The sequence below is a fragment of the Bufo gargarizans genome, chromosome 6 (genome assembly GCF_014858855.1).
Source record: "Bufo gargarizans isolate SCDJY-AF-19 chromosome 6, ASM1485885v1, whole genome shotgun sequence".
NCBI lineage: Eukaryota > Metazoa > Chordata > Amphibia > Anura > Bufonidae > Bufo > Bufo gargarizans.
In genome coordinates, this window is record NC_058085.1 from 67,254,179 (window position 1) to 67,326,267 (window position 72,089).

Genomic DNA, 72,089 nt, shown 5'->3' on the forward strand with positions numbered 1-72,089 from the left:
AAAGAAAGCCTCTGTGTTTCCTAGTCACCCTGTCTTGAGTTCCATTATGTGTAAAGAATGGGAACAGCCGGTGGGAAAGATAAATCTGGGATCCAGATTTAGAGCAGCGTACAAAACGGATCCTGCTGAATCCATCAGCTGGGAATTCCCAGCAAGAGTAGACCCGGCGGTTACCCGTTTAGCTAAAAAGTCTCTGTTTCCTAGTGACGACTCCTCCTTGCTCAAAGAGCCTATGGAGAAGAAAGCGGATGGGCTCCTAAAGAGACTGCACACCTACCTGGCCTCCCTAAGCAAGGCTGCTATGGCTACTGTCCCTGTAGCTCGGGCTCTCAGGGTGTGGCTAAGCCAACTTGGCAAGGATATAGAGGATGGAGTGGCAAGAGAGGAATTGCTGCAACAACTACCATAGTTGAAAATGGCGGCGGAGTTCCTTTGTGACTTCCCTCTCGATACATTAAGGTTGACGGCGAAGAATATGGCCCTATCAAACTCAGTTAGAAGAGCCTTCTGGTTGAAGCTATGGTGATCCTTCGTCTAAAAGTAATCTCTGCTCCTTGCCGTTTGAGCCTGGAAGACTTTTTGGCTCCCACCTGGATAAGCTTCTGGAAGCTAATATGGAGGAGAAGACATTGAATTTCCCTCAAACCAGACGTGGAGACAAACTGAAGATTTTTCGTCCCTATAGAGGACAGGATTATAGGAAGCCAAGTTTTAGAGGGCGCTCAACCAGAGGAAGATCTGACCGCAGATTCAGACCAGCTCCGGAAAAGCCAGGAAAAAAGTCAGATGAATCCAAACAACCAAACATGCAGTTCTGACGCCACAGGTCAGTAAGTGGGAGGCCGCCTGTCAAGCTACTATCCAGAGTGGCTGCGGATCACCTCAGACAATTGGGGTCTCCAGATCATCAGAGAAGGTTATGAACTGGAGTTCGACCACTTCCCAAGAGACAGATTTTTGACAAACAGAGGAGGAGATCCTCTACTAGGTCGTTTACTAGAAGAATTTCTAGGAAAAGGCGCACTGGAACCCGTTCCTTACCACCAGAGGGGAAAGGGGGTATACTCCAGAGTATTCCACGTACCCAAAGCAGACGGAAGAAGCCGTCTCATCATAGATCTGCGTTACTTAAATCAGTACCTGAAGAAAGTTCATTTCAAAATGGAGACTATAAGGTCGATAACAGCAGTACTCACAAGAGATCTGTACATGGTATCCTTAGACTTAAAGGACGCGTATCTACACATCCCCATAAGAGTGTCATCCAGAAGATTTCTAAGACTGGCTATTCAGAGGAAGGAAGGCATTTCTCACTTCCAGTTCAAGGCTCTTCCTTTTGGCCTCTCCTCGTCACCAAGAATCTTTACCAAGATTGCGATCATAGTGACGGTGGCTCTTCGTCTCCAGAATATACAAGTCTTCCCCTACTTGGACGACTGGCTTCTGGCAGCCCAATCCAAACACCTTCTGCAGATTCATCTCCAGCAAGCAGTGAGACTGCTTCAATCTCTGGGATTTCTAGTAAATTGGAAGAAGTCAGAAATCATCCCTACTACCTCCAAGTCCTTCCTAGGGTTCACGATAGACACACGCAGCATGACACTTTTCCTGCCAACTGTAAAGATTGGGACTTTAAAGAAGGAGATAAGAACCCTGTTATCCTTACATCGTCCTTCGGTTCGCAGAGTCATGAAGACACTGGGACATATGACAGCGACGGCCAATGCCGTCCCTTGGGCCATGATTCATACCAGGGACTTACAGCAGGATATGCTACAAACGTGGCATCACAGCCACCACAGTCTGAAAGCAAGAGTGAGGCTGAAGCCTTCAACAATTCAGAGCCTAAACTGGTGGCTTCAGACCAAGAATCTTTCCTCTGGGAAGAGTTTTGAGTTCATGTCTCCGGTCGTAATCACTACAGACGCATCTGGCCAAGGCTGGGGAGCACACCTCCAAGACAAATGGGTTCAAGGCCTCTGGTCCCCGCAAATGAAGAAACAATCTTCAAATTTCAAGGAGCTGAAGGCGGTCCACTTGGCTCTTCACCAGTTTGCAGCAGAGATAATAGGGAAGCCTGTGCTTGTGCGTTCAGACAATCTCCCATCTTACCTAAACAAGCAAGGAGGAACGAGGAATGCGGTTCTCCTGAGCTTGTGCAAACAGATCTTCACCTGGGCAGAATCCCACCTTTTAGAATTAAGAGCCATGCATATCAAAGGTTGCTGCAATACTCAAGCAGATCGGCTGAGTCGGAGGATGATCAAACCAGCAGAATGGGAGCTGAATCAAGATGTGTTCCAGCAAATAGTGGCCAAATGGGGTCTGCCAGCATGGGACTTGATGGCGTCCAGAAGGAACAAGAAGCTGCCAAGGTTTTGCTCTCTGAACAAGTGGGAAGACCCAACTCGGGTGGATGCTTTTTCCTTCAGCTGGAAACACCTATTGGTGTACCTCTTTCCTCCGGTCCCCCTCATTGTGAGAGTTCTTCGGAAGATCCTTGCAGAGAGGCCTCAGGCGATACTAATCGTGCCATTCTGGCCCAGAAGGTCGTGGTTTCCCCTTCTTCTCCAGCTTTCCAAGGGGGAATTCTTTAAACTCCCTCTAGTTCCGGATCTTTTAATTCAAGAGGGTCTGTATCATCAGCATCTGGACAGACTACACCTCACAGCCTGGAGGCTGAAAGATCTGCGCTAGAAGAAAGAGGACTCTCAGATTCAGTAATTAATACGCTTCTTTGCTCTCATAAACAATCGACAAATATGAAGTATGCCAAGATCTGGAATAAGTTCTCAGAGTGGCTCTGTGAGTCGGGTGGTTCAGTCATTAACGACTTCTCCATTCGAACCTCTTCAGCAAGCTGATTTCAAATGGCTTACCTACAAGGTGTCCTTTCTAATTGCAATTACGTCAGCAAAACGGTTGGGAGAGCTAAGAGCCCTTTCCTCTAAACATCTGTACCTGAGGATTCTTCAAGACGGAGTACTACTTCGTACCATGCCATTCTTCCAACCAAAAGTCTCATCTTCTTCTAACATTAACAGAGAGTCCTTCCTTCCAGCGTTCTTTCCTGAACCTTCCGATGAACAACAGAGTGCGTTACATACACTAGATGTTAAGAGGGCAATTGAAATTTACCTTCTCAGAACCAAGGAGTTCAGAAAGGCAGAGAACCTCCTCCTGTTATATGCCGGTCCAAGAAGAGGGCAGTGTCCATCCAAGGATACCATTGCAAGATGGATTAAGTCTACAATTATGGAAACATACGCTCTTGAGGGAATTTCTCCTCCGTTCCCAGTCAAGGCACACTCTACAAGATCCACTGCAGTATCCTGGGCAGAAAAGGCGCAAGTTTCCCTAGAAGACATCTGCAACACAGCATCCTGGTCTTCAACACTGACCTTCGCGAACCACTACCGCCTGGACATCTATACCAAGAGCTCGGCCTTCGGCACTGGCGTTTTTAGTACAGTACCAGATGCGGAAGCCCCCCCTTTGGGATCTATGCAAATCCCGTGATGTGTTGCCGGAGTACAAAAAGGGAAAGGAGAAATACGTACCTGGTATTTTACTTTCCTTGAGTACGGAGGCAGCACATCGATACCCTCCCTAATAAATTTTTTCTCTTTGGAATTGTTTTGTGTCTGGATCTATTTTTTTCAACACAAGGATGTATTCTGGTTGCCGCCCTATATTAGGGAGCTAATTAATTGATTAATTATTCTGATTTATCTAGGTGGGCGGTCCTACAACCTGAAGGGAATGGGATTAACCCGTGATGTGCTGCCTCCGTACTCAAGGAAAGTAAAATAGCAGGTACGTATTTCTCCTATCTATGCTATATCTATATTAGATAGATATAGCTTATTTATATATATATATATATATATATATAACTTAGATATATATATATATATATCTTAGATACAGTTCAAGCTTAGATATAGCTTAGATACGTATATAGCTTAGATACAGATATAGCCTAGATACAGATATAGCTTAGATACAGTTCAAGCTTAGATACAGAGATAGCTTAGATATAGCTATATCTATAAGATGGACATATATCTGTATCTAAGCAATATCTGTATCTGAGCTATATCTGTATTGAATCTATATATGTTTCTAACCAATATCTGTATCTAAGCTATATCTGTATCTAAGCTATTTCTTTATCTAAGCAATATCTGTATCTAAGCTATATCTGTATCTAAGCTATATCTGTATTGAATCTATATCTGTTTCTAACCAATATCTGTATCTAATCTATATCTGTATCTAAGCTATTTCTTTATCTAAGCAATATCTGTATCTAAGCTATATCTGCATCTAAGCTATAGCTGTATCTAAGCTATATATGTATCGAAGCTATATCTGTATCTAAGCTTCAACTGTATCTAAGATATATATGTATCTAAGTTATATATAAATAAGCTATATCTATCTTATATAGATATAGCTCAGATACATATATTGCTTAGATAACGGAACAGCTTAGATACAGATATAGCTTAGATACAGATATTGCTTAGATATAGATATAGCGTAGATACAGATATTGGTTAGAAACAGTTCAAGCTTAGATACAGATATAGCTCTAGCTATAAGATGGACATATATCTGTATCTAATCTATATCTGTATTAAAGCTATATATGTATCTAAGCTATATCTGTATCTAAGCTATATCTATATTAGATAGATATAGCTTAGTTATACATATAACTTAGATACATATATATCATGGATACAGTTCAAGCTTAGATTCATATATAGCTTCAATATGGATATAGCTTAGATAAAGATATATATATATATATATATATTAGATGCAGATATAGCTTAGATATAGCAATAGCTTAGATATAGCTATATGATGGACAATTATTAACTTTTTGTGTCCTGGGGGTGGTATTACCAGTGTAATGATCCTCAGACGCTGGAGGAGAACTTGTAAACTGGCCCACAGAAGTGAGGGAAGGAACCAGACACATATCCTGCTGCTGAAGAAAACCTATCACCGCTCTGGTAAGTATCGCACATGAGCGATCACTTACAATCGCCGAGGCTGTGTGAGGGGAGAGAGAGAGGGGCGGGCACCAAAGGCTCTGACGTCTCGTTTACAGAGCCGGGCCAGTCCCTCAAGCAGGGACAAGCTTGTAAACGAGACGTCAGCGCCAAAGAAGGGTTGATGATGTCGGGGGTCACATAACCCAAATCGGCAGTGGCTAAACAGAGCAAAATCGGTAAAGTAAGTGATTTACCAAAGAGTTTAATATACTAATATAATAGCCATTAGCATACATTTATATAACTCGGATAACCCCTTTTTAACAACCTACTTGTGTGAAGAGTCCTGCCACACCAACCACATCTATGTGATCCTCTAGTACCATAGACACCAGCTCCCCCATTTTGCTTTCTAGACTTCTGGTATTTGTGAAAATACATTTTAAGTTACTACTTAATGTCCCACATTCATTTTCCGGAAAGTGAATATCTAGGATTTTTGGGTACCTTGGTTTATATTGTTAGTTGGTTACAGATTCATGTTACCAGTAGCTCTGTTTTTCATAGTTATACAGTTCTGCCCAGTCACCTCCCTACTTTCGTCTCTAACCCCAGCCCCCACTAAATCCTCATTGTCCCCTCCTATATCCCACTCTGTATCTACCCCCTTATTAGGATGACCTCCCACTCTCCCCCCAGATCCTAGTTTAAAAGCCATCTAACCATTTTTTTCCCCCAGAGTAGCTACACCCTCCCCATTAAGGTGCAGTCTGTCCCTACCATAGCGCCTGTAGCCTAGTGATCCTCAACTCTAGTTCTCTGGGCCCACCTGTTGATCATTATTTGAGACTATCCCACAGAATGAATACCTGTGGAAAGTCCTGATGCATTCACACGTATATCACCCCCTTAATACTAAGGAAGTCCTGAAAACATGACCGGCAGATGGGCCCTGAGGACTGGGGTTGAGGAACATTCCTATAGCCAACATAGGCCTAGTTCTTCATGAACCCAAACTTATTTAAAGGGGTTGTCTCATTATAGACAATGGGGGCATATCGTTAGGATATGCCCCCATTGGCTTATAGGTGCACGTTCCAATGATGGGACCCACACCTATATAGAGAACGGAGCCCTTCAAGGTGGTGGCTGGAGGACTCCGGTACGGCCACCACCAAGCCGGCTCCCCATAGAAGTGAATGGGAGCATACCGCGCATGGGCAGCCCCGCTCTCATCCATTTCTGCAGGGCTGACAGAAATAGCCAAGACAGCGCTCGGCTATTTTCGCTGGGCCAACAGAAAATGAATGGAGGGCGGCTGCGCATGCGCAGTGCGCCATCATTCACTTGCGATATGCCCCCATTGTCCATGATGACACAACCCCTTTAACTAAATTCACAGAATAAAGTGGTCTTACAAAGCAGGAGATGCTCCAAACCCCATCTCTATCCCGGGGAGCAAATCCTGCACATGTGATCCATTGCTAACAGCAATCCCCAGCAAAAATGTAGACAAAGGAGGATGCCCGCAGTGGACCACATGTGCCAGACAATTTGGCACTCTGTGGGCATAACTATTCTCCTTTACGTCAGTTTTGATAACTCTCCACCACACTGTAGACCTATCCTGAGAGAACAGGAGGAGCTCAGCCCTGAGCCTTCACACCTAGAAGACTACAGCCGCCGCCCCCACTGACTCCACCCCCAGTCCTCCAAGCTCCCAGCATTCATTGCGCGCGGCGTCCGCTCTATCTCCAGCTGCGGGACTCTTTCACCGTGGCAAGATGGCGGCGGAGCGGCAGTCCGGAGCGGCGATGGAGGAGAATAAGGAGAACGAGCGGCCGGGAGCTGGAGGGAAGTCGGCGGCCCTAGGGGACACGGTGGGGCTGGAGAGTATCCTGACGCTGGGACGTGAGACTGACCCGGGGGCAGCAGGGAGCCGGGGAGCTGAAGGCTGACGTGTCAGTCCCAGCCATGGGATAGTGTCATGTACCCGTCACCCGGGCCATCCCTGGCTGAGGCCTGCTCCCCAGGCTGTCCCCTCTGTAGTGCCAGCCTTATAGGCCACTATAGGTCCTGATGCTAGGTAATGCACATCTGCCCCTAGACCTTATGGCGCTAATGCCATATGATATCCAGGAAGACCGATCACAAGGGAAGTAATAAGGGCCTCATTAAATGGACACGATCTAAGGAGTCCAGTTCCACTTTTTTTGGGTGACAATAACATGGGTTCCAACTGGGACCCTGTATGAGCCCACCCCATATGTCAAGCTGACAGCCAGGAGTCTGGCTGCTGCACCCCAATGGGGATCCGCTGGTATTACTTGAAGGTGCTGCAGGGGTGGCCTCATGTAGTATTATAGCCGCCCCTTGAAGTCAGTAGGTAACTGAATGGTTGGCTGTCAGGAATTGGCTTAAAGTGGACCACCCCTTTAAAGAGCATCTGTTACTCGATCAGCCCTACTGAACCTGGCATACTGCCTGATGGGGTGGAAAAACGAACAAGAATAGGACATGGTTTGCTTATTTATTTTTTTGCGAGGCCGCAGAGTGGACACACGGAGGCAGACAGAACACGTTGCGCTGTCCGCCTCTTTTACTGCCCTATTGAAATGAATGGGTCTGCATCCGACCCGCACCAAAACTACGGTCGTGTGCTTGAGCCTAGGGGTGGGCGATATGGCCTAAAATATATTGTGATGTAATTTTAAGCATGTGCGGTATGTAATATATATTCTATATTGGGGGGGTAAAACATATATATTTTTTTACTTTTTATTTAATAACTATTAGCCTCCTTAGGGGCTAGAACCTTTGTCCTATTCACCCTGATAGAGCTCTATTAGGGTAAATAGGACTTCACACTGTCCCTGCTGCCCTGTGCATAGTACACACAGCAGCAGTTAGCCGACTATGGCAGCCAGGGCTTCAGGAGCGTCCTGACTGCCATGGTAACCGATCGGAGCCCCACGATTACACTGCTGGGGCTCCGATCAGAAGCTGCCACCAATGATTCAATCGCGTGGAGGGGCGCAATTAATATAATACTTAGAAGAGGGTTGCACCACTAATGGATATAGTTAATATGACTGAATACAAACAGCCTGCATTTGCCGGCCTTATCCCATACCTATTACTGCGCGCCATGATCCGCTGCAATGACCTGAGGGGTCAATTACGATGGATCACAGCGTGCAGTAATAGAGGCCAGGTATAGGATATGGCCGGCACATGCAGGCTGTTTGTATTCAGTCATATTAACTATATCCATTAGTGGCGCAGTGGCCCCTCCCTTCTACTCCTCTCTGTTCTCATTGGTGGCGCAGAAACCACACGGAAGCACTCCATAGTGGTTCTGTGCTTCCGTTCCGCACTGGGCTTTCCAGATTGCGGACCCTTTCGAGTGAATGGGTCCGCATCCGTGACGCAGGATGCAAATGGCCGGTGTCCGTGTATTGTGGACTTACTGCGGGCCGCAGTACGGGCACGACTGGCACACGTTCGTGCGCATGAGCCCTTGGTGTCGCAAGTTGTCATCTCAATTCTCAGACTCCCACCGTTTAAAAGATATGACATAAGTCAGGTTTCCTGATGCAGTTTTGGAAGGCAAAACCAGGAGTGAATAAAAAAAGTTGTATCCGTACTTTCTTTTCTTTTATGATCCACTCCTGATTTTGGCTTCCAAAACCACATCCAGAAACCCGGCTGTGGGGTCATACCCTATAGGTAAGGTGCCACTGTGGAGTGCAGTCGTGGTACTTTGGGTAGCGTTTAGTTGATGCAAGGTCACCCATGAATATAGCTTTTCCCAGCGCTATCCTGGACAGCAGGTCCCTATAATTTGGTGTTGATTACCCTAGCATTAGCTGGTGATTGTGCTTTCTGCGCACCTCTCTGTAGCCTATATGTGTACTGATAGAAGACCATTAAAGAGGACCCGTCACAACTCCAGACTTGTAGAAAATACTTGTATTCTTTATGAAATAGAAATTCTGGAGCGTTGTTTGTTATAACTGTGTTGTGTCTTTCCTCTGTTATTCCTCCTAGAAGTTTGAATAAATTGACAACTAGTTGTTGCCATTTGGTGGTGTGTCCCTGCCAATGCAGCCAATGTCAGACTGTGTAGTGACATACCCCTTTAACAATGGAAATGGTATAGTCCACTTGTTAAAGGGGTTGTGTGGGCAACAGATATCGATAACCTATCCTAAGAATAGGTCATTAATATCAGATTGGTGGGGATCCGGCACCTCCACCGATCAGCTGTTCCAGGCAGCCTTCAGCGCGGACAACTGTACAGAGCCAGAAGCAGAAGGCAAATTAATTACATTTAAATTGCAGGAGGGTCACTCGGTATGTGGAGATTTAAAGGGGTATTCCCATCTTAGACAATGGGGGCATATTACTAGGATAAGCCCCCATTGTCTGATAGGTGCGGGTCCCACCGCTGGGACCCGCACCTATATCGAGAACGGAGCTGGGAGCGCTGTGGCTGGAGGACCCCAGCTTTCCCGGGGGTCCGTCCACCACAAAGAGCTAATCCCCGCCTCTCCCATAGAAGTGAATAGGAGCGTGCCGCGCATGCGCAGCCCATGCTCCCATTCATTTCTATGGGGCAGACAGCAATAGCCGAGCCCGCGCTCGGCTATTTTCGGTGGCCCCATAGAAATGAATGGAGAGCGGCTGCGCATGCACAGTGCGCTATCCTTCACTTTCGTGGCTCCGTTCTAGATATAGGTGGGACCCGCACATATAAGGCAATGGGGGCATATCCTAGCGATATGCCACCATTGTCAGAGATGAGACAACCCCTTTAAGAAGCAAACTGGTTTTAAACTATTCAGCTGCAATTCAGAAGGAATACGGGGAGCTGCACGCAATCTTGTGTGGATAGAATCAGACACAGGAAAGTGAACAGAAGCTGGCCGTACACATTTGATTTGTTAGTCGCTGATTTTGACGGATCTGTCGACCATCTAATGTGTATGGCACCCTCCCATCTCCACCATGACGGCAGATGTTGGGGTAGAGATCCACAGCCTGCTTGTTCTGTCATGAAAATGCCGCATATTTGACCACTTGGAATGTGATGGACTCCACAGTGAATCTGCAGCAAAGTCCGCATGTAAGGGCTCATTCAGATGACCATATGTTTTTTTGCGGTCAGAAAAATGCGGATCCGTTCAGTTCAGCATGTCTGCAAAAAAAAAAAAGACTGCAATCCACATTTTTGTGGACCCGTAGACATCAATGGGGGCCACGTCCTGATTTTCACTGACAAGTATAGGACATGTTTTATCTGTTTTGCGGGGCCGTGGATTGAAAGAAAATAGGACCGCATCTAATCCTCAAAATTACAGATCAGATGCGGAAAACATCATTCGGCCGTCTGAATGAGCCCTAATGTGGATTTTGGGTGAGATCTGCGTCGTAAATTTACCCCTATACTATATGTGAAGCAAGATCTATCCTCAGGAACAGGGAGTCTGATTTACAGATAAGACCTAGGTTTCTTCCTGTATGTTACCTTGACTCAGCCTTACAGTCCTACAGATTATTAAGGAATCCCAGCAGCAGCATGGGATGCGTCACGGAGACTTCCAGAGATACAGGTGAGAGCGCGTCTGCATTGTGTGGCAGGGATATTATATAAAAGTGGTAAATTCGTAGACTTATATACTGACGAGCTTACTTCTGAATAGGTTTTTTAGTATCTGATCGGTGGGGTTCTGACACCCAGGACACCAGCCGATCAGCTGTTTGAGACGATCCTGGTGCTCCTTTGAGCTCCTCAGCCTTCGCTCTGCTCACCAGCTACAGTACCGTATATTGTACAGCGGCTATGCTGCGCCTAGGCCACATGGCCGATGAACGTGACGTCACATGACATAGACAAAGTGGTACTACTATGACCGCCGCGGGGACCTGGGGTGTTCGACTCCCGCCAATCAGATACTGATGACCTATTCAGAGCATAGGTCATCAGTATAGAAGTCTCGGAAAACCGCTTTAAAGAGGACCTTTTGTGTGATTTTATTAAGGGAGATATATACCTGTACTTGCGGGGTACCCCCTGCTGATGCTGACACCCTGCTTGACTTTTAAAAAAATATGCCCGCTGGATTTCTCCTGCTCACTATGCTAATACTGAGCTTCGGAACAGGGTGGAGGAGACGCCAGGGCTTCTCCCTGGCTGAAGTGCTGTCCAGTTTTTTTCTCCCTGGCTGCGACGCTCTGCGTTGCGATTGGACAGTGCTACAGGGAGAAGGAGACGCCCATTGAGAAACCCTGGAGTCTCCTCCACCCTGTTCCGATGCTCAGTATTAGCATAGTGAGCGGGAGAAATCCGGCGGGCATATTTTTTTTAAAAAAAATCAAGCAGGGTGGCAGCATCAGCAGGGGGTACCCCGCAAGTACAGGTATATATCTCCCTTAATAAAAATGCATGAAAGGTCCTCTTTAAAACGGCCCTCTGGTTGAAGACAAGATTCATATTTTGGGGAACGAGCAGAACACTTACATGGTGACCTCCCTTCTTCTTTTTTTTTTTTTTTTTGTCTCAGCATATCCTCCGATTCCTGGACTCGTCTTCTGCCATCCAAGATGGCCGCACCGCTTCTACATGATGTATACTTTGCATTAGTAGTCTGACGCTTCCTGCTTGTCCAGCCCTGCTCTTGGAGTGGCCAGCACATCCCACATGAGCAGCGCTGGCCATTCTGGGGGCAGCAGGAAGTGTCTTGGACTACCACATTTACAGTGTGCTTCAGGCAGTCTGAGAAGTGCTGCAGTCATCTTGGACATCAGAGGACGGAGCCAGGAATTGGCAGATCTGGAGCTGGGAAGAAGAAAAGGAGGGCACCAGGTAAGAGTTCTGTTTGTTCCCCAGTTAATATGAAATTTGTTTCTTGAAATGGAGTTACTTTTAAGGAGGACCCCCACCTTGTAAAGCGATGGCATATAAGCTAGGAATTACCATCACTTTTTTGATTGGTGGGGGTCTGACTGTCGACTACTACCAATTCTGAGAATAAAGGGACCACAGCATTACCTCACCGTTTTTTATTAAGGGAAGTGCCTTGGCCATCTCTCTGTGCATTGACTTGCAACCAGCCCTGTTCATTCACATGAGCTGTACTGCAGCTCTCCTGGACAACAGGGGGCCTGTGCACCCCAGTGAAGGGGCCGCAACATTTAATCAGTGCTGAAGTCCATTCTCAGGGTTGTGGTGGCAGCCCCATTGTTGGAGAAAAATGTTAGAATTTTTCTTCATCAGGACCTCCTTCTGAGAGCCACAACACCACTTGCTGTAGTGGAGCCTGCCTGTCCACGGCCTCTACATGTGAAATGTCTAGCCAGAAGGGGACAGCCAAATCGTTGTCATACGACGTATGACATATGTCGTACGTCTTCTCATACGGAGGGGCAGAATAATTAGGAAAACGGCTAAATTGTATAGTGGGATATGAGCAATTTTCCTGTAACCTGTGAGTGACTGGATGATATTTCTTTTTGTTAGGGGCTACTGTTCCCGACGCTTGAAACGTCTGAGAAAAACCCTAAATTTTAAGATGGGGAACAGACACAAATTTACTGGAAAGAAAGTGGCTGCGGACATGCTGTCTGATAACAGGTTTGTCACACACGTCTGCCAGGTCTATTTCTGATGTAATGAAAAAAATAGGGGTTATTGTTTTATTCTGATATAACGTATGCACATATAAAATGTATTTTATACATCATGCTGTATATATGACGACCATGGGAGAGAAACCTGTGATCCCAGCCAACCCATAGCTACCACAGAGATCCCATAATATTCCAGAGATCACTTTTTTCCTTTTTTATGGTTCCATTATTTTTAAGTTTTGAATATTATGAGTTCTTCTGTAATGATACATCCCCACACACAATCTCCGATCCTCACAAGACCTCCTTCTCTCCTCTTATCACCTCTTCCCACAATCGCCTCCAAGATTTCTCCCGTGCATCACCCATACTCTGGAACTCGCTACCCCAACATATCAGACTCTCACCTACAGTGGAATCCTTCAAAAGAAACCTCTTCAGACAAGCCTACAACCAGTGACCCTGCTGCCTCTATACCGCCATGACATACTTCACCCGCACCTACTGTGTCCTTCTCCCATACCATGTAGATTGTAAGCCCTCACAGGCAGGGACCTGTCTCCTTCTGTACCAGTTTATAACTCGTCTTGTTTGATTAGTGCAATGATCTGTATTATGTATGTGCACCCCATCATATGTACAGCGCTATGGAATGAATGGCGCTTTAATAATTAATAATGAGGCTGTTTTTTCTCTGCAGGTATTTACTTCTCATCCTGATGAATGCAGAGAGAGCTTGGAGCTATTCCATGCAGCTTAAAATGGAGGCGAATACAGAACCCCGCAAGCGTTTTCACTTGGTCTCCCGACTGAGAAAGGCAGTAAAGCATGGGGAGGAACTGGAGCGACTGTGTGAAAGTGATCGCATTGATGCGAAGACTAAGCTGGAGGCTCAGGTACTACCACATGCTGCAGTAAGGTAGTTAACCTTTTAGGATGTGTAGGTTTAAGAAGGGCTCATGCACATGACCATGCTCGGTCCAGGAAAGGCGGCCATTATGTCGGCGACTACTTTGACTTGAACTGACTGTATTAGTGATTTATAATACAGTGAGTATCTGATCACAGGTCTGTTGTACTTCATTAGCATCATCATGTAGCATACCTCATAGTGTGAGTACAGTACAACAGACCTGCAACCAGATAGGAACTCACTGCATCATAAATCACTATGATGCATTCAGTTCTGGGGAGACGTGGCCAACACATAGGATGTGTTTCCCACACCAATAACAGTGCTGTGTTTCCTACACCAGTAATGCAGATCGTAGACATTTACCCCTCAGATGCTGTATGAACTGTGACCACGGCATCTGATAGTTAAAAAATCCCCCTCACGGAGAAAGGCGTTCCTAGAAGTAATAAGACAGAGCCTGTATGAGGCTTCTAGGCCTATTACTGGTATATACCAATGCAGGTGGCAGCAGTGCATTGGCATGTGCTGATTGTTATATTCTGTAACGGATAAAGTGTGTAATATAAATGGCAATCTAATGATTGCGTGTTGGAGACCTAAAGTTAAAGAAAAAAAAAATATAAAAATTTAAATCGCCTCCCAAATGAAAATAAAAATAAACATTTAAAAAACACATAAGCATCGTCACGTCTGAAAATGCCTGCACCATTTAAAATATAAAAATATTTATCCTGTAACGGGGAAAAAAATGACCAATTCACCCTTTTTAGTCACTTCCCCTTCCCCAAAAAATTAAGTGATTAAAAAGTCATACACACCCCAAAATGGTATCAAAAACTACAGATTGTCCTGCAAAAAATGAGCCCCCACAGCTCTCTATATGTAATTATAAAAAAAAGTTATAGGGGTCAGAATATGGTGATTGAAAAATGTTAGTATAGTCAGTGAGCGTCAATAAAATGTATACTGTGTGTGTATAATAAAAAAAAAAAAATATATATATATATATATATATATATATAGCGCCACCTGCTGTTTGTTCTTTTCATTATTTTTTTTTGTCAGTCTTACTGGTCGCATGCGCTCAGTTTAAGGGTCCATTCAGACGTCCGTAGGTGTTTTGCGGTCCGCAAATTGCCGATCCGCAAAACGCTGACACCGGCAATGTGCGTTCCGCATTTTGTGGACCGCACATCGCCGGCACTATAATAGAAAATGCCTTTTCTTGTCCGCAGTTGCGGACAAGAATAGGACATGTTCTATTTTTGGGGGGAACAAAATAGCGGATCCGGACAGCCCATAGTGTGCTGTCCGTATCCGTTCCGGCCCCAGTGAAAATGAATGGGTCCTCACCCGTTCCGCAAAATTGTGGAACGGATCCGGACCCAAGTTGCAGACGTGTGAATGGACCCTAAGTCTTCAACTACCACCAACCATATATTCTGTTAGAAGCTGTGGCAGTTACAGGGAAAGAGCTACAGCAGAAAGGACACATCCTTGAGCTGTGTTAGGGAGAGAGCTGCAGCATAAAGGACATGCTCCCTGGGCTGCCAGGTTGAAGCTAATCTAGCAGAGCAATTGGAGCAGTGAACAGGGACCTATGTGCAGTACAGGGCTCGTTCTAGCTTTGTTAGAAAGAGCTACTCATTTTACTCATCATGACTCAAGTCAATAATGGCATAACCCCTTTTAAGTCTTCAATTTTAGATGCATTTGGATGATGCATAAAATGTGATTACAAAGGTGTACTTAGCTTTTAAGCGCTCTTTAGGCCATCCTGTGCCAGATGTAGAATAGGAAATATTTCCAGTGAGAGTGCTAAAAACTTAATGTCTGAAGTTTCCTTCCTCCCTCTCCAGGCCTACAGCGCTTATCTCAATGGCATGCTTCAGTTTGAGCAGCAACATTGGCAAGAAGCCATGAAAGCATTCAACAAGTGCAAGTGAGTGTCATGGAGATTGCTATATATTGCATGCAGAACTATTGACTCTCAGCTCATTACCATTACGGTGTTATCTGCTTTCGCAGGACCATCTACGAAAAGTTGGCCAGTGCTTTCACGGAGGAGCAGGCTGTGCTCTACAACCAAAGAGTAGATGAGATCTCGCCAAACATCCGCTACTGTGCCTACAACATCGGTAAGCAGAGCGTGTGACGGGTGAGGCCTCATATGTAGGCTGGGATGGAGCGGGCACGGAATACATTCAGACTCGTTTTACAGCCTCTGATTCAAGCCATATGCCACACGTCTCCACATTCAGTTTTTTTTCTAGTGCACCAAACTGTGCACTTTGCATGATCATGTCTATACCTTTTTCAGGGGATAAGACAGCTATGAATGAGTTAATGCAAATGAGGCTGCGTGGTGGAGGTGCGGAAGGACTGCTGGCGGAGAAGCTGGAGGTGAGCCATTCTTTCACAATACAGCGCTAGAAATGATTCATATAGCTGTCACTCTGGTCATTGGTGAACAGCTGCAGCCAATTTCTTGCTGCAGGCGTCGCATTCATTTTCAGTAATAGGCTTCCATATAACCAGTTGAAGGGGTTTTCATTGTATGGAGCCTATTACATGCTGTTGAAAAAAGAAATCCTGTGAAGAGTTCCGACATTTTACCTAGACGCTCTGGCACCACCTGCTGGCCAAAGTGTATAGCAGTGTGCACCTGTGGAGCTGAGAGCTGCTGGTTACACATGCTCTGTCAATCTTCCCAAAGCCATGTCTCTGCATAGTGTGCCCCCTGTTCGCTGCTGCGCAGCCTATAGAAATAGCTTTCTTGTCTTCACTGCAAAGGATCCAATAAAATGGCTGAAAACAATTTCTGTTGGCTGCTCTGCAGTAAATACAGGTTCACTATGCGGAGACCTGGATGTGGGGGGGTGGGGGGCCTTAGCATGCATGTCTACTAGCGCTCAGCTCGGTAGATGGATGTGCATGTTGCTGTACACTTGACCACCAGGTGGCACCATATTATGTTAGTAAACGTCCTACTTTTAAGTATGTAAATGTTAAATATTGTTCATTTTTTATGATCTATACAATATGATTTGTAATGGTTGGACAACTCCCTTAAAGGGAACCTGTCATCAACTTTATGTAGATCTCACCGAGGGCAGCATAAAATAGTGACAGAAATGCTGATGTCACCGGTGTGTCGCTCATGAGCTAAAAGTAAGTGGTTGCCGAGAACCAGCATTATAATCATTGCAGTACAGGCCTGGAAAAGAGTCAAATCTACTGGAGAAGAGTCCTGGTTATTCATAATCTCCTGCTCTCTCACCCATCTGCTGATGATTGGCAGTTCTCTCCTAGAGAGAAAGGGAGAAAACTAGGAAGAAGGCGGTCAGTCATCAGCAGGGGGAGCAGGAATTCATGAATAACCAGGACTTCTCAGGTGGCCTGGACTCTTTTCCAGGCCCAGTCTGCAATGGTTGTGATGTTGGTTCTCGTCAACCACTTGGGCCTCCTGCACACGAAAGTGTGCGCCCCGTTGCCGTATTGCGGACCGCATTTGCGTATCCGCAATACAAGAGTGCTGTTCCGTGGGCATTCGGCATTATGGATACGGACCCATTCACTTGAATGGGTCGGCAAATGCGGAATGGTGCGGAACGGAACTCTACGGAAGCACTACGGAGTGCTTCTGTGGGGTTTTGTCCCGTACATCAGTTCCACAAAAAGATAGGACATGTCCGCGATGGGAACGAGCCTCCCTAGCGTCCACCTGCGCATATAAATTATTTAAATTACTGTTTTAAAATTTCATTAACGAAGCGCAGTTCAGCTTCGGATTTTGGAACAGTAATTTATGTGCATAAACAAAGTGTAACGTCATAGACACAAAATGAAGCAAGTCTCGCGTTATTTGTAGCAAGATTTGCCAGGCCTCTGCAGAGCCCATACATTTTAGTGTACTATGGAGGACGTATTGTAAACCAAGTTTTCAACAGAGCAATCCGAATTCGATTCCCTCAAGCCTACCCCTGATGGAACTTGTTGGGGGAAGGAAGGATCACCCAGGAATGCAGGACTTTGCCCTTGTCTAAAATAATGGATCTGACGGAAATGGCTAAAACTAATGCAAAATGTAACGGATGCTTAAACTACAGGATCCGTTTTTTATTTTTCTGATCTGACTGATTAGAACGGAGAAATAAACAGTGATATGAACCTGGCCGAAGTCATGAGTATATGTTTAACTAGTATTTTCAGAGGGGTTGTCTCATGAAGACAACCCGCCCCCGTCCATATGGATTTTGTAAAGGTGGTGTCCCCTCCGTTCTGCATTCTCCAACTGCCATGTCCTGCTACACAGGTACAGGGGAAGCTTATTTAATATTCTCATTTGAGTGCAGATTATTACACTATTTGCTGCCGATCAGTAGGCATGTTATGCTGTTTTTGGTGAGATGTTTTTGGCATTTAAATAGACCTGGTCATGCTAAGCTGAGAAAGCTTTGAAAATGGCGATACAGCGTAGCGCAGAGATTAGGAATGGGCTTTGGTGTCCTCCGCATACACTTGAAATACAGATTGACTACAGATGGACAATAGAAGGGAAGCAAGAAATGAGTAAAGAGGGGTTATGTCAGAATGAGCAAAAAAGATAGGAGGCAATCCTATCTGGTTAGGTAGATATTCCTTGGACTTAGGAGGAAAGCATCTGGACTATTCAGTTGGGAGTAAGACTGTCAGACAGCAGATTGGTACAGAATTGGTTTGTCACAATGCCCAAATTTTTATTTGATTTCGATACCATAAAAAAGTATGCCATGCGAAAAAATAAAACGCCAAAAAAGCCGCGTGCATTGCTCATTTTATGGAACGTCCGGCCCATAATGGAACAGTCCTATCTTCTTTTTTGGGAGGACAAGGTGACAAAAAAATGGCAAATCGCGCAGTTTTAATTTTTTTCTGTTACGGCGTTCACAGATTTTTTAAAATATTTTAATAGTTTGGACTTTTCAAACGTGGCGATATGTAATATGTTTATTTTATATGTAAAATTGGTAAAGGGCGTGATTTATACCTAATATTTTGTTGTGTTTTTACTTTATTTAATAACTATTTTCCCCCTTAGGGGCTAGAACCTGAGATCTTTTCATCCCTTGTCATATTCACCCTAATAGAGCTCTATTAGGAGGCAATCTAGGCATAGGGTGACTAGGACTTCACTCTCTCCCTGCTGCCCTGTGCATAGTACACACAGCAGCTGGGAGCTCGCCGTGGCCGCTTGGGCTTCAGTAGCGTCCTGGTTGTCATGGTAACCGATCGGAGCCCTGTGACTTCGGACTTCACTGCTGGGGCTCCGATCACAACTGCCACTGCACCACCAATGAAGAGGGTGGAGGGGACTCTGTGACCACTGCCACCAGTGATTAATACTGGGGAGGTTGGGGGGTGCACTGCGCCACCAATGTTTTTAATGGGGGGGCCTCACTGCGCCACTAATGAAGATAATTAACGTTTAATACAGATACAGTAGCGCAGCCTAGTATCGGTAAAAGGCAAATCCTGGTATCGAATCGATACCAGTACAAAAGTATTGATAATTTGATACCCGGTGCAAACCTAGTACAGAAGGATTAGCAGGGAGTGCTGCATCTAGTAGGTCATGGGCAGCTTTAGAGATGGGGGCTGGTAATGGAGTAGGTTGTTCAGAATCTAGACTGTAGCTTATAGAAATACAAGTTGGTTGTAAGATGGTTAGACAAGCTGAGTATATATGTTGTAAAAATAGTTAATTGCATTACTTAATTTCTGAACATCACTGTTTAGCTTTGCCGCTGCACGATCCTAGTTGTCCATGACGGCCGGGCTCTTCATAGATAGGGCATTGGCCCTGGTATTGTCCCTGCCTTCACCATCATTTTACACCCAGTGCTCAGTGAGCGCCGTATATGGGTTCCAGAAGTGACTTTGATTCCTTCTCCCGATTGCCAGTTGTCAGGAGAAGGAATCATGCTAAGATCGGCTTTTCAGTGAGGCCCCAGAGGCGGTTTCCCCCTGTAACTAGCTGCAGTGCTTGTAGTAATATTACAGGTTATAGTTACTACAGAGGGGTTGTTGATACAGGAGTTATTCTGATTGGGGGCGGGAAGGAATTTTTTTCGCCTAAAGTGAGGGAAAATTGGCTTCTACTTCACAGGGTTTTATTATTTTATTTTTCCTTGCTCTAGATCAGCTTGCAGGATAAGGGTCTATTCACACATCCGCAATTATGTTCCGCATTTTGCTGAACAGAATTGCGGACCCATTCATTTCTATGCGGACCTGCACTTCCGGGTCCGCAATTCCGTTCCCGGGAAAAAAATAAAATAAAAATTAGAACATGTCCTATTCAACCGTGTTTTGCGGATCCCCGGATCTGCAAAACACACACGGATGTGTGAATGGACCCTAACAGGCTGAGCTGGAGTGACAGATTTTTTTTTTTTCAGCCTTATAAACTACGTTACTATGTTACTATGCTGTATGTCGGTGAGCATGTGTAAGGAATTGCATGTCCAGCCCAGAGGTGGCATAGAGAAACGCATGATTTAGACTGGTCTGAAGACTGAGTTCCCAGTTACTTTAAAAGTGCAGTTAAAAATGACATTATCTGTTTAAGAGACCAATTACGACCACGTGAATGAGCGTCAACCCCATTTTAATAATTTGTGACATATGATTGTTTTTCCACAGACTCTAATTTCACAGACAAGAGCAAAACAAGCTGCTACCATGAGTGAGGTGGAATGGCGAGGGCGCACCATTCCTATCAAAATTGATAAGGTGCGGATTTTCCTGCTTGGGCTGTCGGATACAGAAGCTGCAATTTCACAGGTGAGGATGACACTGTAAAAGAAATAAAACCTTTTCAGTCCGGCTCGTCAGGTCCGTTAACTTGCCCAGTTTGAGGCTGTAGAACACGGGGCAGTCATTGCCATAAGCTGTGTTCAGATCAGGCATAAAGTTGGCCGGACACAAGGTGACGTGAACCCAGCCTTAGGGTCCATTCACATGTCATTATTTTTCTTTTCCAGATTTTCTTTCTGATTTTTGCTGATCCGTGTTTCCACAAAAACCTTCAGTTTTTACCAATTGTACATCCGCATCCGCTCTGTTTTTCCACCCAAAAAAACGAAGAAATATATGTTGCTAGGGTACTAAAGAAAAAAAAAATATATATATTTTTTCCATTTTTCTGGAAACGGATCTGCAATTGTGGATGACATATTGATGCATTCCGCATGTCGTCATCCCCATTTTTGCGGACCCATTGACTACAGTGGGACCTATTTTGCGGACAATAGTAGGACAAGCTCTATTTTGCGGAACGATGGATGCGGACAGCATATGGAGTGCTGTCCGCATTTTTTGCGGGGCCATTGAAATTAATGGGTCTGCATTCCGTTCCTGCAGATTTGCGGAACGGATGCGGATGACAAAATACTGACGTGTGAATGGACCCTAAGAGTATCTTCAGATCTGGCATGTCAGTTGGTTCATGCATTCATTAATTTGAATAGCACATTCCAGTACTATGGGGAGAATTTAGCAAGGTTCTTATGTGATTACACACCAGTGTGTGGCATTTCTGAAATTTAGGTACAAAACGGCCAACCCTTTCGATCCCGGAGGTACATGCGCCGATCTTAATGGGGTTATTCAAGAGTGGCTGACACACAGTGGAGATCATACATAACTGGTCTCCGCTGTGTTTGATGTCTGTAGCTCCCAGACTGACTCTTCCTCTTTCTGCCGTGCGGACACGTACCATTGCTGCCAATCACGGGCCGCAGTGGTGACCTGCCCCCCTTGCGTCATGACAACTGGTCACGTTTACGCAAGGGAAGCAGGTCACTGCTGCAGTAGTACCCATTGGCGGATCTTGATCGGCTGGCAGAGGAAGACACCGAACCCAGTAGCAGAGACCTGGTAAGTATGATCTTTACTGCAGGGTCAGCCACTCTGGGAGGTCTGTTTGACCAGAAGTGCACTGGAGTAAGAAGCACAAATCAAGAACTAAGACATTAATCATAGCACAAAGAAAGGAGGCACTACCCTATACCACCAAGGTTATGGTGGATTTACATCACTTTTTATGCCTCCCTTTGATGTATACTTTAGGAAAAAAATGGGATCAAAAACAAAGCACACCACGTTCTTGTATCCTGCAGAATCCTCTTGCCTGGTCCTGTCAATCAAGAAGGACAGGCTAGCTGAGGAAACAGGAGGAGCAGTGGTGCACAGAATGGCATAGGCCTGTCTTTGGTGCACTCATCTGCTCATTTACTACTCTAAGTGAAAAGTGTTGTTACATTCAGCCGAGCTAGTCCTATGAAACATTGTGCTTGGTTTAAGGGTCCATTCACACATCAGTGTGTGTTTTGCGGAGCCGCAAAACACGCCCATCGGCAATGTGCAATTTCCCTTTCGCCCATGACAGCACCCTTGAGAGACCGCCTCCATCCAGGACAGGAAACAGGAACTTTCGTGGAGAGCTCATAAGGAGGAGCATGGCCCCGAGACCACCAGTTCCTGTTTCCTGTCCTAGACAGAGGACGGTTCGTGGAGAAGAGGAGAGAAAAGCTAGGCTGCAGGGCCCCGGAGGAATTTTTCTAAAGTGGGGTTACCTGTTCCGGCATAAGTCTCCTCTAGGAGCCGCCGGCCGGAGTCTGGTGTCTGCTGCTGGGGTCTGGCTTACGCTGCGCTGGCGATACTCTGCAGTCCCGGGCTCACCGAGAGGTGCGTTCGGCACGCCGGTCCTTCCTGACAGTGCTCAGGCGGGCCGGGGCCTTCTTCTTGCCGCGCGCAGGGGGAACCAAAATCTCGCGATCCCAGCGAGATCCGGGTCTCGGTAGAGACTTCCGGTTTTTGGAACGCACGTAGCGTGCGTTCCGGAAGTAGGAAGTGCCTTCTCCTACTTAGGCCGCAGAGGGTTTCCAGCAGGACCCGACCGAGGAGATTGGACCCACAGGCGCACGGTCAGCAGCAGCCCAGCCAGCCAGCCTTACAGGAAGCCAGATTTCCTTGGATCCGGGGAGTCACTCTCTATCCCACAGCAGTATGGAGGAGGAGAGTGCCCAACGCGCCGATCAACAGGAGGGTCATGAGATCAGACCGGTACTCCTGGTGGGGTAAGGGGGATCATTCCCCACCATTTATTTCATTTTTTAGGCTAAATCTCCTTTCCCTCTTGTTTCTTCCTGCATTTAGACTACAAAAGAGGGCCCTAGAAAGGCAATTTCAAAGACCAGAGGGAAGGAGTGTGCCGTCTGTAAAAAGAAACTGGCCCCCTCTTGGTTGAAAAAGCTATGTCAAAGTTGTATTGAGAAACTAGTGGAGGAGGAGTCCCCATCCCTTCTACAGAGTATTAGGGAGATGGTAAAGACGGAGGTCTCGGATTCCCTGAAAGATTTCAAAAAGAGCTTTCCCGCTGTAGCCTCTACCTCCCTGGGAACCAGATCAAGCACGGCTAATAGATCTGACTCAGATCCCTTAGAGGATAGTGATACGGGAGAAATCCTAGATAGCCCAGACTCGTCCCAGGATGAAGAATCCACGGGCAGGCCACTTTTTTCCCCCGATGATACGGAAGCTTTACTAAAAGCAGTTCGTGCGACTATGAAAGTAGACGAACCCAAAGACCCAAGATCCGTTCAGGATATCATGTTTGGTGATCTCGGGCAGAAAAAATCTAGAGTATTTCCCGTTAACGAGAATATAAAGTTTTTAATACAGAAGGACTGGAAAAGACTCGATAAAAAAATTTTTGTGCCAAAAAATGTAAAAAGGAAATATCCCTTTGACGAGGCAGACTCAGTAAACTGGGACAGACCTCCTAAATTAGATGCACCTGTTGCAAAAATTTCAAAAAAATCGGCCCTTCCGTTTGAGGACTTGGGTTCTCTTAAAGACCCTATGGATAAGCGAGCAGAGGTTTACCTAAAAAAAGTTTGGGAGACCTCAGCCCAAGCATTCAAACCAAATATTGCCGCCACATCCACTGCTAGGTCTCTGAAATTATGGCTAGAAGAATTGGAATCTCACATTCAGAACAAGACCCCGAGAGATCAATTGTTAGCCGTTTTCCCCACTCTACTTAAAGCAGTAGACTTTATTTCTGATGCATCAGCAGATGCTTTAAAATTAAATGCTAGGTCAGCTGCTCTTTCAAATTCAGCCAGACGAGCTATTTGGCTAAAAGGTTGGTCGGGAGACACGGGATCTAAAAATAAGCTTTGTGCAATTCCTTGTCAGGGCGATTATCTTTTTGGATCCATCTTAGACGACCTTTTGGATAAAGCCTCGGACAATAAAAAAGGATTCCCTGTCTCCAGACCCCCGAAAAAACAACGGTTTTTTCGCAAAAACAAGAAGGATTTTTTTAGGGGGCAGAGGAAAGACTTCAGAGCTGACAACAAGAATAGGAAAAGCAAGGGGTTTCTCTTCAGTTCCCAATCCTCCTCAACCTCTAAACCATCACAGCAATGACTGTTTCTCTCCCGTGGGGGGCAGACTTTCTCTCTTCCTCTACGCCTGGGAAAAAATCTCCTCAAGTCCCTGGATTTTAGGCGTTATAAAGGAAGGGTTTTGTCTAGAGTTTGTCTCCCGCCCACCGGACAGATTCAAAATCACGAATTTTCTAGGAAACCCGGGGAAAAATCTAGCCTTACAACAAGAGATTGCATCCCTACTTCGGAAAAATGTTCTAATTCCTGTGCCGGAGGCAGAGAAGGGCGAGGGTTTTTACTCCTCCCTTTTTCTGGTCCCCAAACCGGATGGAACATTCAGAACTATTATAAATCTAAAGGATTTAAATCAATTCCTCTCTTACAAAAAATTCAGAATGGAGTCGATCCAATCAGTCATAAAACATCTATTCAGGGGCTGCTTCATGGCTACGATAGACGTAAGAGATGCGTACTACCACATTCCCATTCGGCTAGACTGTCAAAAATTCCTCAGAGTCGCGGTTTCTATAGGAGGTCACATCCAGCACTTACAATACACAGCCCTTCCCTTTGGGATTTCTCAAGCTCCCAGACTTTTCACGAAAGTCATGGCAGAAGTCATGGCTCATGTAAGGGAAAAAGACATTTTACTAATTCCTTACCTAGACGATCTCCTGGTGGTAGCAGAGTCAAAATCCATTCTAGAAGCACACCTCAAAAAAGTAGTGCAGATCCTAGAAGACCTCGGCTGGCAAATAAACGGAGAAAAATCCCATTTAATACCTTCCCAAGTTTGTATCTTTTTAGGGATGATACTGGACTCAAAGAAACTACTCTGTATTCTACCCCAGGACAAGATTCAGAGATTAATACAACAGGTTCAGTCCCTGATATCGGCAGAGAACCCTACTATCAGACAAGCAATGGCGGTCTTGGGCAGAATGACCTCCACTATACCAGCGGTCAGTTGGAGCCATCTTCACTCCAGACCCCTACAGTGGCAAATTCTGAAGGAGTGGCAGGGCTCCCTCCGCCCATTAGATACACCTTTCACACTCACCCCCCAAGTGATCCAGTCCCTTCACTGGTGGCTGAACCCCGTAAACCTGTCCCAGGGGCTCCCTTGGTTCCAACAAGACTTTGTTACCCTTACCACCGACGCAAGTCCTTCCGGTTGGGGGGCCTGTTGCCAAGGGTACTTAAGACAAGGTGTTTGGGAAAGAGAGCAGAGTCTAGACTCCCAAAACATGAGGGAACTGAGGGCGGTCTTTTTCGCCTTAAAAGAGTTTCTTCCTTTACTACAGGGAAAATCTATAAAAGTTTTTTCAGACAACGCCACAGTGGTCTCCTATCTGAACAAACAAGGAGGAACCAGATCAGAAAATCTTATGCAGTTAACAACGGATATCTTTTCCCTTATAATTCCTTCTGTGCCGTCCCTTATGGCAATACATCTAAAAGGTACAGAAAACAAGGTGGCAGATTTCTTAAGTCGAAATACACTAGACCAGGGGGAATGGTGTCTGAACCAAATGGTGTTCGATCAAATAATTCGACTTTGGGGTCGTCCTCATCTGGATTTGTTTGCCACCAGAGAAAACAGAAAGTGTCATCGTTTCTTCTCCCTCAGCGCGAGAGATTCACCAACAGGGATAGATGCCTTCTCCCTTCCCTGGCCGAACCAGCTCCTCTACGCCTTTCCTCCATTAAGACTTCTTCCAAGATTCTTACAGAAGCTGAGACAAGAAAGAACAACAGTGATCTTAATTGCTCCTTTCTGGCCCAGAAGAACCTGGTTCACCTGGTTGAGGAAGCTATCCTTGACGGACCCTTGGATTCTCCCGGAGTGGCAAGATCTTCTATCCCAAGGACCAGTCAATCATCCGAGTGTGAAGCAGTTACACCTAACAGCATGGCTCTTGAGGGGGAAATCCTAGAAAGTAGAGGACTCTCCAAGAGCGTAGTTTCCACTTTACTATCCTGCAGAAAGGATGTCACCTCCTCTATTTATCTCAGGATTTGGAACACCTTCCAGAAGTTTGCCAAGGATCCAGTGAATCCTTTAAATCCCCCACCTATGTGTAGGATTTTAGATTTTTTGCAAGCTGGACATGAAAAAAATTTGAGGCCAAGTACTCTTAAAGTACAGGTATCCGCTTTGAGTGCGTTCTTTGATTCTCCCATCGCTGGCCACCCGTGGGTCCGAAGATTCTTTAAAGCCATCAGCAGGCTTAGGCCTATACCTGGACCTTCAATTCCCCCCTGGGACCTCAACTTGGTCCTCACTAGCCTCACAGAACCTCCCTTTGAGCCACTTAAACAGTTACCTATAAAGATCTTGTCTTTCAAAACAGCGTTTCTTGTGGCAATTACCTCAGCAAGGAGGGTTGGTGAGATTTCAGCCTTCTCTACCTCGCCTCCTTACACTAACATCTTAGATGATAGGGTTCTCATTAAACCAGACCCTTCCTTCTTACCGAAAGTGGTTTCTATGTTTCATAGAACGCAGGACATTATCCTTCCTTCCCTGTGCCAAGATCCGAGAAATGAAAAAGAGGAAAAACTGCACTGTTTAGATGTAAAAAGATGCCTATCTCATTATCTGGAGGTTACTAGTCAGTGGAGGAAAACCTCAAAACTCTTCATTCAGTTTAGTGGGAAAAATAAGGGCCTCCCAGCCTCTTCTAAAACCCTTTCCAGATGGATCGTGAGAGCCATTAATTTGGCCTATTCTTCAGCTGGAAAGGCTCCCCCGGGGGGCTTTGGTGCTCATTCTACAAGATCAGTCTCCACAACTTGGGCAGAAAGGGCTGACGCTACCTTAGAACAAATTTGTAGAGCAGCCACATGGCAGTCGCCTGGCACCTTCTTCCGTCACTACAGATTGGACCTAGGCAATAGAGAACAGCTAGCCTTCGGTAGGAAAGTCCTCCAGGCGGTAGTCCCACCCTAAGAAATAAAGGGATTTCTATTCTAGTCGTCTCTCAAGGGTGCTGTCATGGGCGAAAGGGAAATTTAAGATTACACTTACCGGTAATCACTTTTCCATAAGCCCATGACAGCACCCGGGTTTATTCCCACCCTGATATACATATAAAAAAAATAAATAAAAAAAAAAGATATATATATATATATATATATATATATATATATATATATATATATATATATATATATATATATATATATATATATATATATATATATATACACAAAAAAAAAAAAGTGTGGTCTAGGACAAGTTCTTGCGATTAACTGGTGGTCTCGGGGCCATGCTCCTCCTTATGAGCTCTCCACGAAAGTTCCTGTTTCCTGTCCTGGATGGAGGCGGTCTCTCAAGGGTGCTGTCATGGGCTTATGGAAAAGTGATTACCGGTAAGTGTAATCTTAAAATTCCGGCCATCGGCAATTTCCGTTTTTTCGGGAACGGAAATGCGGACACGGAAGTGCAGGTCTGCATTTCCGGATCCGGCAGCACATCGTGCATCCCCATAGAAATGAATGGCTCTGCAATTCCGTTCCACAAAATGCGAAACAGAATTGTGGGCATGTGAGTAGACCCTTACAGTGAGTTTCCTGGTGACAGATTCATTTTAAAGACAACCATCAGGATCAGCCTGCCATAAAGAACTGATAAGTACTTATCTGGCAGAACCTGCACTGCCGCTCCAGTTATTCCTGCTGGGCTGTATTTATCCGGCTGCAGTGGTGACGTCATGTGAACAGCATGTGACCACTGCAGCCAATCACTGGCCTCAGCCTTGCACTGAAGAGGGCTGTGAATATCTGCAGCGGTCATGTGGTGTTGCTGGGTAAATAGAACCCAGCCAGAAGAACTGGAGGGGGAAGTGCGGCATCTGCCAGGTAAGCACTTATCAATTATCTGTTCTGCAGTGGTGGCCTGCGATAAATATGTGGGGGCCTGGACGGGAGCTGCTGTGCATGCGTGCCTATGCACTCCCCCGCAGTCCTGGCCACCGGAGAGGCTGCCACTTTTTCCTATGGAGTGCAAGCATGACCACCACTGCTGGATTGCAGGCTGGTTGTAACCATGGAAACGAGACGTGTATACTGTGATGGAAAAATGAATCCAGCTAGCAAAGGAGGCAATATGGACAATCGCAATACATTAGTAAGTGCCTTGTATTAACTTTCTCTCTGCTCTATACCATGCTGCCTGCAGAGTGCATTTAATTGTTTGGAGAAATGTACTCTTTATGGAGGCAGTGCTCCATGGAAAAAAAAATTATGGAAAATAACTATCTGCCAGGTGGGTCTGTGCCTTACTTGATATGAGCTAATTTGCATACATGTTTTCACTCTTGCAAAAATTACCCACTGCAGTAAAAAATTGCTAATATATAGGCGGTTTAGGCTTTAAGTGAGGGGAATCCCCTTAAGTGGAAGCTCTTCTTGTAGTGTAAAGGAATCTGGCACCTATCTGAAGGCAGTGTAAATTGGCTAAAGCTAAAAAATACACAATGCAGCAACACTCTGCAAACACCAAATAATAAAGTACATACTAGAAAATGTACTAATGCTACGTTATAAATGTGAGATTCTTGGCAAATATGTTTTGTACAAAATTTGTGCCTGTCCGCCAGCGTCAAGGCGATCTCCTTAGGACAGGAACCTACACTAAATACTACCTCCACTGGTGCTGTACCGGCCTCCATTAAGTTCAGGAAATACAGGTTCCACATGCATGCTGAGCCCACACTGTATTATACCTCTCCTGGTGCCAAATGGCCTCCAATAAATGCAGGCAGAGCAGGCTACAGCTTTATATTTGCATGGGACAGACAGGTTAGTTAGGAGCGCACAACCAATGGAATGTAAAGTGGCTACAGGCTGATAAAGGGTGGCTGCACACGGTGCAGAAAAGCTGCATGCAATCTGCACAGTAACTGCACAAAGATATTTATCTGGCAGAAAGCCGGCATCTATACCAGTAGGCCATCGGAACACATTATTGGCAATGAGGATCTGATGGTTTGCGGCTATGCGAGATACAGTAACTCTGGTAGTCTGCTGGAGCAGACTGCCGGATTACCTGAAGTGGTTATTCAGTGATGTGAATGTACTCGAATAGTAACTGTTCTGACTCTGTTCACTAATGGTTTGCCTTTGTGAGACATCCAGCAAATGTGATGTTTTTGGTCATTTTAAAAGGTTTGCATCCTGTCCTACCAGCGTCTTGTGAGCGGGAAGTTCCAACATCGGTTATTAATCTCCAGTTATGCAATGACTCCCACAGTCCTCTAATATCCTTGGGCAGTCTACATATACACTACTCACAAAGCAGTCAGACAGGGATATTTGGCTTTCAGGTGTAATTAAGAACCAATAGTTTTTATTGTTTTTTGACATTGCAATTAAAGTATGTTACAGCATCAGTCTGATTGTCGTCTTGGATTAGCGATTCATATAGCAAAGTGAATAACAGATGGTAAGGAACCATGGATGGGTACAAGCATACATTATGTTTGGGGTTATCAATTTCGGATGTATTTAAAAATGTAAAAAGTTGGCTCTCTAGTGGTATTATATCATAAAAGTAGGGCATTTAAGTAGAAGCAAGCAATGATGATTTCTTCATCTAAAATAATTTACTGAAACAAAAGTGAACAACTATGGTGGGTATACCCCCACAAAAAATGTCAGTCTCAATAACTTGTCATGTGGCCTTGAGCATCAGTTATGGCTTGACAATGATCTCTCATGCTGTTCACAAGTCGACTTATTGTCTAAGGCATGGCATCCCACTCTTCTTGAAGGGCGGCATTAAGGTCATTAAGATTCTGGGGTACAGAGTTACTGTGTGGTTCATGCAGAGGCACAATGACTGGATTAATGATATACAAGTAGTATGGGCTTGTCACTGTAGCATTCACAAAGTGTAGGGCAGTTCTGTATTGACTAGACACACCTGCCCACACTGTAACACCACCACTAAAGGCTCGTCTGGTGACAGCAGTGGCTGATGCCTATCGCTTTTCTTGATGTCCCCAACATCTGTCACCCATAATTTCTGCTCAGCGTGAATTGACTTTCATTAGTGAACAGCACTGAGGCCCACTGGTCCCTCGTCCAGCGTAGATGCTCCCTGGTCCATGCAAGACAATAAGGTAACGGCCAAAGGGTGAGAGAGGCGCTCATAGGGTAAGTAAATCGAGGTACAACAGCTTCCTTCAAAGAGCTGGTGGATACGATGGACTTGCCTGTTTTGGTTGCACTGAAGTTAAATGCAACCGTTTTGCAGGTAGGCTGTGAGGTATAAAAGTCGCAGGTCTGTGCTGGCAGATGCGTCAAAAGACCCCTTGGGTGAAGGCCAGGTCGCCACTCGGGTATATATAGTAAAACGTATCTCAGCTTGTCACAATGGAGTGATCCAGCTGGTAGATGATCATAAGGCGCATTACCACAACCCGGTACAGGATACAACAAAGTTTATTATGAGACAACTCGTTTTGGGGTCTCGACGGCCCCTTTATCAAGTCTACAAGGAACATAGATAATAGGAAAAGTACAATAGAAAATAAATATATATGTACGTTTGAAAGTCTTATATGGAATTTGATATAAATGGATATATACATATATACGTTTAAGTCATATATGGAATTTAATATATAGTTATATATGTGCATAAATAAATATCAATAAAACAGGGGAAAAACACTCCATTGAGTGGGCGAGTACATCAATAATTGTAAGAACAGATATATATAAAAAGAAAACGAAGTCCCTATATACATCCATAAATAGATAAGTAGATTATAATTAAAATACATAAATAAAAAATTCAAATACTCTGTAAAAATTCCAAGGTTTCATATTTATTTATTCATGCAAATGTATAACTATATATTAAATTCCATATATGACTTTTAAACGTACATATATATGTATATCTATATCAAATTCCGTATACGACTTTCAAATGTACATATATATCTATTTATTTTCTGTTGTACTTTTCCTATTATCTATGTTCCTTGTAGACTTGATAAAGGGGCCGTCGAGACCCCGAAACGCGTTCTCCATAATAAACTTTGTTGTAATGCGCCTTATGATCGTCTACCAGCTGGATCACTCCATCTTAACAAGCTGAGATACATTTTCCCATGCAAGACAATGGCGCCTATGGTCAGGTACCCTTACAAGTAGTCTAGCACACAGACCACGCTGCTGATAACTGTTTCGAATGGTCTGATGTCACACTTGGGTGCCTCTTGCCTCCCTTAAATGTGCATGCCTGGAGTTGTGTGGCATGGTTCACAATGAAGCGGTCATCAGTGTGGGATGTGGTCAAAGGACGTCCTTTTCTATGCCTTTTTTGTTTCTCTGTTACAACCTGCTGGTGACACTGACACTAAGCTCAGAGGCCACTTCCGTCTGATTGTTAGGTGGCGTCTTGGTCTCATTATGACAAAATGTGAACAGCATGATGAGGAGGAGTGTTGAAACACCAATTTGAATTGAACCAGGAAATTTATTGGATCAAACACATGTTGTGAATTTTGCCGTTAAGCTTGTTAGAGAACAGAAGTTGTGCAAAAAGTACTGAGACATTGAACAGTTGGACATGTGCATTCAAAAATTTAGAGAAGGTCACATTAAGTTCACCTATAAAGGTTAGAGTGCATTTTAGGTTCATCCTGAAATTTCACCTACAAGCCAAATATCCCTAACGTTATGTGAGTAGTGTATACAGCAGTCACTACAATGCAGCCTTCAGAATATAGTGTCATTGAAGACTCTCGCCCTGTTACATACAGTTGCAAGAAAAAGTATGTGAACCCTTTGGAATGATATGGATTACTACACAAATTGGTCATAAAATGTGATCTGATCTTCATCTAAGTCACAACAATAGACAATAGCAGTCTGCTTAAAGGGACACTGACAGGCCCAATAACCATAATTACCTGTACATATCAATGCACAGGTCTTCTAATGTGCATTAAAAACATAAGTATCCCCCCTGTCCACATTATGAATACAGGGGTGCCGGGCACATGCGCAGAAGCTAAAAGCGAGTCCGATGCCCATAGCTTTCTATTGGGCATGCGCCGGATCTCGGAAGGTCGGGGACTGCAGAAGCCGCCCAGCTAAGTGAATATTGATGAGCTGGGCGGCGCTTTAAAAACGGCGGTTGGGCTGATGCTGGCTGGGCGCAAGAGAAGCTGAAAGCCCGCCCCTTGGGCAGAAAGAACAGCGATTGGTTCAGGTTATAAAACGTGAGTTAACTGTATTCATAATGTGGACAGGGGGGATACCTATATGTTTTTAATGCACATTAGAAGACCTGTGCATGGATATGTACAGCTAATTATGGTTATTGGGCCTGTCAGTGTCCCTTTAAACTAATAAAACACACAGAATTAAATGTTACCATGTTTTTATTGAACACACCATGTAAACATTCACAGTGCAGGTGGAAAAACGTATGTGAACTGGTTGAACCTCCTTGTTGTTGATTTACTTCTATGCTTTGGGTCGGTGTCCTGTTGCAACACCCATCTTCTGTTGAGCTTCAGCTGGTGGACAGATTGCCTTAAGTTCTCCTGCAAAAATGTCTTGATAAACTTGGGAATTCATTTTTCCTTCTATGATGGCAATCCGTCCAGGCCCTGACGCAGTAAAGCAGCCCCAAACCCAGATGCCCCCACCACCATACTTCGCAATGGGGATGAGGTTTTGATGTTGGTGTGCTGTGCCTCTTTTTCTCCACACATAATGTTGTGTGTTTCTTGCAAACAACTCGACTTTGGTTTCATCTGTCCACAGAATATTTTGCCAGTACTGCTGTGGAACATCCAGGTGCTCTTGTGCAAACTGTAAACGTGCAGCAATGTGTTTTTTGGTGGGCAGTGGCTTCCTCTATGGTATCCTCCCATGAAATCCATTCTTGTTTATTGTTTTAAGTATCGTAGATTCGCTAACAGGGATGTTGGCATATGCCAGAGTCTTTTGTAAGTCTTTAGCTGACACTCTAGGATTCTTCTTCACCTCGTTGAGCAGTCTGCGCTGTGCTCTTGCAGTCATTTTTTACAGGACAGCCACTCCTAGAGAGAGTAGCAGCAGTGCTGAACTTTCTCCAATTATAGACAATTTGTCTTACGTGGACTGATGAGCAGCAAGGCTTATGGAGATACTTTTATAACCCTTTCTAACAATTCTTAATCGTAGGTCTTCTGAGAGCTCTTTTGTGCGCGGCATCATTCACATCATGCAATGCTTCTTGTGACAAGCAAACCCAGAACTGGTGTGTTTTTTCTTATAGGGCAGCTGTAACCAACACCTCCAATCTCATCTCATTGATTGGACTCCAGTTGGCCGACACCTCACTCCAATTAGCTCTTGGATATGTCATTAGTCTAGGGGTTCACATACTTCTTCCACCTGCACTGTGAATGTTTACATGGTGTGTTCAATAAAAACATGGTAGCGTTTCATTTTGGGTGTTAGTTTAAGCAGACTGTGATTGTCTAGTGTAGTGACTTAGATGAAAAGGGTTCACATACTTTTTCTTGCAACTGTAAATAGTCTTGTGTGAATCTGGAAGTCGCTACTTAGCTGCTCGTGGTTGTTGAATAGTGGACCCTGCCTTGTTTACTGACCTTTCCATGGTCACCTAGCAGAATAAAAATAAAGGAGATAGTAGGATTTGTGTAGAAATGCTTTCAGCTTCATCCATTAACTGAGGAATGTGAGCCGCTCTCGGATGGTCACACTTACATGAATTAAAACCTTTCTCTCTGTTCTGCGTAAAAGTGCATACATTGGAGGAAGGCGCAAACCCACTCCAGCGATAATTCCCCCCCCCCCTCCCCTCCCTTTGGATTGAGGATATTTTTGTAGTTGAAAGCATAAATGTGTATCGGCTATATCACACGCCTATATATAAAGCCACAGGTGAATGTTTACTGCCCGGCTCATCTGACGATAGAAGAGTGTCCTGTGGACTGAGACACTCCATTAAAGGGGTTATCCAGGATCTATAAGGGCTTGTTCAAACACAAATTTTCACAGGTGTTTTTTTTTTTTAACCAATAACACTTGTCCCCCACCCCCCAAAAAAATCACCCTAAAGTGCCACTAAAAAAGCAAAAATGCAGAATAACACCACAAAAAAGCCTGTGTTAAAGGGAGTCTGTCACCACATTTGACCATAATGGACAGATCCTATAGCGTTATATGTGCCACCCAGCAGTTAAAAACGGTACCTTTGTTGCATATAACCGAGTCTTCTTTCTGCCAAAAATGAACTTTGAAGATTGTGTAAACGAGCCCTCTCAAGTGCCCAGGGCGGTGTCTCAATCTTTCGAGCCCAAGACCGGACCTCCCTAACGGCTCATAACCCTGCCCTCCTTGTGCCTGTGCCCGCCCGTTTACTCCCCTCCCCTCGCCTTTTCCATTGCGGCTGCGCGGACAAATTTGTAGCCGGCGCATGCGCAGTAGGTATTGCGATGCCCTGCCAGGACTGGGCATCGCATTGCGCATGCGCCAGCTACGAGTCTCGTAGCTGGCGCATGCGCAATGCGATGCCCGGTCCTGGCAGGGCATCGCAATACCTACTGCGAATGCGCCGGCTACGAATTTGTCCGCGCAGCCGCAATGGAAAAGGCGAGGGGAGGGGAGTAAACGGGCGGGCACAGGCACAAGGAGGGCAGGGTTATGAGCCGTTAGGGAGGTCCGGTCTTGGGCTCGAAAGATTGAGACACCGCCCTGGGCACTTGAGAGGGCTCGTTTACACAATCTTCAAAGTTCATTTTTGGCAGAAAGAAGACTCGGTTATATGCAACAAAGGTACCGTTTTTAACTGCTGGGTGGCACATATAACGCTATAGGATCTGTCTAATATGGTCAAATGTGGTGACAGACTCCCTTTAAGCCACCCTAAGGCCTCTTTCATACAAGCTATATACAATGTGTCAGGATCTGTTCAGAGAAAAACTAATGGTTTTGCACACAAGTTCAATCAGTTTTGTCTGCGATTGCGTTCAGTGTGTGCATTTTTTTCCTTCCCGACTATCTGGTTTGCATACATTTTTCAGACAAGTCAAAAAAAAATAACATTAACACTCCTGGCAACCATCAGCGGGGAAAAAAAAACTGCATCTGGATGCCTTCCGTTTTTCACACAAGCTCCATTCATTTTGCTGGAGCCGGGGCTGCGTGAAAAACGCACAATGAAGAACGCTGCTATTTTTCATGAACACAAAGATGACGGAAAACTCGGTCGTGTGAGGTGAACTGGGAAGGTGAGAGGGACTATTTGCATGCAGGGCACGTGTCATATTAATTATTTTTATTTAGAAATGTTATTTTTCCATACCCATTTTAAAAAAAAATGGTGATCGGTCCTCTTCAAATAAAATCGATTTGTTTTATCCAAAGACTTGTCTATTTAGTATACTGCTTGAGCATTACGGTATGAAGCAGCCTCTGGAATATGATTTTCTTCTACCGAATCATTCCCCCCCCCCCCCCTTTTCAACCGAATCATCCCCTCCTCCATTAAGTGCGGTTGCTTAAGACTGCATCTCGGATGAGGCGCATTTGATGTTCCATCTGAATATCGCCGGGATTCTAAATATGTTCAACAAGTCAGTGGAGAATAAAACTTGAGGAGCCATTAATTTATTAAAAACAGATATGTCCTACTTAAGAAGAACATCAAGTCACTATCTAATAGACCCTGCAGACTAAACAGAAAAACAAGATATTTTTCAGGCTGGCCTTAATATATCATTAACCAGTTGTTTGCCAACCTATGCCTATATCGAAGGGGAAAACATTGGTGATGCAAAGGGAATTGTAACTTTTTTTTTTAATCGGGATTATTCTATATGCTCTTTCAGCCGGCTATAGCCAGCGGTTGGAAGTTGACTCACACGGTAGCAACCGGTAGGTGACGCTAGAGAATTGTTTTCCTTCTGGAAGAGCTCTAATTTACATACTTTTCTCAGGGAGCATTACCTGTAAGACACAGGAGAAGCAGGACCCCTGAGGAGCTGCTGGATATTACCATGAAGTGGCTAAAAACCTGGTAGTCATTGCCCCATCCTCTTCTCCTCAGAACACCATGCATGCTCGTATATAGCCCGAGTACACAGTTGATTTACATTGCATATTTGAGTCCCCTGGCAGGATCATACGGAAACATGACGGGCAACGGTTCTGATCCTCGAAACGGCCAACATACTTACATGATGTCTTTGTTGTAGGAAACAACACAGGCTTTCCACCAGGGAAGATTAATGACCAATACACAACGATAACTTGTCTGTTTTTCCTTGGGGAAAGCATCTAAAAAAAAGTCTTTATTGTTCTGTGCCAGGGATGGCCAACCTGCGCCCTCCAGCTGTTGTAAAACTACAACTCTCACCATGCCCTGCTGCAGGCAGTTTGGGCATGCTGAGAGATGTAGTTTTGCAACAGCTGGAGAGCCTCAGGTTGGCCATCCCTGGTCTGCCACGTTCCATAAAAAGATGCAACGTTTCGGCTATCTACTAGCCTTTTTCAAGAGATTTTGTCTTCTTCTCCAGGCTGAAGACGAGGAGGCTAAAGAACGGTTGTTTGAGTCTGTGCTGAGCGAATGTAGAGATGCCATCCAGAGTGTGCGGGAGGAACTGAAAATAGAACAGGTACTGTGCATGCCTGTCATCTAAGGACCCATGCGTGGCTTTTAACATCAGTCTTGTTTCTTCTAACATATTGCCACACGCTGTGCTTTCAGAGGCAGAGAGATGCTGTGGTGGATGGAGAGATGGGCAAAGTGTCCAATCTGCAGTACCTGCACAGGTAAGAGTGTGCTGGCCATTGCATGGTTATCAGATTGAGCTAAGGTAGCTGTGCTTTCTTATGGGCGTTGCCTGTACGGAGGAGAATTGTGGAGGCTGCTGAGTGAGTGATGGTGGGCACTACAGTAGCAATTAAAAGGTGAGAGGCATACAGAGATGTAAGATGCAACTGTGCTCTGGGTGGCACAGCTGCCAGGGAGTATCATGCTTGGGTCCTGTTCTAATTAATGGGATTGGTACACAATACTCACTCGTCAGATGGTTGCCTTGTCAATTGTCCTGCCCAACGTGCAGCTTCTAGGGAGGAGCCAACTTTTGTTTTACAAGTTTGAGTTCAGGGTTTTATAACAATTCCGTAATGGATTCCGCTTCCACGGACCATAACTGAATTCTATGACTGCATGCACCACGGAAGCCTATAAGAGGCATTCCGTCATAATAGAAGCCTATGGCCAGCATAGACTTCTATAATGACGGAATGCCTCTTACAGGCTTCCTTGGTGCATGCAGTCATATAATTCAGTTATGGTCCGTGGAAGCGGAATCCATTACGGAATTGTTATAAAACCCTGAACTCAAACTTGTAAAACAAAAGTTGGCTCCTCCCTAGAAGCTGCACGTTGGATAACCTGAACCCTGAACTTGTTAAACACAAGTTTGCTCATCCCAAGCAGCTACTTCTCACCACGACCTATGTCAGATCGGACAGGACAGTATGCATGTGTTCATAGGAGATGCAGCTAGAGGACACCTGTAGCATATATATTCTGTTATCACCTTCCATGTGTACTGCTAGCCCCCCACTGCACAGCTTCACTCTAGATAATATCAGATTGTAGTGGACTCAAATTTTAAGGGGTTGTCCCATGAAAAATATTCTGCACGTTTCAAACCAGCACCTGGATCTGAATACTTCTGTAATTGCATGTAAAAAAACATTTTGTGTTGGCCCTATTTCTCATTTTTGTCCACTGGGGACCTATGCTCAGTTCCATCATTAAGCTGCCTCCTGAGTTGTGATGGGGAAAGAGCTGCTGCAGAGAATATGTCCCCTGAACCTCAGCAGAAAGGACACACTCCCTGAGTTGCCAGTCTGATATAAATCTAGCAGATCAATTATGGATCCATGTGAGGTCCAGGGCTGGTTCCATCTTTGTTAGAGATTGTCATGCACTATAGGATTTCTGAAGTTAATACAAGGCACTTACTAATGTGTTGTCCATATTGCTGAAAACACTTGTACACAGAGATAGTGCCCCCTTCAATGACTATTAGCACACAGTGCCCTAAAAAATAACTGCGCCCAGCTAATATTGTCACTGACACTAATAGTGTAAACATAATGTCCCCCAAAAATTATTGTTAATCTGATACTGTGCCAGGGTGCCCCCACACTAATATTGTTCCCCAAAGTCCCACCAATAGTAATAAATATCTGTCAGAGTGCACTTAGTGTTAACAGTGCAATAGTAATAATGCCCCCATTGTGCCCATACTAATAATCATATTCCCTGTAGTCCCCCAGTAGTAATAATTCTCCTTATGTGTGCCAGTAGAAATATGCCCCCTATTGTGTGCTAGTACATAAATACACCCTTATAATGTGTGCCAAATGAAAAAATACTATTATAACATGTGCCAGTGCAAAATAAAGCCTCCCTATAACATGTGCCAGTGCAAAATAAAGCCTCCCTATAACGTGTGCCAGTGCAAAATAAAGCCTCCCTATAACGTGTGCCAGTGCAAAAATAAAGCCTCCCTATAACGTGTGCCAGTGCAAAAATAAAGCCTCCCTATGTGTGCCAGTGCAAAAATAAAGCCTCCCTATGTGTGCCAGTGCAAAAATAAAGCCTCCCTATAACGTGTGCCAGTGCAAAAATAAAGCCTCCCTATAACGTGTGCCAGTGCAAAAATAAAGCCTCCCTATAACGTGTGCCAGTGCAAAAATAAAGCTTCCCTATAACGTGTGCCAGTGCAAAAATAAAGCCTCCCTATAACGTGTGCCAGTGCAAAAATAAAGCCTCCCTATAACGTGTGCCAGTGCAAAAATAAAGCCTCCCTATAACGTGTGCCAGTGCAAAAATAAAGCCTCCCTATAACGTGTGCCAGTGCAAAAATAAAGCCTCCCTATAACGTGTGCCAGTGCAAAAATAAAGCCTCCCTATAACGTGTGCCAGTGCAAAAATAAAGCCTCCCTATAACGTGTGCCAGTGCAAAAATAAAGCCTCCCTATAACGTGTGCCAGTGCAAAAATAAAGCCTCCCTATAACGTGTGCCAGTGCAAAAATAAAGCCTCCCTATAACGTGTGCCAGTGCAAAAATAAAGCCTCCCTATAACGTGTGCCAGTGCAAAAATAAAGCCTCCCTATAACGTGTGCCAGTGCAAAAATAAAGCCTCCCTATAACGTGTGCCAGTGCAAAAATAAAGCCTCCCTATAACGTGTGCCAGTGCAAAAATAAAGCCTCCCTATAACGTGTGCCAGTGCAAAAATAAAGCCTCCCTATAACGTGTGCCAGTGCAAAAATAAAGCCTCCCTATAACGTGTGCCAGTGCAAAAATAAAGCCTCCCTATAACGTGTGCCAGTGCAAAAATAAAGCCTCCCTATAACGTGTGCCAGTGCAAAAATAAAGCCTCCCTATAACGTGTGCCAGTGCAAAAATAAAGCCTCCCTATAACGTGTGCCAGTGCAAAAATAAAGCCTCCCTATAACGTGTGCCAGTGCAAAAATAAAGCCTCCCTATAACGTGTGCCAGTGCAAAAATAAAGCCTCCCTATAACGTGTGCCAGTGCAAAAATAAAGCCTCCCTATAACGTGTGCCAGTGCAAAAATAAAGCCTCCCTATAACGTGTGCCAGTGCAAAAATAAAGCCTCCCTATAACGTGTGCCAGTGCAAAAATAAAGCCTCCCTATAACGTGTGCCAGTGCAAAAATAAAGCCTCCCTATAACGTGTGCCAGTGCAAAAATAAAGCCTCCCTATAACGTGTGCCAGTGCAAAAATAAAGCCTCCCTATAACGTGTGCCAGTGCAAAAATAAAGCCTCCCTATAACGTGTGCCAGTGCAAAAATAAAGCCTCCCTATAACGTGTGCCAGTGCAAAAATAAAGCCTCCCTATAACGTGTGCCAGTGCAAAAATAAAGCCTCCCTATAACGTGTGCCAGTGCAAAAATAAAGCCTCCCTATAAGTGTGCCAGTGCAAAAATAAAGCCTCCCTATACGTGTGCCAGTGCAAAAATAAAGCCTCCCTATGTGTGCCAGTGCAAAAATAAAGCCTCCCTATGTGTGCCAGTGCAAAAATAAAGCCTCCCTATGTGTGCCAGTGCAAAAATAAAGCCTCCCTATGTGTGCCAGTGCAAAAATAAAGCCTCCCTATGTGTGCCAGTGCAAAAATAAAGCCTCCCTATGTGTGCCAGTGCAAAAATAAAGCCTCCCTATGTGTGCCAGTGCAAAAATAAAGCCTCCCTATGTGTGCCAGTGCAAAAATAAAGCCTCCCTATGTGTGCCAGTGCAAAAATAAAGCCTCCCTATGTGTGCCAGTGCAAAAATAAAGCCTCCCTATGTGTGCCAGTGCAAAAATAAAGCCTCCCTATGTGTGCCAGTGCAAAAATAAAGCCTCCCTATGTGTGCCAGTGCAAAAATAAAGCCTCCCTATGTGTGCCAGTGCAAAAATAAAGCCTCCCTATGTGTGCCAGTGCAAAAATAAAGCCTCCCTATGTGTGCCAGTGCAAAAATAAAGCCTCCCTATGTGTGCCAGTGCAAAAATAAAGCCTCCCTATGTGTGCCAGTGCAAAAATAAAGCCTCCCTATGTGTGCCAGTGCAAAAATAAAGCCTCCCTATGTGTGCCAGTGCAAAAATAAAGCCTCCCTATGTGTGCCAGTGCAAAAATAAAGCCTCCCTATGTGTGCCAGTGCAAAAATAAAGCCTCCCTATGTGTGCCAGTGCAAAAATAAAGCCTCCCTATGTGTGCCAGTGCAAAAATAAAGCCTCCCTATGTGTGCCAGTGCAAAAATAAAGCCTCCCTATGTGTGCCAGTGCAAAAATAAAGCCTCCCTATGTGTGCCAGTGCAAAAATAAAGCCTCCCTATGTGTGCCAGTGCAAAAATAAAGCCTCCCTATGTGTGCCAGTGCAAAAATAAAGCCTCCCTATGTGTGCCAGTGCAAAAATAAAGCCTCCCTATGTGTGCCAGTGCAAAAATAAAGCCTCCCTATGTGTGCCAGTGCAAAAATAAAGCCTCCCTATGTGTGCCAGTGCAAAAATAAAGCCTCCCTATGTGTGCCAGTGCAAAAATAAAGCCTCCCTATGTGTGCCAGTGCAAAAATAAAGCCTCCCTATGTGTGCCAGTGCAAAAATAAAGCCTCCCTATGTGTGCCAGTGCAAAAATAAAGCCTCCCTATGTGTGCCAGTGCAAAAATAAAGCCTCCCTATAACGTGTGCCAGTGCAAAAATAAAGCCTCCTTTAAAATGTGGCTTAGGGGCTCTGTCGCAATTGCGACAGCTGCAGCCCCTATAGCTACACCCCTGGCTGGGTCTCATAGTGGGTGTGACATGGGTAGCTTCATCCATGTCTGTCAACAGACTGAGGGCTGCCTCAACAGGGCACTTGGATGGACTGAAAACACCAAGAGGGCCTGTAGGACCCAATTTGCTTACAGTGCAGGAGGTTTTCTAGCTCTTTTATAGGGCAGCACTACTGGGGAGTTCTAGCTGTCTGTTTAGAAAGGTCTTTTCCCAACCTACATTGTAGTGGAAATGGTTTGTAGGTGTCAAACTTGGCTACACATATATCTTCCCTAATACCCTCATTAATACACCCATTCAGTATATCTAAAGGAGGATCTCTCGATGAGTTTTACGTGAGCCTTCAGAGAAGGCCACCTCCAGTAAAACTAATAGGACCTTGATGGTGATTGAATTTTCATTTCTGTATAACTTTTGTTAAATGTGATACGCAGTCCTAAATTCCTTCCCTTTGTAGTTACCTGTCCTACATCAAGCTTTCGACGGCCATCCAGCGCAATGAAAGCATGGCCCGTGCTCTGCAGAAGGCACTGCTCTGCCAACCTCAAGCCGAAGAGGACGGCAAGAGGACTCCACGGCCCCAGGACCTCATTAGGCTTTATGATATTATCTTGCAGGTAAGTAACTGCCCCTAAAACCAAAGTCTGAGCGTGGGCTGACAGTATGCTCTTGTCTTTAATCCAATACAGACCGATGTATCACCATTGGTTTCAGACTACTAATTCTGTGTAGTCATGTTTCCTCCATCTGCCTTCTACTACTTTACATACAAGTCAGAAGGTTAGCAAGAAGAGGTGGTGGATTCTCATTGAGTCTGTAATACAATATATGGTGATAGGCAATGCTCCAGGAAACAATGGCCAAGGGGAGCAGAAATTCAAAAACTGGGTGGCCTGGCCTGAATGTACTTGTTCCTAACTTATTTGTGAGCGGCGCCCTAATTCTACTGCTGCGGTTGCTCACGATCGCCTTCCTCTTTCCGTTTTGTATTGCAGAATCTGGCAGAGCTGCCACAGCTACCTGGCTTGGAGGATGACCAAAGCTTCCAAAAGGAAATTGTCCTTAAGACGCTCGTCTATAAGGCATACAGGTATGCATGCTGAATTCATGGCACAGTAACTAATACTGACTCTCTGGGTGTTCTAGATATGGAGCATGTGTATATTCAGTATGTCACTGTAAGACACTATGGCTTTTCTTGCAGGTGTTTCTTCATCGCTCAGTCCTATGTCCTGGTAAAGAAGTGGAGTGAGGCACTGGTGCTATATGACCGGGTGCTGAAATATGCAAAGGAAGTGCAGGCTCAGGCTGGAACGAAGAAGAGCAATTTCAAGGTGATCCTCCTGACTGTTTAAACGCAATGAGGCTCTTTGCACAGTGCGTCTGAAGCTTTTATTGTTGGTATATGTTAGGAAGATTTGCGTATACCTCCGATGAAAGGGTCCAACATGTGCCACTGGGTAGGCAAACAGTGGTGTCATTTGGCCATATGATCACATTGTGTAAGAATAGGCCATGTGGAAAGGGCTTGTTAATAGCCATAGAAACATTTGGGGACTGCAGCACACGGTGATTGATAAATTTTGTAATTGCAGGAGCTTCCGGATGTCCAGGAGCTGATTAAGCAGGTGAATGCAGAGAAGTATTCTCTACAGGCTGCAGCCATTCTTGGTAAGTGTGGGTATAATGCTCAAAGTTAATGGTATATCTCTCCCAGGATTCACTATGCTTGGGGATCTGCATGTGACATTTTGTCAGCTGGGCTAGGAGAGGCTCGGTCTACTGTGTAGCGGCCATGCCGGGGTACTGCAATACAGCACCAATTCAAGGGAAAGGGAGACTAGCTTTAGTATGCCAGTGGCTGAAACTATACAGTAGACAGAGCCTTCATCCACTATATAGTTTCTGGCAGGTCCCTAGCTTCTCAGTGAGGGTTCTGACTGTCGTACCCCCACCAGTCTGATATTGATGACCTATCCTGAGGCTAGACCATCAATAACTTAATACCAGAAACCCCTTTAATAGCAAGAAATATGGTCTCCCTGTCAGATCCCTCCTTCCCCTTCAAAAGAAAGAAACCCAAAATAGATTTTTGTTTTCCGGTAATAATTAACCACTTCAACCCCCGCTAGCTAAAACCCCCTTAATGACCAGGCCACTTTTTACACTTCTGCACTACACTACTTTCACAGTTTATTGCTCGGTCATGCAACTTACCACCCAAATGAATTTTACCTCCTTTTCTTCTCACTAATAGAGCTTTCATTTGGTGGTATTTCAATGCTGCTGACAATTTTCCTTTTTTTGTTATTAATCGAAATTTAACGATTTTTTTGCAAAAAAATGACATTTTTCACTTTCGGCTGTAAAATTTTGCAAAAAAAAACGACATCCATATATAAATTTTTCGCTAAATTTATTGTTCTACATGTCTTTGATAAAAAAAAATGGTTTGGGTAAAAGTTATAGCGTTTACAAACTATGGTACAAAAATGTGAATTTCCGCTTTTTGAAGCAGCTCTGACTTTCTGAGCACCTGTCATGTTTCCTGAGGTTCTACAATGCCCAGACAGTAGAAAAACCCCACAAATGACCCCATTTTGGAAAGTAGACACCCTAAGGTATTCACTGATGGGCATAGTGAGTTCATAGAACTTTTTATTTTTTGCCACAAGTTAGCGGAATATGATGATTTTTTTTTTTTTTCTTACAAAGTCTCATATTCCACTAACTTGCGACAAAAAATAAAAAAATTCTAGGAACTCGCCATGCCCCTCACGGAATACCTTGGGGTGTCTTCTTTTCAAAATGGGGTCACTTTTGGCGTAGTTATACTGCCCTGGCAATTTAGGGGCCCAAATGTGTGAGAAGTACTTTGCAATCAAAATGTGTAAAAAATGGCCTGCGATATCCGAAAGGTGCACTTTGGAATATGTGCCCCTTTGCCCACCTTGGCTGCAAAAAAGTGTCACACATCTGGTATCGCCGTACTCAGGAGAAGTTGGGGAATGTGTTTTGGGGTGTCATTTTACATATAACCATGCTGGGTGAGAAATATCTTGGCAAAAGACAACTTTTCAAAAAAAATTTATACAAAGTTGGCATTTGACCAAGATATTTTTCTCACCCAGCATGGGTATATGTAAAATGACACCCCAAAACACATTTCCGCTAACTTGGGCCAAAAAAATGTCTGAATGGAGCCTTACAGGGGGGTGATCAATGACAGGGGGTGATCACCCATATAGACTCCCTGATCACCCCCCTGTCATTGATCACCCCCCTGGTAAGGCTCCATTCAGACGTCCATATGATTTTTACGGATCCATGGATACATGGATCGGATCCGCAAAACACATGCGGACGTCTGAATGGAGCCTTACAGGTGGGTGATCAATGACAGGGGGTGATCAATGACAGGGGGTGATCAATGACAGGGGGTGATCAATGACAGGGGGTGATCACCCCTCCGTCATTGATCACCCCCCTGTAAGGCTCCATTCAGACGTCCGCATGTGTTTTGCGGATCCAATCCATGTATCCATGGATCCGTAAAAATCATACGGACGTCTGAATGGAGCCTTACAGGGGGGTGATCAATGACAGGGGGTGATCAGGGAGTGTATATGGGTGATCACCCCCCTGTCATTGATCACCCCCCTGTAAGGCTACATTCAGACGTCCGTATGATTTTTACGGATCCATGGATACATGGATCGGATCCGCAAAACACATGCAGACGTCTGAATGGAGCCTTACAGGGGGGTGATCAATGACAGGGGGTGATCAGGGAGTGTATATGGGTGATCACCCCCCTGTCATTGATCACCCCCCTGTAAGGCTCCATTCAGACGTCCGTATGATTTTTACGGATACATGGATCGGATCCGCAAAACACATGCGGACGTCTGAATGGAGCCTTACAGGGGGGGTGATCAATGACAGGGGGGTGATCAATGACAGGGGGTGTATATGGGTGATCACCCCTCTGTCATTGATCACCCCCCTGTAAGGCTCCATTCAGACGTCCGCATGTGTTTTGCGGATCCGATCCGTGGATCCGTAAAAATCATACGAACGTCTGAATGGAGCCTTACAGGGGGGTGATCAATGACAGGGGGGTGATCAGGGAGTCTGTATGGGGTGATCAGTGGTTCATAAAGGGTTAAGTCACAGGGGGGGGGGGGTGTAGTGTAGTGTAGTGGTGTTTGGTGCTACTTTAGTGAGCTGCCTGAGTCCTCTGTTGGTCGATCCAAACAAAAGGGACCACCAGAGGACCAGGTAGCAGGTATATTAGACGCTGTTATCAAAACAGCGTCTAATATACCTGTTAGGGGTTAAAAAAATCACATCTCCAGCCTGCCAGCGAGCGATCGCCGCTGGCAGGCTGGAGATCCACTCGCTTACCTTCCGTTCCTGTGAGCGCGCGTTCACAGGAAATCTCGGCTCTCGCGGGAGGACGCGTATATGCGTCCACCCAGAAGAGCAGGCCCGCCGCCAGGACGCAATCCTGCGTTCGGCGGTCCTGAGGTGGTTAATCTAAGGACCACAGCCTGACTCCTCGAACAGAAGATTTAAAATTACCTGCTCCCCACCGTTCCAGTTCTCTGCAGTTCCTCTGCTGTGTCCCATTTTCCGGTCCCTGGAGTATTTACATCCAGTGTTGCGTGGCCATGGTCACACACAACAGCAGTTTGTCACCGCTGAAGCCAGTCATTGGCTGCAGCGGTGTATGTGACCATGCTCGTTCAGCACTGGATGTAAACACTCCGGGGACCTTATCACGGAGACACAGCAGAGGCAGCATGGAGGGCTGCAGCAGGTAACTATGAATCTTCTGTTTTAGGCAGCAGGCTGCGGGCATTATAATTGGGGTCCATTCACACGTCCGTGGTGTGTTGCGGACCCGCAAAAAGCAAACCATGTGTAGTGCGATCCTGAAATCATACTCCATATCCATACATACATACATGCATACATACATTTGGTAGATAATCCAGCTACTCTGTACTGAATGTCACCCACTTCTGGCAGGGCCAGTTGATAGGCAGCCGCCTGCAATCTGACTTGCACAGTAGTGACTGATCTTATTCTTTATGGTGTATTAAAGGGATTGGCTCATGGCCTTCTAGGCATATAGATGCCTAGATGAGGGTGGGCTCGCCTGCTCAGACCATCCCTTTGTGAGCAAGAACAGACAGCCTGTAACACTACATTTCCTTTGCAGCACCTGGCTGTGGCTTGCTTTGCAAATTTAGCTGCTGGAGGGTTCCAGGAGTCTGACTTGCAGTGATCAGCTGGGTGCTGCAGTGGCTGCTGTGTGAAAGGAGTGGTCTCTAATGAGAATTCGTTTTAAAGGGATTTTCCCACTAACAATACTTATCCCCTATCCTTCCTGTGGATAGGGAATAAGTGTCTGATCCCTAGGGGTGTGGAGTGCTCCATGTGGATGCGGATAAGTATCATTAGTAGGAAAATCCTTTAATGAATAATGCAGATCTCCAGAGTAGGGTTGTCACAATACCAAAATTTTGATTCGATTTCGATACCACAAAAAATAAAAACGCCCCAAAAAGCTGCGTGCATTCTGCATTTTATGGAACGTCCAGCCCATAATAGAACAGTCCTATTCTATTTTTGGGGGGGACAAGGTGACTATGGGGGGGGACAAGGTGTTATTGCGTTCACAGTATAGTTTGGACTTTTTCAGACGTGTCTATGTAATAAGTTTGTTTATTTATATATTTTATATGTAAAATTGATAAAGGGGGTATTTAAAGTTAATATTTTGGTGTTAGGGTGTTTTTTTTTTTTACTTTTTATTTACTAACTATTAGCCCCCTTAGGAATTATAATCCTTGTCCTATTCACCCTAATAGAGCACTGCACCACCGATGTTTTTAATACTGGGATTAGGGGGGGCGTGCACTGTGCCACCAATCTTTTTAATTCTGGGGTTGGGGAGGCGCACTGCGCCACCAATGAAGATAACTCTCCCATTAATTAAAATACAGGAGGCGGGTGCCAGCTGCAGAATCACATACCCGGCACCCGAACTCTGACAGAAAGCTGTGTTTCGCAGCAGTTAACCCCTCAGGTGCAGCACCTGAGGAGTTAACTGCTGCTGATCGCAGCTCCCTGTCATAGAGGTCGGGTGCCGGGTATGCGATTCTGCCGCTGGCACCCGCCTCCTTTATTTGAATTAATGGGTGAGTTATCTTCATTGGTGGCGCAGTGGCCACAGCCCCTCCCCTCCTCTGTCCCTCTCTTTTCTCATTGGTGGCAGTTGCAGCAGTGGCACAGGAGGGAGGGAGGGAGAGACACTCCTCCCCTGTGCTACTGAGGAGAACATGGAGCACGCTGAGAGCAGCGTGCGCCATGTTCTCTGATACTAGGCTGTGCAGTAGCACAGGTAAAAGGCAAATCTCGGTATCAAATCGATCCGGGTACAAAAGTATTGATTGGTTATCGATAATTCGATACCTTGTGCAACCCTACTCCAGAGGGTTTCTTTAACCCCTTAAGGACTCAGCCCTATTTCACCAAGGACTTGGCCATTTCTTGCAAATCTGACCAGTGTCAATTTAAGTGCTGATAACTTTAAAACGCTTTGACTTATCCAGGCCGTTCTGAGATTGTTTTTTCGTCACATATTGTACTTCATGACACTGGTAAAATGAAGTAAAAAATAAATAAATGTATTTGTAAAAAAAAAAATACCAAATTTACCAAAAAGTTGTAAAAAATTGCAAATTTCCAAGTTTCAATTTCTCTACTTCCATAAGACATAGTAATACCTCCAAAAATAGTTATTACTTTACATTCCCCATATGTCTACTTCATGTTTGGATCATTTTGGGAATGATATTGTATTTTTTGGGGTTGTTACAAGGCTTAGAAGTTTAGAAGCAAATCCTGAAATTTTTCTGAAATTTTCAAAAACCCAATTTTTAGGGACCAGTTCAGGTCTGAAGTCACTTTGTGAGGCTTATATAATAGAAACCACCCCAAAATGACCCCATTCTATAAACTACACCCCTCAAGGTATTTAAAACTGATTTTACAAACTTTAACCCTTTAGGTGTTCCACAAGAATTAATGGAAAATGGGGATAAAATTTCTAAATTTCACTTTTTTGGCAGATTTTCCATTTTAATAGTTTTTTTTCCAGTTACAAAGCAAGGGTTAACAGCCAAACTCAATATTAATGGCCCTGATTCTGTAGTTTACAGAAACACCCCATATGTGGTCGTAAACCGCTGTACGGGCACACGGCAGGGCTCAGAAGGAAAGGAATGCCATACGGTTTTTGGAAGGCAGATTTTGCTCGACTGTATCTCTTATATATATATATATATATATATATATATATATATATAAAATACACAGCATGTCCCATTTGAAGCCCCCCTGATGCACCCCTAGTGTTGAAACTCCATTTTAGAAACTACGGGATAGGATGGCAGTATTGTTGGTACTAGTTTGGGTACATATGATTTTTGGTTGCACTATATTGCACTTTTTGTGAGGCAAGATAACAAGAAATAGCTGTTTGGCACAGTTTTTATTTTTTGTTATTTACAAAAATCATGTGATATTTTGATAGACCACGTTGTCACGGATGCGGCGATACCTAATATGTATACTTACACAATAATTTCATTTTTGAAGCAAAAATAGTCTGCTTCTATAGTCAGAGCCATAATTTTTTCAGTTTTTGGGCGATTACCTTGGGTAGGGTATGATTTTTTTTGCGGGATAAGATGACTGTTCTATTGGCACTATTTTGGGGTGCGTTAGACTTTTTGATTGCTTGCTATTACACTTTTTGTGATGTAAGGTGACAAAAAATGGTTTATTTAGCATTTTTTTTTTTTTTTTTTTTTTTACGGTGTTCATCTAAGGGGTTAGGTGATATTTTTATAGAGCCAGTCGATACGGACGCGGCGATACCAAATATGTATACTTTTTTTTATTTCTGTAAGTTTTACACAATAACAGCTTTAACAGTGTCTCCATATTCTGAGCCATCGTTTTTTCAGTTTTTGGGGGATTATCTTAGGTAGGGGCTAATTTTTTGCGGGATGAGGTGACTGTTAGGTACTATTTTGGTGGGCAAACGCCTTTTTGATCGCTTGCTTTGTACTTTTTATGCGGCGATACCTAATATGTATACTTACTTTTTTTACTTTATTTGGGGAAAAATACGTTTTTGTTTATTTTTACTTGAAACTTTTAATTTTTGGGGGGGAAAACTTTATTTTTTTCAACTTTATTCTTTTGTCCCACTTTGTGACTTGAACTTTTGGGGGTCTAATCCTTTACAATGCATTCCAATGCTTCTGTATTGGAATGCATTGGCTGTATGAGTAATGCTGTGTGTATTACTCATACAGCTTCCGGCCTGTGAGATCCAGGGGGCTGGATCCCACAGGCTCTTCACCAGAAGGCAGCGCAATGCCTTCCTTAGACATTGTGCTGCCTTCCTGCCGCATGGGGACCCGATGGCACCGCTGCAACCACAGGTAAAAGCCGCAAACCCCTGCCACTCCGCAATGTCTGTTTAAAGTTAGGATATACCGGTACGCCCTGGGTCCTTAAGGACTTGAGAAACGGGGCATACCGGTACGCCCCAAGTCCCTAAGGGGTTAATATATGACAATTGCTTCATCTTGGTTTATGATCCCATTCTTTTCCTTAAAACCGTTTGAAGATTTCTTTTTCATGTAAAGTAGCTGACACATACTGCCATTCTTTTTTTCTAGACACAACAGACACCACTGAGGAGGTTTCACCTTCTCGGATTAAAGATAACAAGGTAAGTTGGTTTCTCTTGGCTGCCAAGCACAGAAGCAGATGAGGCCAAAACAGTCTCTTTTCTGGAGACATCTAGGCTTTTTTTTTTTTTTTTATGACGGCTCAAGCTTGGGTCATCGCTGGAATGACATTGTTATGCACCGCCTGGGGAGTAATGGATAAATCCCCTTTAGGCGCCTTTCACACAAGTGAGTTCCATGCATTGAACTCGCAGGGTGTGTCAGAGAGCACCCGTCCTGACCTCCCAACACTGACGGGTCACATAGCATTATATTGATTTATGATGCTATGTAACCCTTAGAGGTCTGGAATGTATTGGATAACACTGACATAATGCTGTCACTGTTATCCGATACATTCCAGAACTGTAAGGGTTATATAGCATCATAAATCAATATAATGCTATGCGACCCTGTCAGTGCTGTGAGGTCAGAACAGGTGCTCTCGCCGTGGAACACGTTCATGTGAAAGGGGCTTCCTTCACAGACTCTAGGGCAGCTCATCGCAACACCACAAGTGAGTGGTGACCCCATTTGTAGGCTTCGTCTGCATCTTAGAAGAGAACAGTAATGGCTTTACACTTGTCTGTCGGCACTTACAGCGTTATGCCTACATGAAATAGTAACTGGGGGTTATCTCTTTTCTGATCCTCGTTTTGTCTTCTGTTGCAGCCTCTCATGGAACGTCTGGACAACTTCTGCCTTGACCCATCTGTTGTGACCAAACATGCCCGACTTGTGCCCTTTCCCCCAGACTTTCATCCCTTACCTTGTAAGCCACTCTTCTTTGATCTGGCCTTAAATCATGTTGCGCTACCATCTTTGGAAGACAAGCTGGAGCAGAAAGCAAAGAGCGGACTGACGGGTTATATCAAAGGCATCTTTGGCTTCCGAAGTTAATGAGGTGGCGAAACGTGAGGGTGGTTAATAGTTTCCGCTCAGCAGCATGTTCTGTCCTCTGTGAATGAGACCTCATGGAGATGGAGTTTTGCTCTGAGCTGGTTATAACCATCACTCCTCGTTCTAGAGAGATCAATAAATTCTTTTAATTTATCGTGATAATGGTCTCCTGTGTTTTGGCAGATAATGGGAGGAATTGTTTGCAGCAGCTCCGTTTTTGGAGCAGGCAGGATGTCCGTTACAGGTATCATGGGTGGACCAGTTCCCAAGACAGCAAAATAAATGCTCATTTTTAGTACATCTCCTTTTATGTTTGAGGAGATTTTTACCTTTTTATTTCCTCATTCCAAAATTATACATTGTACGGTTAAAAGTACATGATCCTTCTCTAAAGTCATTTTATCCACTTTCAACCAGGATGAATCTGCAAATCTCAATGTGATTTATCTTTTCAAAAGCAAATAAAACACTTGTTTTGGGATTTAGTGTGTGATCTGATTTTATTAATATCCCCCCCCCCCGGCCCCCCCTTTCCATATTACTCCAAGTTAGTGTTGGCTTTAGTGCAAATGCATCTTGTTGGGGACTCATCAGAGAGTAGGAGCTGTCGGTGGAGCAGTGTCTCTGCTAGAGAGGCTTATGTCCTGCCAGGGCGGCAGGTTAGTCAGTAGGTAAGTATAGCCATGTGAGTGATGAGAGTAAACAATGTGTTCAACCTACGAGTAAATTTTGCGCCATGTGTCTGTTTCCGTAGCATCTGTATAGTGCTGTTCTGTGCACTTGCTTAGGGCTCATGCACACAACCGTTGCCTGTTTTACAGTCTGCAAAACACGGATACTGGCAGAGTGCGTTCCGCATTTTGTGGAACGGAATGTCTGGGCCATAATAGAACAGCCCCCCCTCCTTTCTTGTAATGGTTAGGGATTTCACCTGCAGTGATCTAATACTGACCCCCTATCCTTTAGATAGAGAAGTGATGCTTATCGGAAAATAAAACACTTAAGTATTCCCAACTTGTAAAGTGATGGTAAATACTTGGGATTGGTGGAAATCCAACTTCTGGGACACCACCAATCCTGAGAATGAAAGGGTCACATTGCTGCATCCCCCTTCACAGTATTTCCCCTCATAATGGCACCTAGCCCCCCACTGTGGCTGCTGTTCCCTGCACAGCTACGTGGTGGTGCGCAGGGAAAAATTTAAGAGGTTGCAGAGCTGCATCCTGTTCATTCTTGATTTGTGGGGGTCCCACAGGGCTGCGCCCCCCCCCCCCCCAATCATGTCCTATTCTAGTGCCATCATGTTTTTTTGTATTGTATATTTACTGTAAATGATTTATTCCTGATAAGTATGTTTAATTATATTAGTCATTTTTTCTGCAGCACAGATGTAGCAGAGCTGATTTTGTGCTCTGAGAAAACTGAAGGATTAACCACTGTTAACACACTGATACCATAGTCCATTATGTCAGCTAAACCTAGCTGAGTTGGTAACCAAAGCTGAATGTGAGCAGGCGTTCATTTTTCTATTTTTCTAAATGAGTCACCATTTCAGCTGGATAGTTTCATGCTAAAATATCATTGTTGCGCCAATTGCCACACCTGCGGAGGAGCACCCAGTGGACAGAATTTTACATTTATGTATTGGTTATACCTTAATGACGTGGTAGTTTTCAGACATTTATGCAAATACACAGAAATGTGTATTATGGGACCTATACTATTACCGAACTCTATATAAAGATAATTCAGCTACGTCGAGGAGGTATTAGACGTACAATGTATTTAGTAAGAAGTTGTATATGCACACACAGGCTTGCACACTATTTTCTGCCTGTTAGACTAGTGGTTTGGAAGAAGTTTCTGTTGCAGTGAGTTTTGTACTAAGGGCACTAAGAGGATTGGGTGAGATTGCAAATAACGCATAATTAATAACTTTCATGCCAACTTTTATCTTCCGGACTGATAAAATGAAGTTTTATTTCCACAAGTGCCCAAGAGGTGGTCCCTCTGTGAAGGTCTTTCTGCGGTGAACCGCTTCAGAGTACCTCCCCTGTTTTGAGTGATGGCTAGATCATCCGTCCAGGAGGCCAATACGTATGATGTATGTATCAGGGGGGAGAAGATGCATCAGCGCTGATGGCATCTAATGGCTGAAGCAGTCACTCCACCACAGGCAGGATGTTATCACTTCTAGTTGACAGCAGTGGAAGTTTGTGCTGAAACGGAGGGGCATTCAGGAGGTGTTTCCCCCAACACCCCCTTTTTTTTGTTTTGGGGCAGTCGGACAACCATTTTAAGTGTATGGCTAGTGGTTATGTATGGTATTTATTCTCATGTTGGTATGTGTATTTGCACAATCGGTAACACACGTAATGAAAGAGACGCCAACAATGCAGTTCTTGTATGTTTCTAGTAGATGAGACCCCGAACAGTAGATATGTATATAATGCTAGGAATTTGTTGTAGTAAGCAGCATTTTTACCACCATACCGGATCTGGTCGCTGGCCCACAGGATTGTGGGCCTATATGTGATTGTGGAATGTCCTCGTACAACAGGCTGAAATCTGCGCTCTGTGATTACAATGATCCACAGTTGGCTCTGAGAAACAAATATACAAAGGAACTGTTCACACATTCATTCTGTTCATGCCTAAGTAAACAGACAGCACTCCAAAAAGTCGTGTTTTCTCAATTATCTTATTTTCAGAGACTACACCCTCACATTGCATAACTCTGCAAGTGAACGTGAGGAAGTTGTTAGAACGAGTTGTAAAATGAGGAGATGAATGGCCATTGTGCTCCCGTGGCCGTATTTTGGGCCGCATACTCTGGTTCCGCAATACACGGGGCACCAGCTGTGTGCATTCTGCATCACGGATGCGGACCCATTCACTTAAATGGGTCTGCAAACCTGGAGATGCAGTGCGGATGGAAGCACTAAGGAATGTTTCTACGGGGTTCTGATCTGTGCTTCCTTTCCGCAAAAAAAAATAGAACTTGTTCTATCTGTTTGCGGAACGGACCCATTCAAATTGCGTTCACCAATGCACGGAACTAAACCACGACGGCCGTGTGCAAGAGGGCTTAGACTGATTTTCCGTTGCAGAATTGCAGGTACAGTTGTGTACAAGAGTGATCAGATGAATTGCATACACCTTCTTTGCCATGAAAATTAACTTAACCCCAAAAAACCTTTCCACTGCATTTCATTGCTGTCATTAATGGACCTGCTAAGATCATTTCAGTAATAGTCTTGTTAACTCAGGTGAGAATGTTGACGAGTTCAAGGCTGGAGATCATTATGTCAGGCTGATTGGGTTAAAATTGCAGACTTGACCTTTTAAAAAGGAGGGTGATGCTTGAAATCATTGTTCTTCCATTGTTAACCATGGTGCCCTGCAAAGAAACGTGTGCAGCCATCATTGCATTGCATAAAAATGGCTTCACAGGCAAGGATATTGTGGCTACTAAGTTTGCACCTCAATCAACAATTTATAGGATCATCAAGATCTTCAAGAAAAGAGGTTCAATTCTTGTTAAGAAGGCTTCAGGGCGTCCAAGAAAGTCCAGCAAGCGCCAGGATCGTCTCCTGAAGAGGATTCCGCTGCGGGATCGGAGTGCCACCAGTGCAGAGCTTGCTCAGGAATGGCAGCAGGCAGGTGTGAGCGCATCTGCATGCACAGTGAGGCGAAGACTTTTGGAAGATGGCCTGGTGTCAAGAAGGGCAGCAAAGCCACTTCTCTCCCAAAAAACCCCATCAGGAACCAATTTATTTTCTGCAGAAAATATAGTGAATGGACTGCTGAGGACTGGCGCAAAGTCATATTCTCCAATGAAGCCTCTTTCCGATTGTTTGGGGCATCAGGAAAAAGGCTTGTCCAGAGAAGAAAAGGTGAGCGCTACCATCAGTCCTGTGTCATGCCAACAGTAAAGCATCATGAGATCATTCATGTGTGGGGTTGCTTCTCATCCAAGGGAGTGGGCTCACTCACAATTTTGCCCAAAAACACAGCCATGAATAAAGAAAGGTTGCTATCTGTCAGGAATTGGCCCAGAAGTTGATTGAGAGCATGCACAGTCGAATTGCAGAGGTCCTGAAAAAGAAGGGCCAACACTGCAAATACTGACTTTGCATAAATGTCATGTAATTGTCGATAAAAGCCTTTGAAACTTATGAAGTGTGTAATTATATTTCACTACATCACAGAAACAACTGAAACAAAGATCTAAAAGCAGTTTAGCAGCAACGTTTGAAAACTAATATTTGTGTCGTTCTCAAAACTTTTGGCCCACGACTGTACAGTAGTGTTAAAAAAAAAAAAAAATAGTAGTCCAACATCATTAACCTGATCAGTCTTTGGTGGAAGTGATATTTATACATGGCAAATAATTAACTTGTAAGTGTAGTAGATTAATAGAAAAAAAACGACCCAACAATTAGAATGAGTATCATGCATGGCCTGGGTAATAGAGCCATTAATGAAAAGGGGCTCAAAATAATAACCGCAAGGAGTTAAATTGGTGAAGTCATTCATTCTGTGAAATAATAGGTGTCCAGTTTGGCCATTACAGTCCTGCTCATCGTCATTGACACCCATGAGGTTTGGGTACATAATGTGGAATATGTCCTGAAAAAAATGAATCAAGTGAAAAAGCTTTTTTGTATAGAGCAATCATGTTAAATGCAAAAGAGCAAATGATAAACAAGAATTTAAAATAATAATGGGAGGGAAAAATAGAAAAACCTAAAGCTTGATGTGACACTGGTATTTGGCACTCTTTATATTTAATTAGTATGAAAACACATTTTGACTCGCCAGAGATGAATCACAAATGATAAATTGTCAGTGCCCATGTGACATGACTTAGCCAATAAATGATGACTTCAGTGTTTAAAAAAGCCACGTAAGGCCCTGTCCCTTTGTCACAATGGTGTAGGAAAAGGAGCTGTCTGAGGACATCAGAACTGCTATTAGCAAACACAAGACTTCCAAAGGGTATAAGGCCATCTCCAAAGACCTTGGTATCCCAGTTTCAACAGTGCGCAATGTTAAGAACTTTGCCAAGCATGGAGCAGTCAAGAACCTCCCTGGACATGGGGGGGAAATAGGAAAATTGACAAGAGATCTCTTGGAAGGTTGGTGCGAATGGTGGAAAAAGTACCATGTCTAAACCAAAGACCTGAAGGCCAACCTGGAACAGTCTGGGGTCATGGTTTCAACAAGTACCATACGCTGCACTCTAAACCAAGCAGAGTTTTATGGGTGAAGGCCAAGGAAGAAACCATTGCTGAAGAAAAGACATAAAAAGGAACGACTGATGTTTTCCAAAGAGTACCTTGACCCTTATGGGAAAATGTTCTGTGGACAGATGAAACAAAAATCGAACTTTTTGGCAATGCAAGGGAACAGTTTGTTTATAGATGGCGCAATGAAGCTTATAAGGAAAAGAACACCCTACAAACAGTTAATCATAGCGGAGGATCCATAATTCTGTGGAGTTGCTTTGCTGCGTCTGGTACTGGAGGCCTTGACTATATTACAGGAATCATGAAATAGGAGAATTATCAAGAGATTTTCGAGTGAAATTTCCTACCCAGTGTAAGAAAACTTGGTTTGAGTTAAAGATCATGGGTCCTCTAGCAAGACAGACCCAAAGCACACATCGAAAAGTACACAGGAATGGTTGAAAAAAGAAAAATGAACTGTTTATAAAATGACCAGCAATGAGTCCTGATCTCAATCTTATTGCAAATCTTTGGGGTGAGCTGAAATCTGCCATTGGGAAAAAGAACACTGCAAACATTCAAGAGGTTGAACAAACTGCAAAGGAAGAGTGTGAGAAAATACCACATGAGAAGTGCAAGAAGCTTATAGATGGCTACAAAAAACGTTTGGAGGCTGTCATCAATGCCAAAGGGTGTGCAACCCAGTATTAATGAGGGGTGCTTTTATTGCTGCAAATGCTGTTTATTCTTTGAAATTACAACATATAAGTTGAAAAACAATATTTTATTATTGTATTACTTTGGACCACTAATTTAAAAAATGAGGATATATCTTTGATACATTTCCATTTTTATTTCTGAAGATATTGTACAGTCTATGAAAAAAATGAAGGGGTGCCAATAATGGGGAGGAGCACAGTATGTAAGGTTGGAGGGTGACAAGTGTTGCACATGTTAGTTATAGTGCATTTCCTTCTACAATACTGGGGAAAATGGGTCATTTCAGACATTGTTCTGATGAAGAACATACGTTGATTAAAAAGGTGATTGGAGAGGAGAAATGCAGCAAATTATAGGCTGAGCAACTAAGGGTACTTTCACACTTGCGGTAGAGGATTCCGACGGGCAGTTCCATCGCCGGAACTGCCTGCTGGATCTGTCAAAATGTATGCAAACTGATGGCATTTGTCAGACAGATCAGGATCCTGATCCATCTGACAAATGCATTGAAATGCCATATCAGTCTCTCCGGTTTAATCCGGAAAAACTGATCCAGCGGTTATTTTTTTTCACTTTTTTGCGGTCTGAGCATGCGCAGACTGCAAAAACTAATCCGTTTTGCCAGATCCGGCATTAATCTATTTCAATGGGAAAAAATGCTGGATCCAGCATTCCGGCAAGTGTTCTGGAATTTAGGACAGGGATAAAACAGCAGCATGCTGCGTTATGATCTCCGTCCTGAAAAGGCAAAAAGACTGAACACACTACTGATGCAGCCTGAACGGATTGCTCTCCATTCAGAATGCATTAGGATAAAACTGATCAGTTCTTTTCCGGTATTGAGCCTCTAGGACGGAACTCAATGCCGGAAAAGAATAACGCTAGTGTGAAAGTACCCTTAAGTGATCTCAAATGCCTTAAAGTGGCAACCAAAACCTTAAAGATGCAGAAAGAAGTAGGGAACTGCAGTTTGAATGGATGCAAGAATAGCTAAAATGGCAGACGACTCAGTCATTGATCATCTCCAGAAGGATGAAAGAAGATTTGACGTTACCAGTGAGTACTGCTACAATCAGGAGACGATTAAGTGAACCAAGTTACTGGCAAGAACTTGCCGCAAAGTCTTGTTGGAAATAAGATATGTCCTGAATAGGTTACAATTTGCCAAGGAATACCAAAAGAGAAATTGTGCAACATTTTGTGGGTTAATGAAGGCAGAATTGTTCTTTTTGGGTCTAGTGGCTGCTGACATTATGGCAGACGACCACGAGCGCTGAATTCAAGCCACAGTACACTGTGAAGACCATAAAGCATGGTGGTGCAGAAATCATGCTATGGGGAGTGTTTCTGATCCCATGGTGTTGGGCTTATATAATCATATCATGCACCATGGAATAAATCAAAACACTTGAGAAGATCATGTTGCTCTATGCCAAAGAAGAAATGCTCTTAAAATGGGGGTTTCAACACAGTGATCCACATCACACCAATCAGTAAACATCTTTGTTACAAACAAACAGGATTGAGATAAATTGATTGGCCAGCCCAATCCCCTGACCTCAATCCTATAGAGAACTTGTGGGGTGACATAAAAAATACAGTTTATGAGGCAAAACCCAAAAATGAGAAGAACTGTGGAAAGTAATTCATAGCTGACAAAAATAATAAATAAAAAATTACTGAAAATCAGCCAATGAAAAACAGACGTTGCATTTGAATTGTGGTACAACAGAATAATTTATAAAACAAACTAATGAAACTGGCCTGGACAAAAATGATGGTACCCTTAACTTAATATTTTGCTGCATAACCTTTTGAGGCAATCACTACAATAAAGTGATTTCTGTAACTCAATGAACTCAATTTCTGTAACTTAATGAGACGTCCACAAGTATTTTTGGCCTACTCCTCGTGAGCAATCTGCCACAGCTGTTTCGGGTTTGAAGGGTGCCTACCAGTGATGGCCAGTTTGCTGTGTTCGCCGCGAACACATGCGGGCTGCCATCTTGACTCACAAGTCCGGCGATGCACAGGTAAGTCCTTACCTGTGCCTGCGCCGCGAGCCGGTCTGAAACAAATGCGGTCACTGCGAGCAGGCAGTTCCAAGAACAGCCACCTGGAGCCTTCATTGGGCTGTTCTCGGAACTGCCTGCTCCCTGTGACCACATTTGATTTCAGACCGGCTCGCAGTGCAGGCACAGGTAAGGACTTACCTGTGCATCGCTGGACTTGTGATTTAAGACGGCAGCCCGCATGTGTTCGCGGGCGAACACGGCGAACTGGCCATCACTGGTGCCTACTACAGAATGCGTGTTTTAGCAACTTACACAAATGTTCAATAGGATTTAGATCAGGCCACTTCAGAGTAGTGCAATGCTTTGTTCTTAGCCATTCTTGGATGTTTTTTGGCTGTGTGTTTTGGGTCATTATCCTGTCAGAGGTCCCATGACCTGCGACTGAGACCAAGCTTTCTGACACCAGGGAGCACATTTCACTCCAGAATGCCTTGATAGTTTTGAGATTTAAATGTACCATGCACAAATTAAAATGCAAATCATAACCAAGCCTCCATGTTTCATAGTAGGCATAATGTTCCTTTCTTTGTATGCTTCATTTTTGCATCTGTGACCATAGAGTTGAATTAACTTGCCAAAAAGCGCCAGTATTGTCTCATTTGTCAAAAGGACATTACCCCAGTATGTATTCTGGCAAATTCCAGTTTCGTTTGATTTTGCTCTCAACAGTGGTTTCCTCCTCGGTTGTCTTCCATTAAGTCCACTTTGGCTAAGACAACTACAGTATGGATGGTATGATCTGACGCTGATGTACCCTGACCTTGGAGATCACCTCTAATCTCTTTGGAAGTTGTTATGGGATTTTTGGTTACTATTTGTATTATCGTCTCTTCAATTTGTCATGAATATTCCTCTTGTGGCCACATGCAGGGAGGTTGGCTATAGTCCCATAGACCATACATTTCTGAATAATATGTGCAACTGTAGTATCGTACCTTTTTAAGCAAAACCCTAATGGCATTGGTAGAGTAACTCCCCTTCCTGCCTCGTTCTCCTTGGGATGTAACAGAAGATATCTGGTGTATCCGGGCCAACCAAGGTATTGTCAACAATGCTTCACGTATGGTCACACAAAAGACTCGTTCCTCACTGGGCGAGTTTGTAGAAATTGTGGAACTACAGACCATGATACAGGGCACTGTTCAGAGCCTCAATCTTGTGATCTGTGTGGTCCAGAGAACACCTTGGACTGATGGCCATTCACAGTTATCCAGACGGTTCCCAATCTGGACCAGGACCCATCTTTTTTGAAACAGGGCTGGTAGAGACTGAACCTGCATCTACAGCAGTTGTGCTACCAGTGAAAAAGCAGCCAGATATTGATCCAACTTCAAAAGCTACTGATCAAACTAAAATTATTGTTCCTGTTACAAATCCAGTAGCTAAGGCTACTGCTGCTGTTACTGATACAACTAATGTTCCTGTTACTCTTAAAGAAAATGTTCTAGTTCAGGATTTGTCTGATGCTTCCCCTTTCCAAGGGTTTGAGGCCTGCACACCACCATCTGAAACCCTACCAAAACCTTACAAATGAGATACAAGAAATCATCTCTGAAACCCTACAATCTGATTTAGGGAATAACAACGCTACCATTTCCTGGCCTAGCACAGATCCAGGAAATATGTAGGTTTCAAAATCTTCTGCCTCTGAATCTATAATTCCTCCAACACTATGGCAGGTTCCAGACCAAAGATCTCACCGTAAGCTAAGAAAAAGCTGTCCCTCTTAAGAAATTAATGGAAGACATCTCCAGTAGCAACAAATACAGAGTTCTTCCGTCAGATGATGAGAATTCTAGAGAAAAGCTCCCACCTCAGCAAGACCATCTACCCATATCACCATCAATACCTTTCCTTGATACCTCTGAGGTTGAGAACTTACAACAGATATGTTGCTTCCAAGATGTGTGTCTATTTTTTTAATTTATTGAATTGTATATAGTTTTATTTTTTAAAAAGTCTACTCTTAAAATAATCTCACTGAATGTGAGAAATTTAAAGGGCTCAACAAGAAAAGCTGCCTTAATATCCTAGTTATGGACCTTAAGTTTTAATATATGCTTCCTTCAAGAATGGGGGATAGAATACAGGCTAAATTAGACTGAATTAAGAGAAAGCTGGACTTCAGGGCCATCTTTGTGGTCAGGAGACAATAGAAATTTCAGCAGGTGTAGGTATATTATTTAAAGGGCAGGATTTTAAAATTATTTATTTTATGCAAATTATCCCTGGAAAGGCCTTATTGGTTCACATAAAGTTTAATGAAGAAGAAATTAAACTTCTAAATGTGTATGCCTCACCAGCCATCCATGAAAGGGCAGAACTATTAGAAAATATCCAACCATTTATTGCAGGTACAACACCCTTAATTATGGTTGGAGATTTTAATTGTGGACTATAAAAAGAAGTCAGGACTGGTAACCAAATAAGGCGATTTCACAAAACTTTAAAACAATTGAACAATTCAATTGCTGACCTTGAAGGGGTTGTCCACTCTCCATGTATTTGCTACTACTGTGTTGGAGGCAGGGAAAAAGTTAATTTCCTAATATATGTCATTAAGCAGATCTGCCTCTTTTTTCTATAATCTGAAGTCACGCCCGCCTGAGCACTCTCTACCCTGCAGCCGAATCCGTCCATGGCTGCACGCGACATGGAAGAGCTTCACAACAAGCTCGTCTATGCCAGATCATCTGTGAAGTCTATCTGCGCCTGCGCTCTTCTCCCTCACCTGTAAGAGCAGAGCTTGTACAGTCTGCTCCTGTCAGTGATGACTTCAGAGTCTATAAGAGATGAGGAGCTAGCAGAGAAGGAGGACAAGCACTTCCCTGAAGTTCCCTGCCATAAACCCTCCTGAGCCCCTGCATACAGTAGGCTGTCCCGTCCTGAAAATGGGCAGGGCTAATGAAAAGTGGGCAGAGCCTAGATGTTACTAAATATATATATATATATATATATATACAGTCCTGATCAAAAGTTTAAGACCACTTGAAAAATTGCAAAAAATCATATTTAGCATGGCTGGATCTTAACTAGTTTCCAAGTAGAGCTTCAACATGCAACAAGAAGAAATGGGAGTGAGACAAAACATTTTTTGAGCATTCAATTTAATGAAAATAACAAATAAACTGAAACAGGCTGTTTTTCAGCTGATCAAAAGTTTAGGACCACACCTCCAAAAAAACTAAAACCCCCCAAAACAGAAGTCCAACTTCCAAACATGAACTCTGCTGGTGAATTTTTTTTGGGTCTTCCACTTGACTTTTTTGTACCATAACCCTCAGGATCATTTAAGAAATTCCAAATGACTGTCTTACATGGCGCACTGTGAGAGACCCTGCTTATGCAGTTCAACTTGACCACGTTCAAAAAGGGAGAGTTTTTTTGCCTTTGCCATCACAATGTGTAACTACCTGACAGAAAATGACAATGAATCCACATCTTTGCACAGATTTGGCCTTTTAATTGCATGTGGTCCTAAAATTTGGATCAGCTGAAAAACAGTTTAAGGGTCCATTCACACGTCCGTTTTTTCTTTCCTGATCTGTTCCGTTTTTTCAGGAACAGATCAGGACCAGATCTGGACCCATTCATTTTCAATGGGTCCTGGAAAAAATCGGACAGCACAATGTGTGCTGTCCGTTTCCGTTGTTCCGTTCCGCATGTCCGTTTAAATATAAAACATGTCCTATTCTTGTCCTGAAAAATCGGATCCTGGTACAATACAAAGTCAATGGATCCGCAAAAAACGGATGACATTCGGATGTCATTCCGTATGTCATCCGTTTTTTGCGGATTCCGTTCCTGGAAACACATAACAAATTTTTTTTTTATTTTTTTTTTCAATTTTTTTTCAAAGAAATCCAAACAACTTTATTTGATTATTGAAATGTATACATGTTTCCGTTTTGACATACGGATGACATACGGAAACATTTTCAGGAACAACGGATCCGCAAAAAACGGACCGTTTTTCAGGATGAAAAAAAACAGGACGTGTGAATGGACCCTAATCGTTATTTTCAATTAATTGAATGCTTAAAAAATGTTTTGTCTCACTCCCATTTATTCTTGTTGCATGTTGAAGCTCTACTTGGATTCTTGTTGAGATCCAACAATGTAAAATATGATTTTTTGCCATTTTTCAAGTGGTAGTAAACTTTTGATCAGGACTGTATATACTAGCTGAAGGACCCGGCTTCTCTCGGGTATATTTAATCTATTTTATTTAATGTTTGTGTGTGTCTTTAAAAGATATCAACACTATCCACTATAACAGTGACATCTACAGCACCCCGCCCCCAAAACAGTGACCTCCACAGCCCCCCACCCCTTAACACTGACCCCCCCGTGCCCCGTCCCTTAAAATTGGACCTCCACAGCAGCCCACCCCCTTACCTTTGACCTTTACAGCAGCCTTCCCCTTTAACAGTGACTTTCACAGCATACCACCCCCTGACAGTGACGCCCACCACCTTAACAGTGAAATGGAGAGAAGGAGCATCCCTCGGCGCAAGGAACCAACCAATGGCAGATGATGAATCTTCAAAAGTATTTATTGCAATCACACAATGCGTTTCGGGGAAAGGGTCCCCTTCATCAGGTGAAGAATATTGCATAACAGATGGACAAACATGCTGGATATATATACGCAAAAAATGGTCACATGCAAACAAGGTCAGGGGGGAGGTGGGCGTCACCTCAAAAAATCCCCAAACTAGAATCAAACTGATCAATACACAAACTGATGAAATAAGATATATACATATAAAAACTAGCCCATTGGGCTTACAGGCTACTCAATAAATGTATTTTTAATCATTAACAGAAAGGAACATCGCTTTAAGATGCAGCCCATTGCTGGGGAGGAGGAACGGCGTCACACAGGGTCACATGATCGCAGCTCCGATCATGTGACTTATGATGCAGTACTGTTGCTGGGTAACGCGACGCTTACAGGCCGGCATGAAAGGAGGCTCGGCAGACTGAAGAATCCTGCTCCCTGTTGCCTTCATAATGCGATCGGTAGCGCTACGGAGGGAAGCCTGTGACGCCCTACTTAACTAGAGATATTAAGAGTAACATCATTATCAAATAGATCAAGAGAAAATAAATAAATGGATAAATAAATACATAGACAATGGGGTCCAGGGTACATAGTTATACATATACCTATAGTACACATGATCAATTCAATGTAAATAATTCATTGAAAGCAAAAAATGCACTCTAGAGGCAATAAATTTGATATAAATATAAAATATATAGTATATAAAAAAAATTCATCAATCATGCAGGACTTTACCATAAATCAGAGAGGGAGGTATCAAATCTGTCCTTCCTTAACATAAAAAAATCTATTTACTTGATTCAGTGATTAATTAAAAGCTGACACAATAAGAGAATATAATGTATAAATATATATATATATATAGAAACAAATACATATCTATAAAAAATAAATATGAAAAATAAATAGAATAGAAATAGCAATATTGATGATTAAAAAATTGATGATAAATAATATATAATATTAATGACAATAATACACTCAATCCATTCTCCGTACAAAGATCATGTGACCCTATTTTTTTTTTCCGAAAGCCTCATTCAGACCGTTTGGATTAAGGCAATCAAGTTTAAAAATCCAATACATTTCACGTTTACGAAGGGTCTGAATGGCATTACGACAGCTGTCATTTACCTGTTCGATGGGTGTGACCTTAAACCCGGAAAAGCACCCATCGTGATGTTCTGTCGCATGGCGGGATATACTATGTTGTAAAAATCTCTTTTTTACATTAGATCTGTGCTTGTTAAGCCTATTACGTAGAGTTTGGATGGTGCGACCTACATACTGTAGGCCGCATGGGCATTCCATCAGGTAAATGACATTCTGAGAGCCACAACTGAGATGTTTTTTTATGGAAAAGGAGTCCCCAGTGGATTTACTGCGAAAGGACGATGTAGTACTAATGGTCAAACAACATAAACACCTGGATAAATTGCATTTATAACTCCCCAAAGGTCTTGAGACTAAATTGCTCACAGTCGGCTTCACATGTTGTGAGGGTATGCGTCTAAGTCTACTGGGGGCCAAAACATTCTTAAGGGTTTGGGCCCTCCTGAAAGTTAATCTGGGCTGACCAGGTAACATTTGCCTCAAATGTGGATCCCTTTTTAATATGTGCCAATGTCTGGACAATACATCTCTAATGGCATCATGATTATTCCCATATGTCGTCAAAAAATTCATACAGAAGTGCTCATTGTTATCATGTGTTTTTTTGCTCTTGGTGAGACATAAACTTTGGGATAGGCCCTTTGCTCTTTCATATGCAGCTTCAATGATCTTTGGGGGATATCCCTCTGCACCCATCAATGGTTTTGACTAGGGATGAGCGAACCCGAACTGTATAGTTCTGGTTCGTACCGAATTTTGGGGTGTCCGTGACACGGACCCGAACCCGAACCCGAACATTTTCGTAAAAGTCCGGGTTCACTTTTTTCTGGGGTGATCGGCGGCCATTTTGTGTCTTGTGGTGCGCCAGCACAAGCTGCCACCAAGTGCATTTAACCCTCAATAGTGTGGTTATTTTTTGGCTATATCCTACATCAGGGTGAAGCTGTCACACCAAGTGCATTTAACCATCAATAGTGTGGTTATTTTTTGGCCATATACTACATCAGGGGCAAGCTGTCACCAAGTGCATTTAACCCTCAATAGTGTGGTTGTTTTTTGGCTATATCCTACATCAGGGTGAAGCTGTCACACCAAGTGCATTTAACCATCAATAGTGTGGTTATTTTTTGGCCATATACTACATCAGGGGCAAGCTGAGCCTGTCACCAAGTGCATTTAACCCTCAATAGTGTGGTTGTTTTTTGGCTATATCCTACATCAGGGTGAAGCTGTCACACCAAGTGCATTTAACCATCAATAGTGTGGTTATTTTTTGGCCATATACTACATCAGGGGCAAGCTGAGCCTGTCACCAAGTGCATTTAACCCTCAATAGTGTGGTTGTTTTTTGGCTATATCCTACATCAGGGTGAAGCTGTCACACCAAGTGCATTTAACCATCAATAGTGTGGTTATTTTTTGGCCATATCCCAGTCTAATTCTGTCTGTAAACGTATACCTGTCACCCAGCGCCTAAATAATAGGCCTCAAATTTATATTCATCCAAATCTGTCATTATTGCTGTAGCTGGTCAAGTTATTTAGTGTCCGTCAAAGCACAGTTTTTGTTCTGGGTTGAAACACAATTCCCAATTTTGCAATTTCCTAATTTAGTGGTTTCTGCTGTATCAGACCTACTTTAAATCTATCCCTAAAAGGGTATATAAGATTCAAGGTGCACATAGGGTCATTCTCAATAACTTCACACACACACGCTACTGTGCATATCCCAGTCTAATTCTGTCCGTAAACGTATACCTGTCACCCAGCGCCTAAATAATAGGCCTCAAATTTATAGTCAGCTAAATTTGTGGTTACTGCTGTGCCTGTATTAGTGTAATACAGTACCTAAATAGATAGCCAGATAGTGTTAGGTGTCTGTAAAAAAAGGCCTGAATTTGAATTCGATACATTGGGCCAAATAATATTTTTGTTGTTGTGGTGAACGATAACAATGAGGAAAACATCTAGTAAAGGACGCGGACATGGTTGTGGTGGTGTTAGTAGACCCTCTGGTGCTGGGAGAGGACGTGGCCGTTCTGCCACAGCCACACGTCCTAGTGTACCAACTACCTCAGGTCCCAGTAGCCGCCATAATTTACAGCGATATTTGGTGGGGCCCAATGCCGTTCTAAGGATGGTAAGGCCTGAGCAGGTACAGGCATTAGTCAATTGGGTGGCCGACAGTGGATCCAGCACGTTCACATTATCTCCCACCCAGTATTCTGCAGAAAGCGCACAGATGGCGCCTGAAAACCAAGCCCATCAGTCTGTCACATCACCCCCATGCATACCAGGGAAACTGTCTGAGCCTCAAGTTATGCAGCAGTCTCTTATGCTGTTTGAAGACTCCGCTGGCAGGGTTTCCCAAGGGCATCCACCTAGCCCTTCCCCAGCGGTGGAAAACATAGAATGCACTGACGCACAACCACTTATGTTTCCTGATGATGAGGACATGGGAATACCACATCAGCACGTCTCTGATGATGACGAAACACAGGTGCCAACTGCTGCGTCTTTCTGCAGTGTGCAGACTGAACAGGAGGTCAGGGATCAAGACTGGGTGGAAGACGATGCAGGGGACGATGAGGTCCTAGATCCCACATGGAATGAAGGTCGTGCCACTGACTTTCACAGTTCGGAGGAAGAGGCAGTGGTGAGACCGAGCCAACAGCGTAGCAAAAGAGGGAGCAGTGGGCAAAAGCAGAACACCCGCCGCCAAGAGACTCCGCCTGCTACTGACCGCCGCCATCTGGGACCGAGCACCCCAAAGGCAGCTTCAAGGAGTTCCCTGGCATGGCACTTCTTCAAACAATGTGCTGATGACAAGACCCGAGTGGTTTGCACGCTGTGCCATCAGAGCCTGAAGCGAGGCATTAACGTTCTGAACCTTAGCACGACCTGCATGACCAGGCACCTGCATGCAAAGCATGAACTGCAGTGGAGTAAACACCTTAAAAACAAGGAAGTCACTCAGGCTCCCCCTGCTACCTCTTCTGCTGCTGCCGCCTCGGCCTCTTCTGCTGCTGCCGCCTCGGCCTCTTCCTCCGCCTCTGGAGGAACGTTGGCACCTGCCGCCCAGCAAACAGGGGATGTACCACCAACACCACCACCTCCGTCACCAAGCATCTCAACCATGTCACACGGCAGCGTTCAGCTCTCCATCTCACAAACATTTGAGAGAAAGCGTAAATTCCCACCTAGCCACCCTCGATCCCTGGCCCTGAATGCCAGCATTTCTAAACTACTGGCCTATGAAATGCTGTCATTTAGGCTGGTGGACACAGACAGCTTCAAACAGCTCATGTCGCTTGCTGTCCCACAGTATGTTGTTCCCAGCCGGCACTACTTCTCAAAGAGAGCCGTGCCTTCCCTGCACAACCAAGTATCCGATAAAATCAAGTGTGCACTGCGCAACGCCATCTGTGGCAAGGTCCACCTAACCACAGATACGTGGACCAGTAAGCACGGCCAGGGACGCTATATCTCCCTAACTGCACACTGGGTAACTGTAGTGGCAGCTGGGCCCCAGGCGGAGAGCTGTTTGGCGCACGTCCTTCCGCCGCCAAGGATCGCAGGGCAACATTCTTTGCCTCCTGTTGCCTCCTCCTCCTACTCAGCTTCCTCCTCCTCTTCTTCCACCTGCTCATCCAGTCAGCCACACACCTTCACCACCAACTTCAGCACAGCCCGGGGTAAACGTCAGCAGGCCATTCTGAAACTCATATGTTTGGGGGACAGGCCCCACACCGCACAGGAGTTGTGGCGGGTTATAGAACAACAGACCGACGAGTGGTTGCTGCCGGTGAGCCTCAAGCCCGGCCTGGTGGTGTGCGATAATGGGCGAAATCTCGTTGCAGCTCTGGGACTAGCCGGTTTGACGCACATCCCTTGCTTGGCGCATGTGCTGAATTTGGTGGTGCAGAAGTTCATTCACAACTACCCCGACATGTCAGAGCTGCTGCATAAAGTGCGGGCCGTCTGTTCGCGCTTCCGGTGTTCACATCCTGCCGCTGCTCGCCTGTCTGCGCTACAGCGTAACTTCGGCCTTCCCGCTCACCGCCTCATATGCGACGTGCCCACCAGGTGGAACTCCACCTTGCACATGCTGGACAGACTGTGCGAGCAGCAGCAGGCCATAGTGGAGTTTCAGCTGCAGCACGCACGGGTCAGTCGCACTGCGGAACAGCACCACTTCACCACCAATGACTGGGCCTCCATGCGAGACCTGTGTGCCCTGTTGCGCTGTTTCGAGTACTCCACCAACATGGCCAGTGGCGATGACGCCATTATCAGCGTTACAATACCACTTCTATGTCTCCTTGAGAAAACACTTAGGGCAATGATGGAAGAGGAGGTGGCCCAGGAGGAGGAGGAGGAGGAGGAAGAGGGGTAATTTTTAGCACTTTCAGGCCAGTCTCTTCGAAGTGACTCAGAGGGAGGTTTTTGCAACAGCAGAGGCCAGGTACAAATGTGGCCAGCCAGGGCCCACTACTGGAGGACGAGGAGGACAAGGATGAGGAGGAGGTGGAGGAGGATGAGGATGAAGCATGGTCACAGCGGGGTGGCACCCAACGCAGCTCAGGCCCATCACTGGTGCCTGGCTGGGGGGAAACGCAGGATGATGACGATACGCCTCCCACAGAGGACAGCTTGTCCTTACCTCTGGGCAGCCTGGCACACATGAGCGACTACATGCTGCAGTACCTGCAGACTGATTCTCTGCTGACATGAAGCCAGATTCTCTGTTACGGGACCTCTCTCCTCTGCCTGGGTGCCTGGGCCTAAATATATGACAATGGACTGTTCCAGTGGTGGCTGACGTGAAGCCTGATTCTCTGCTATGACATGCAGACTGATTCTCTGCTGACAGGAAGCCAGATTCTCTGTTACGGGACCTCTCTCCTCTGCCTGGGTGCCTGGGCCTAAATATATGACAATGGACTGTTACAGTGGTGGCTGACGTGAAGCCTGATTCTCTGCTATGACATGCAGACTGATTCTCTGCTGACATGAAGCCAGATTCTCTGTTACGGGACCTCTCTCCTCTGCCTGGGTGCCTGGGCCTAAATATATGACAATGGACTGTTACAGTGGTGGCTGACGTGAAGCCTGATTCTCTGCTATGACATGCAGACTGATTCTCTGCTGACATGAAGCCAGATTCTCTGTTATGGGACCTCTCTCCTCTCCCTGGGTGCCTGGGCCTAAATATATGACAATAGACTGTTACAGTGGTGGCTGACGTGAAGCCTGATTCTCTGCTATGACATGCAGACTGATTCTCTGCTGACATGAAGCCAGATTCTCTGTTACGGGACCTCTCTCCTCTGCCTGGGTGCCTGGGCCTAAATATATGACAATGGACTGTTACAGTGGTGGCTGACGTGAAGCCTGATTCTCTGCTATGACATGCAGACTGATTCTCTGCTGACATGAAGCCAGATTCTCTGTTATGGGACCTCTCTCCTCTCCCTGGGTGCCTGGGCCTAAATATATGACAATAGACTGTTACAGTGGTGGCTGACGTGAAGCCTGATTCTCTGCTATGACATGCAGACTGATTCTCTGCTGACATGAAGCCAGATTCTCTGTTACGGGACCTCTCTCCTCTGCCTGGGTGCCTGGGCCTAAATATATGACAATGGACTGTTACAGTGGTGGCTGACGTGAAGCCTGATTCTCTGCTATGACATGCAGACTGATTCTCTGCTGACATGAAGCCAGATTCTCTGTTAAGGGACCTCTCTCCTCTGCCTGGGTACCTGGGACTAAATATCTGACAATGGACTGTTACAGTGGTGGGTGACGTGAAGCCAGATTCTCTGCTATGGGACCTCTCTCCAATTGATATTGGTTAATTTTTATTTATTTTATTTTTATTCATTTCCCTATCCACATTTGTTTGCAGGGGATTTACCTACATGTTGCTGCCTTTTGCAGCCCTCTAGCTCTTTCCTGGGCTGTTTTACAGCCTTTTTAGTGCCGAAAAGTTCGGGTCCCCATTGACTTCAATGGGGTTCGGGTTCGGGACGAAGTTCGGGTCGGGTTCGGATCCCGAACCCGAACATTTCCGGGAAGTTCGGTCGAACTTCTCGAACCCGAACATCCAGGTGTTCGCTCAACTCTAGTTTTGACTTATTTTTGGATTTACATTATTTAACTCGAAAATTAACCCTGAAAAGACACTTTGGGATTTTGGAAAAATCCTCCAGACCTAAGGTCAGTGTGGATCTGGGGGTGACTCCAGATACTCAAAGCCATGAGTATGTACATACAGGGCTAAAACCACCTTCTAAATATTACCCTATGCAACATAAGGGGAATTTTATTGACACCTTCTATAATGTAGTCATGGATGATTTTTGGAGATTACACCAAAAACCAACCTGCAGTCAGAATCTTAGTAAAAAAGAGAAAGCGGCAGTTATGCGCGTCAAAAATAATCTAGATATTGTTATCCGCAGAGCGGATAAGGGAGGGGGAGTGGTAATTCAGGATAGGGAGACCTACACCAAGGAGGCACTTCACATCTTATCTGATACGGAATACTATCTACCTCTAGTCACAGACCCCACTGAGTCACATATTTCAGAGTTTAAAGACCTTATTGAATCAGCATCCCATATACTAGACAAAAAGGAGAAAGCATTCATCTCAGTATCCGATCCAGTCACAGCACTATTTTATCACTTACCCAAGATACATAAGGATGCGAAGAATCCACCGGGGCAACCAATCATTTCAGGTGTTTCCTCCCTTACATGTAATCTCTCAAAGTATGTAGATGTTTTGCTACAAAAATATGTTACCACACTACCCTCATATTTAAGGAATTCAACAGCTTTGATAGAGTCTATTAAAGGTATTGAGTGGAGGAATACATACAATTGGGTCACTTTGGACGTGACAGCTCTGTATTCTAATATTCCACATACCAAAGGAATTGAATGCATTAAGTGGTATTTAGATAATGATCCCCTATTACCGGCAGGACAAGCAGTTTTTCTACAGGACTGCATTAGATTTATATTAACACACAATGTATTCACCTGTGAGGACTCACTCTATGCAGATGAAGGGGACCGCAATGGGGACGAAATTTGCGCCCAAATCTTTTTATGGGGCGTTTTGAGGATCAGTACATCTATGGTTCTAGATATTGGACTGACAATATTGTCTTCTATCGTAGATACATAGATGACTTGATCCTCATATGGAATGGTGATGATGCCTCAATTACCTCCTTTTTTGAAGAAATGAGGTCCACTAACTGGGGAATAAATCTGATAGGGACATCCAATCGTGTCAAGATTGAATACCTTGATCTAGAAT

General features: G+C 44.3%; 1 protein-coding gene across 1 annotated transcript; it reads left to right on the forward strand.

Annotated features, from left to right (window-relative positions):
- Nucleotides 1-6,756: 6,756 nt before the first annotated feature.
- Nucleotides 6,757-51,527, forward strand: SRP68 (signal recognition particle 68). The gene is made up of 16 exons (XM_044298113.1): nucleotides 6,757-6,902; nucleotides 10,558-10,624; nucleotides 12,532-12,645; nucleotides 13,342-13,537; nucleotides 15,417-15,499; nucleotides 15,586-15,695; nucleotides 15,878-15,960; nucleotides 20,242-20,382; nucleotides 36,554-36,652; nucleotides 36,745-36,809; nucleotides 41,788-41,947; nucleotides 42,326-42,420; nucleotides 42,535-42,664; nucleotides 42,926-43,001; nucleotides 50,096-50,148; nucleotides 50,819-51,527. Exons 1-16 carry the CDS (start codon nucleotides 6,794-6,796, stop codon nucleotides 51,044-51,046), a joined length of 1,809 nt encoding a protein of 602 aa, XP_044154048.1. The 5' UTR covers nucleotides 6,757-6,793; the 3' UTR covers nucleotides 51,047-51,527.
- The last annotated feature ends 20,562 nt before the right edge of the window (nucleotides 51,528-72,089 follow it).

What these genes read in the sequence shown, in the direction of transcription:
- SRP68 (XM_044298113.1), top strand. Translation starts at nt 6,794, where the DNA reads ATGGCGGCGGAGCGGCAGTCCGGAGCGGCGATGGAGGAGAATAAGGAG. An exon ending in AATCTGCAGTACCTGCACAG is followed by an intron (nt 36,810 to 41,787) that starts GTAAGAGTGTGC and finishes TTCCCTTTGTAG; the next exon opens with TTACCTGTCCTACATCAAGC. An exon ending in CTCGTCTATAAGGCATACAG is followed by an intron (nt 42,421 to 42,534) that starts GTATGCATGCTG and finishes CTTTTCTTGCAG; the next exon opens with GTGTTTCTTCATCGCTCAGT.